This window comes from Pleurodeles waltl, chromosome 4_1 (assembly GCF_031143425.1).
Source record: "Pleurodeles waltl isolate 20211129_DDA chromosome 4_1, aPleWal1.hap1.20221129, whole genome shotgun sequence".
NCBI classification, from domain to species: domain Eukaryota; kingdom Metazoa; phylum Chordata; class Amphibia; order Caudata; family Salamandridae; genus Pleurodeles; species Pleurodeles waltl.
Window position 1 is genome coordinate 386,052,453 of NC_090442.1, and position 72,089 is coordinate 386,124,541.

The window sequence follows — 72,089 nt, forward strand, 5'->3', positions numbered from 1 at the left end:
CCGCATGCTAGCAGTTTTAGTATAAAAGATATGTGTTTCGAAACAGTAATGGACACTCTCAAGGACGATGAGACGAGGGGAAAAGAACTCCTGACCCGAGACGTGTGCCAAGATGGTGAAGTAACCCCGGACGTACCACCTACGAAAAATGCTGATTATGAAGACCAATTGAAAGACAATTCAATATCAAGAAATAACAAATGCATTACTTAATGAATAATTTGATTGGTTACCAATGATGGGGTGTAGTTAATAACCAATAGAATTTTAGGGGAATGTACTATGGAAAAAGGGATAAAAACTCATGACACAAGAGACGAACGGCAGTTAGGAAGGGATGACATCAATTGCATCCAGAAACTCTGTCACTCTATTTGGTGATTTGAGACTTAGACAAAATTATCATAGCCTATAACCCGCCCTATTATACTTTCCTCCATATGAGGAAAGTGTCTCTTGATTCCATTTAGATAGATTGACGGTGAACCATCTGATGTCCTGAAGACGAAGACTGATCTTGAATGCTGACTTAACTCGAGGAGGGTAATTATAAATGCTAACAGAATCTATATGCCTTTCTTTCTAGGTACCAACTGCTGTATGTTTTATTAGATATCTTAGTTAGATGTTTTTTCCAAATTGATGTTCCAAATTGTTTTGCATGAAGCCCAACATGCTAATGCTAATCTGAGGTTAGATGAGGTATTCATTTGACGGACGGAACTGACGTGACTGACATGTAGCTATGCTGAACTGATATTCTGTTGTTTATCATGCACTATGGTCTATTCTCTTCTAACATGTCTATTCTATGATCCTGATCATCGCATGGTTAAAAGTTCATCATGATTGCCACTTTGTGATTGTGCTTATACGCTTCTTGGTTTTAAGAATAATACGTTTATTATTAGATTGTAAGCAATAGGGAATAAATTCACAAAATCTTCCTTTGAGGTGTGGTTATTTGAGTCAGAAAGTAAATGAATGCGTCGAAGATTCTTTAATGGGTTTTGTGAAATATATGTTGATGGTTGGTAATTTCGTCTTAGGGAGACTCACCACTGGGTCAAAAGGTTCATCGACCTAAAAACGAGTCCTGATGTGTATAATTTAACATAGACGGACGCGTTAACAGTTCCATGCATTGGAAATGCTCCAGTAACTGACGTGGTGAGTATCTCTGTTTGTTATTTGTTCCTGGTTTCTTCTGTTTTGTGTTTTTCTGCTTCATCTCCTGAAAAGCTGCTCCATTTCAATGAATCCTTGCTTCATCACCTGGAACTTTTCTCTTAATCTAATTTGGTCCAGGTTTTGTGAGTGCAAGGTTTCTCACAAATTCCCCACCTTTGACATCCTGTCAGCCTAGAGGACTTAGGGCCAGATGTACGAAAGGATTTTACCCATTCTGTGTCTATGGGAAAAAGCTTTCGTGCATCTGGCCCTTAGTTATCCCATGTGGCTTTTTCATCCAATCTAAACTGTAAATAGAAATTTGATGGATAAATTACATTTACCATTTCATAGAAACAAACACAATGAACTTCTTCTATTTCGAAATTGGCTTGTGCATGTTTATTTTTTGAGGAGTAAAAATTGCAGGTCTTTTTTTTCAAGAACATTTTGTCTGAGGTATTTATTTCAGTGCTTTACTTCATGGGATATTACTCCAGTTTTTATTTGTATTTTGTTAATTACTGTGGACACTATTAATTCATTGACGCCTCACCTCCTCTAAACAAATCAATCCCTAACCCTCTAACAGCCCTTAAACATGATCAATCTTTGATCCTAAAAGCCCTCCATCATGTGTAAATTACACCCTTTGGCACCATAAATTCCACCCATTCTGCCCCCTAAAACAATTTCTGCCCTTACACGCCATACATTCACAACTCCAAAAATCCCTCAACACCCCTAAACACTGCCCAAATCTGAACCCTAAAAAATCCTAACCACTCCTAAACTCTATCCATCTCGGAGCCTTAAAAACCTCTCACCAGTCCTAAAAACTACCCATCTGTGAACCCTAAGACTTCTCAATACCCCTACACTCCACTCTTTCCTGAACCCTAAAAACCCCTCACCGCCCCTAATCTCCACTCCATTATTAAACCCTAAAACCCCTCCACCAGACCTAAACTTCACCTTTTCCTGTTCACTAAAAAAAACCTCACCACCCCTAAACTCCAACCATTATGGAACCCAATAAAAACCCTTTCTGGAACTGAACTTCACCCATCTCCCACCCCGAAGTGCACTATATTGGTCTCTTTTATTTCATACTATAAATACCAACAAATACGTTTATAAAATAAAAAAGGCTTCATGGTTAGCTGACCCTACCACAGTGGTGATGAACACTTAAGTACTGAATCTACAATCTAAAACGATAGCACCTTCAGGCACAGTGTTAGCATTTCTTAGCCATAATGTGCTGCAGACATTAAAGAAAACACCCATTCCTTACATGTACTTAGTGATAGGCATCACATACGGCCCTATCATTCAGCATTCCCAGCCCTCGGCTGATGGAAACACTAACTCTTATGTGTGGGTTGGCCCATCATATCATTCGGTAAGGGTCAGAACTGTGGCCATGTGAAGTCAATGCGTATTCGACATTGAAGGTTGCTGCATTTTCTAAACACGCTTCATCCAGCGGCAGGGTACCCTACCAACCCTGCACATTGGAAAAAACACTAGAGATCTAGAGAAACCCACAACTCCTTCAGGTTTTCATACCCAGAATGTCTTGCCAACTCAAACTGCCTTCCAGTTTCAAAGGCCCACCACCCAGGATTCCCATATTTCTACAGTTGTGGCAATTTGAATACACTACAAAATAAAAAGGGAACACCTGACATTCATAATATAGGTCACATGACAGGAGATTATGTCAAATTAAGGAAGAGAAAACTCACCTGACCTTCATTTCTTTTTTAAAGTCACAATATGTTCTTTGTCTGCCATAACGTGATACTGCAGGGCCAATGGAAAGAACACTAATTACATACAAACTTAATTATTTTTATTTCAACATATATAATCCCGAATATATATATAAACTCGTATTATACATTATATATTAATACCTGTATCCACAGTACAAAACATGCATCTGCATTTCATCAAAAATAACTCTGTGAGGCTTCACTGCCGAACGTGAAAAAATACAGAATAAATTAGTTAGTTGACAAGTGCACTCAACATGCAAAAAAATAAACTACATTCTAGTGAATGTTTCCGATGTTGTGGCACATAAGTGGCAAAGGCCTTGCAGAGAACAATATTAAAAGAGGTATGTTCCTTCAAAGGACGTAGCTGCAAATCGTTTTCAAGTTGCAGTCACGCGTGTTGGATTGTATGTATCTTAACAGTTTGACACAACACAATGCATGAATGCACTCCTTGTGATGTATAAAGATCAAAGCGAGTAACAGACCATTAGAACCTGTGTTGAAAGAACATAATTTGATGACTAAACTAGTTTAATAAATTGACAAGAAATCATTCTGAACCTACTCTAGGAAACTGTTTGAATATTTAACCCCCTGCAGTAAATAGGTTAAAATTAGAAATCCCACTAATGAACTCAACACAGTATTAAGCAGTGACTCTGTGTGGAAACAGGATTTGATCATTTGATGGCTTTGGCAGATTAATGGACATACCCCTAAGGACTTGACCATTTACAGCACCACAGTCAGTGTGGGAAGACTTCATGCAAAAAAACTGACTAATAGGTCTGCCAATGTTTTAATGTAATCATATCAGATAAAAAGTTTTTTTTTTTTTTTTTAAAGCATTTCTTGGCAAGTAATTGTACATTGTCTGTTTTGCAGCTCGATGCCTAGGGAAAATGTAGACAAATTTACAAAATGGAAGTCTGTGAATGGAGTTACTTTTGAGTCTGATGTATCTTTTCTCCTTTTCCATTAACCGTTCCTCTTCAGGGACACCCTTCTTTGCAATTAGAAGTGTACTTAGTGCTTGGTTGTCCATACAAAAGGAGGGTGAATATTTATAGATTCGACTGGAGTCAAGGTCTCAAGGGTAGTGCATGTTACAGTTGCAGTGTTGATCAATTGTGGTATGATACCATACATCAAACCACAAATGTAATGTACCATTTTTATCATTACCATTGAAGTGGCTGCAGCCTTCCGATTTGGGGTTAGTTTCACCAACTAAACCCACTAACTCTGGGCATTTCTGAAAATCAGAAACCCTGGGAAATTGACAGTGATGTGGCTTCTTAGATCCTAGCAGTTTTCCTACATAGAATGCCCTGTTCATTTCTAAAATATACTTAATGGTACCTAGGCCCATATTTATGAAAAATTTGCGCCGCCTTTGCGTCATTTGTTTTTACGCAAAAGTAGTGCAAACCTACCCCTATATTTATATTTTGACGTTAGACCTGTCTAGTGTCAAAATATCTGAGTTAATGTTATTTTTTGGGAGCACCAAATCACCTTGCATCGTTTTGCGACAATGATATGCAAGGTAGGCATTCCCTTCCAAAAAATTACAATAACACTTTAGCGCCATATTTATTGCCTGACGCAAAAACAACACACAGGAAGGAATCGGTCTAAAAAGATGACACAAAGCCCTGGTCAGACCAGGCGTTAAATGAGGCGCACACACCACAACTCAGGGAAAACACACAGAAGGAGCATTGGCAACCTCCTGGACAACATGGAACTGTTAATGCTCCAGCTTGGCATATGCCGCAGAGGACAGCAACAACAAGAGTTTCCTCCAGCACCACCACAGCAACCTCAAACACCACCATAGCAGCCACCAAGGCTGAGCAGAAGGAGGGAGAGGATATTCTTACAGCGCACAACCATCCTTGGGCTCAGGGAACAAGATGTCATCGGAACCTACTGTCTGAAGCGGGAGCCCATTGTACACCTGCTGCACCACATATGCTGGCATCAGGATCCTTCCAGACAACTGGTGCACAAGTGGCTGATATCTCACAGCCATCCTTCTCGGCCTTCCTAACAAAGGTTCTGGATGCAATCATCCGCCTCACACCCCACCGCATCTGTTTCCCCAACACCCAGCAACTGCAGCACAAGACCAAGCAAGGTTTCTACCAAATTGCTGGGTTCCTGCATGTGCTGGGTACAATGGACTGCACCCACGTTCAACTTGTGCCACCTGCTGCAACAGAACACCTCTACAGGAACTGCAAACACACCCATTCTATAAATGTGCAGGCCATTGTGGACCACGTGGGCTCTTCATAGACATCCTAGTCAAATATCCCAGCAAGGTCCATGATGCCTGCATATTCCGGCATGCCACCATCAATGAGCGGTTCCAGGATGGGCAGCATGGCGATGGCCTACTCGTAGGTAAGCCACCATACCAACCAGCACACAGACAACACACCAACCTTGTAAGACAAACAAGACATACACCATACTAAACACACAAGGGCAGGGGAACACAGATGTACAGACAATAACACTTATGCCACATGCCACACTATACCGCATTCATTGCACATCACACACTCATACACACATTTGTACATAATTCAGCCACTACCTGACTGGCACACCACATGAAGGACAGGTGGAGCTATGGCCTCTTTGCATACAGAAGCTGGGCCCAAACCACTACAAGTATCCACTGGCTGACAACTAAATACAGATCCCACACATATAACACCAAACAATGAATAGCTCAGCCATGTGAATGGCATAGGCCATGTCAATGTAAAGAAAGTCACACATAGGCACAGCCCCACATTTGTCGTGGTTTACAAGCCTCTGGTGGCACCAATATCAAATGCCAAGCAAGTGTTACCATGACCATCTACATATCACCTACACATACCTGAATTACCTGTAGTGAGCACCTTCAGCTGTCTGCTGCATTGTGCCGCACACATAGGAATACAACATCAACAGCCATGGAAGACCATGGAACAGATAAATAAGAAGTGGTGCTGCACCTAGTCCAGTGCCACTTCACATGTGCCCCTTAGCGTCCCGTAACCCCGCCATGTGTGCACTATATACTAGTAATGGGCCACGATGGTGCACAGTAGGTGCAATTCTGTAAAGATAATGGATGCCATAGTAGGGACTCTGTAGGAGTATTGAGAACATTCCTGACCTTTCATGCACCGTAAATCGTAACCCATGCAAAAATATGGTGTTCCCCACTCCTAACGCCTGCACTGTGCATGTGTTGAAAGTGTCTGTGAAAAATCACGTATAGGAACCTTGAAGATTCCACTGCACCTATTTTGTTATTCCTTTAATTTTGTGAATCACACCCTTGTACACATATGTATACAGACCAATGTTCCCTGGAATGAACTGGTAGATGTCCCTAATGAGAAGGAGGATGACAATGGTGCAGCACAGGTGGAGGGGGAACAACAAAACACTGTTGCTGGAGTTTGGTGGAGACAACAAATTGTACAGAACTTCTACACCTGGACACTGTACACATAATATCACTTTGTAATTATCACCTATAAATAGTTTTGCACCTGAATGTCCATGATCTACTCATTCTCCACTGGATATTACCATTGGAGTGTTGCTCATACCTCAGAGAGCAGGAAAGAAACAATACAGTAACAAAGACGGTTTGAACATAAGTTATGATGTTAGAGGGTATAGCACCTCAATGTCACACATTAGTGTGACATAACTCATGGCCAAATGGCTCTTATAGAACACGATCCATGCACCACAAACAAAATGAGGTGTTAACTGGCCATTGTGCAAATACCTACCCCTTTCCCCACATCATCCCCACTACTGGCAAGACATATGCAAGGGGGCATACATATGGTAGGGGCTGTTTCCAAATGGTGCATTAGAAAAATAGGTACTGAACTGTATCACATCTCAGGTGGAGGACCAGCACTGAGTATGTGTGACATGGAAGGAGACCATTAGTATCAATGGGCCTTCCTTGACTGTTCAGGGTTAGTAACCAAAGTTTGACCCTAAGCCTGCACCGCATATCAATGGTGTTACGTTCGGGCACCTTCATTGGGCCCACCCCCGCCACATGGTGTGCTGTACCTCATATATAGCACACACATGTTGGCTGTGTAGTGTGCTAAGGGTTGCTTGACAAGTGAAGCAGCAATGGGTGCCAATCCACTCTCCATACATATGGCCCATAGCCAGGATTTAACTATAGAATGGGAGAATACACCATCAAATTAATGTCTGTGTAGAATGTAGGCAGAGTCTGTCCCTCTGTACATTCTAATACACTTGTCACCACAAATCTGCTGTCTTGATATGTGCATGCATGTAATTCAGATATACTTGTTAAGACTGATGTATGGGTGTATGGCCTAGGTAGGAAAGGGTTTGCAATTACCTACAATGGTTGACGTGCCAGTGAGGTTACCCAGTATAATCTGTATGATACCATCACACACCACATATGAAAACACACCTCTCATTGATACTCACATGCCTGACCAAGAAGAAGTTACCAACACTGACAAAATGCCCTACAATATCTAGGTTTCCAACATGCAACTCAGGTGTGGGATGTGGAAATATGTCTAGCAATGTCCAAACATGTCACAGACCCATCCTAAAATGTATGTCAGAAAAAGGAGACAGATATGTCGCTTGTGGCCAGAAAATAATACAGCGCTAAGGTTATTTCACTCACTAACAAGATATACTCATGGTGTCACTGACATAGGTTGTGGAATGCTGAATTTGGTGCAAACCCATGTACACCAAAGGATGTGGAAGGACAGCTGAGAGAATCCTACAGAAACTTGGAGATACAACATGAGGAGTTCACTTGGAGACTACACAAGTGATGTGGCAGGTGTACTGTCATGTGTATGTGGAAGTCATGTAATTATGCAAAGCCTGGAAATGGGAGGGAATCTATCATGTAGCCAGTAGTAGAAGATGTGTATATCTCCAGATTACACAGGTCACACGTTGCATCCCGTCCATGTATGACCAGACAATGTTGCAGTAAAGCAAGGGACTCACTTCTGGGCATACTCTTGCCACTTAGGGCGGACAAAGCAACATCACAGAACAAAATAAGGGGGTCATTACAACATTGGCGGTAAAAGCCGCTTACCGCCATGCAGAAGACCGCCAACACACCGCCGTGGCTGCGGAATTCCGCCACAGCTATTATGACCCACATCCCGAAATCCGACAAAATTCAGACACCCACACAAGTCCGCACACCAAAGGTCAGTGATAAACTGGCGAAAACAAAGCCTCCACCGTCACGCCAACAGAAATACTCCCATGCTCTCACGACCCACGAATCCACGCGGCGGTCTTTCAACCGCGGTATTCCATTGGCGGTGCACACTGCCGCGCTCAAAATACACACACATCTCCAAAACACCACCACATTGGACAATTCGAAAGACACACACCTGATACAAATACACAAACCAATCCCACACACTCAATACTATATAAAACACACACCCACATCACCCACAAACCCCTACAACCAAAAAATCTGAAAGAAGGCCAGAGAGAGAACCCACAATCCACAAACTAGCAGCCACAGGCACTCAACACCATCACCCACACTACTTCCACGCACAAAACACCACACACCACTACATATCACCACACTTATCACCACATACACCACCCCACACATCACCTACACCACCCCATGGCACGGCAAAGACACCCCAGGTTCTCGGAGGAGGAGCTCAGGGTCATGGTGGAGGAAATCGTCCGGGTAGAGCCACAGCTATTTGGATCCCAGGTGCAGCACACCTCCATAGCTAGGAAGATGGAGCTATGGCGAAGAAGAGTCGACAGGGTCAACGCAGTGGGACAGCACCCAAGAAATAGAGACGACATCAGGAAGAGGTGGAACGACCTACGGGGGAAGGTGCATTCCGTGGTCTCCAGACACAACATCGCGGTACAGCGGACTGGCGGCGGACCCCCACCTCCTCCCCCACAACTAACAACATGGGAGGAGCAGGTCTTGACTATTCTGCATCCTGAGGGCCTCGCAGGAGTCAGTGGAGGAATGGACTCTGGTAAGTCAAATCTTAACTATCATATCCCCCACCCTACCTGCATGCTATCACAGACCCCCACCCTCACCCCCTCCCCTATCACTCCAACTCCTCACATATGTACTAATAACACAAACCACCCATCCCAACACAAAGCCCTGCATGACACAACAAAGCATGGACACCCATCACTAAAGGAGTGCTAGCACTGGGTTACACGGTCACCTACCCATTGCACACCATGACACACACAGATGCAATAATCATGCTTTTACACCCCTGCAGGACCACTACCCAACGTCAAAAGACAGGAGGGTCCAGACATCTCCACCCCACCCACAGAAGAGGCCCACAGTGATGACAGCAGCTCTGTCCAACTGGATCCAGATGACCAGCCCGGACCATTGTGGGCCTCGGGACAGTCGGTTCCCCAAACCCAGTCACAGGCCACCACAGACCTTCCACCTTCTGGTAACACCAGCACAGCACCCTCCCAGCGGGCCCATACCTCCGTACCCAGGACACGTCAATCAGCTGTGTGTCCACCATTACAGGGAACCCAGGATAACCCATCACCCCAACAACAACAGGGACCTGGGGGCAGTGGTAGTGGGCACACGGTCCAGGGGACGGAGGCCCAGGAACACAGGGGAACTGGGAGGGCTGCTGTGCGACAGGGGGCGGACAGACCTAGGGAACCCACTCTCCACAAGGCCCTCTCCTCCATCATGGGAGCATACCACCACTCCCAGAAGACGATGCAACGGTACTGGCCAAGTTTCAGGAGACCCAGCGGCTGCAGGAGGAACAGTATTTGGGGTTCAGGGAGGAACTCAGAACCATCAGCACCACCCTGGGCACCATCGTAGGGGTGGTGAAGGAGATACCTAACACCAGGAGGGACACTGTGGCACTAGCATGGACGATGAACTGCCCACCACCACCGCCGGCGCTAGTGGACAGGAGGAACCGCCACAGGACCACTACACCAGCACCCCACCCCCTGCAGACGGAGAACAACCCCTCAAACGGTCCCTGAGATCCAGGAACAAGACAGAGCACGATGCCAACACCCCCGCCAAGAAATGAGACCACCGATTGTCATCCTACAGTCTCACTTTGTAACCCTGTCCATATTGGAACTGCCCCAGCTCCACTTCCTATGCCCATATGGGCAATGCACCTGTGAGAATAATAGACTGGACTCTGCCATGGACATTCCTCTACCATCACCCCTCACCATTTTACAACCTCCCTCCAATATTGAGCACTGCAATAAACACCCTTGAAGCACAAAACAATCTGGAGTCAGTCTGTGATTTCGAAAATGTGTATTAGCAATGACAGTGACAAAATGCGTTCTCAAATGTAATGCCAACATACCTATGTCACGCATCTCAAGTCCATGAGGAATCTAAGCAGATGACACAAGTTGGAAACCACACCTGTGAAACCGTAATGGAAATGTACAACTCAGTTACCATATACTGGTTGAAATCGACAGACAGGATAGAGGTAGAAGTGTGAAAGTAATTGTAGCAGGCAGGAATGTGTTCTCACCTGTGTGTCACTGGAAATATTGCTGGATAACTGAGTCCCTGTTGTCAATGTCTTCTTCCTCTGCTTCCTCCTCATCACTGTCCACAGGCTCCACAGCTGCCACAACACCGTCATCTGGACCATCCTCCTGCAGAAAAGGCACCTGTCGTCGCAAAGCCAAATTGTGAAGCATACAGCAGGCCACGATGATCTGGCACACCTTCCTTGGTGAGTAGAATAGGGAACCACCTGTCATATGGAGGCACCTGAACCTGGCCTTCAGGAGGCCGAAGGTGCCTTCGATCACCCTCCTAGTCCGCCAATGGGCCTCATTGTAGTGTTCCTCTGCCCTGGTCCTGGGATTCCTCACTGGGGTCAGTAGCCATGACAGGTTGGGATAACCAGAGTCCCCTAATAGCCACACCCGGTGCCTCTGGAGTTGACCCATCACATAAGGGATGCTGCTATTCCGCAGGATGTAGGTGTCATGCACAGAGCCAGGGAACATAGCATTTACCTGGGAGATGTACTGGTCTGCCAAACATACCATCTGTACATTCATGGAATGATAACTCTTCTGGTTCCTGTACACTTGTTCACTCCTGTGGGGGGGGGACCAGAGCTACATGGGTCCCATCAATGGCACCTATGATGTTGAGGATATGTCCAAGGGCATAGAAGTCACCTTTAACTGTAGGCAAATCCTCCACCTGAGGGAAAATGATGTAGCTCCGCATGTGTTTCAGCAGGGCAGACAACACTCCGGACAACACGTTGGAAAACATAGGCTGGGACATTCCTGATGCCATGGCCACTGTTGTTTGAAATGACCCACTTGGAAGGAAATGGAGTACTGATAGCACCTGCACTTGAGGGGGGATCCCTGCGGGATGATGAATTGCTGACATCAGGTTTGGCTCCAACTGGGTACACAGTTCCTGGATTGTGGCACGGTCAAACCTGTAGGTGATGATCAAATGTCGCTCCTCCATTGTCAACAGGTCCACCAGCGGTCGGTACACTGGAGGATTCTGCCATCTCCTCACATGTCCCAGCGGACGGTGCCTAGGAAGGACAACAGCGACCACAGAGTCAAACAACTCAGAGGTATGTACCCACAGCCTACACAGAACACCATTCATACACAGATTCTGGCCTGTATTTGTTTTGTGCGACAAGGCCTAGGTCTGTGTGACGCAGTTGTGAATCAGGCCATGTGGGCCCCTGAAATGGCGGCTGCCTGACCTCTAAAGTGGGACAATGGGATGTGAGGTAACTGCACTGGCGTTGTACACCGTCGCGGTAGGCGGTCGAAGACCGCGGCGCAATGCTGCATTGGTTAACATTGGACCCTATGGGTCCCAGGAGCCAATGACGAAGTACGCCGGTGGTGATGGTACGCACCGTCGCGGACGTGACCGCAGCAGACGTGACCGCCATTTTTTATCTGTTCAATCACTCGATACCTGATTTTCAACAGGAGAGGACGTACACTGCAAGTGCTGCTGTGACCTCGGTCTGGAAGAGACAATGGCTCGTGCGTTTGGGGAAAGGGCCCCTGCCTTCACTGCAGAGGAGTTGGAGAAGCTTGTTGACGGGGTCCTCCCCCAGTACACGCTACTCTACGGTCCTCCAGACCAACAGGTAAGTACACAGGGAGCACGTTGTATGGGCTATGCCTGTGTGGAGAGGGCCGGTTGTAAGATTGAAGGGGGCACAGTTCTGCGTGCATGAAGGACTGTGAATGCATGTGCCACATGGCAAGGGTAGGGATGTGGGCCACTCACTTCGACGGTGCAGATGGTAATGACTTCTCTTCTTCCCTTGTACATTTCATGTAGGTCAGCGCCCACCAGAAGAAGGATATTTGGCGTGCCATCGCCAAGGACGTCCGGACCCTGGGGGTCCACCACAGACGGAGCACCCACTGCCGGAAAAGATGGGAGGACATTCGCCGCTGGAGCAAGAAGACGGCGGAGGCTCAGCTGGGGATGGCCTCCCAACGTGGGAGGGGTGCCCGTCGAAACATGACCCCCCTGATGTTCCGGATCCTGGCGGTGGCCTACCCTGAGTTGGATTGGCGCTTGAGGGCATCACAGCAGACACAAGGGGGTGAGTACAACATCATTCAGTGGACTTTGCACGCAGTGTAGGTGTCTGGGTGGTGGAGGAGGGCTGTGGGTTTCCCTAGGCCAGGGCGAGTTCCGTAGGCTAGGCCCCTCCGTAATGCAGGCCATGTGGCACCCCACCCCACCTCTGTAGAGTGCCAAGTACAGGTATACATGCCCCTGTGTCATCTATGTGTGCAGATGTCGACCATAGCCATGTAGGACATATCCCAGGAATTGCATCTGTAGAGCCCAACAGCGCGGCGTAGTGCAGGGGGCTTCTGTGTCTGTATTTTCTGCCAACGGTAGCGGTAAGCCATGCACTCAACCTGTCTTTCTTCTGTCGTCCCCCCACTTTTTGTGGTCTCCCTCTTCTTGTATGCATCAGCATCATCAGGCGGAGGTACAGTGGCACCGGAGCACGAGGGAGCTGCATCCCACATGGCCATGGAGGGACACACCACGGACTCGGAATACACCAGTGGGACAGAGGGCGAGGGGATCTTCACGGCGGTCACATGATCTGCAACCAGCGACACAGACTTGTCCTCCGATGGGAGCTCCCTTGTGGTGGCGGCAAAATCTGTGCCCCCCACTTCTACAGGTACAGCCGCCCACCCCCTACCAGCACCGCCCTCCCAGCAGCCCCTCAGCCTTCTCCCTGTGCCCGCTCACCCAGGAGGGTGGACATCACCTTCGCCCCATGCACCTCAGCCCCTGTCCCTGTCACCTCTGCTGCCCTCAGTGAGGAGGCCATTGACCTCCTCAGGTCACTCACTGTTGGGCAGTCTACCATTTTGAATGCCATCCAGGGTGTAGAAAGGGAATTGCAACACTCAAATGCATTCCTGGAGGGCATTCATTCTGGTCAGGCTGCCCTTCATCGAACCCTGCAATCTCAGGCCTGAGCACTGATGGCAGCCATTGTCCCTGTCTCTCCAGCCTCCCCCCTCCAACTTCCTCCATCCAGACCCAATCCCCTCTACCCCAGCCTATCCCAAGCACACCATCAGACCAGCATGCACACACGTCAACACACAAGGGAAGCTCAGGCAAACATAAGCACCGGCACTCACGCAAGCATCACACACATACAGACACACCAACATCCACTGCCTCCACTGTGCCCCCCTCCTCGTCGTCTCCCTCCTCCCTACCAGTCTCGTCTACACTCTCACCTGCATGCACTACCACTACAGCCACTACGTCCCGCACCAGCACACCCACCACCACACCCCGCTCACGTGCAGTTGCATTTACACGTCCCCTGTGTCCTCTCACAGTGTGTCTGTGACGCCCCCTCCCAAGATACACAAACGCAGGCACACACCCACCCAACAGCCATCCACCTCACGACAGCCTCCAGCGCATGCACCTTCACCCAAAGTCACCAAACGTACACCTCCTACAACCACTACCTCTTCCTCCACTCCCAAACCCCCTCCAGCTACCCGTCCCAGTGTTCCTAAGAAACTTTTCCTGACCAAGCTTGACCTCTTTCCCACCCCCCCAATCCAACTCATAGGTCCGGGACTAGCACCTCAGCCAAAAAATCTCCGGGACCAGTGGTGCCTGTTGTTACAGGTATGTGGAGTGCACCGAGCACCAGGCCAGCTAGTGTGGCACGGAGCCACAGCACAGCCAGTTCCCCCCTGTGAAGCACCAGAAGTTGGACAGTGCCCAGCGGGAGAGGGGGAAGACTTCAGCCAGCAAAGCCGCTCACAAGGGTCCCGGGGGGAGTGTCGACCCAGCTGTGACTCCTCCCAAGGTGGGGAAGGGGCAGAAGAAATCGCCAAAGTCTGGTAGGAGCCGCATGGTGGAGAAGACCGCCATCATCCCCGCTGCCCAGGAGGCCACCGCCAGCCCAATCGTCACTGGCCAGGAGGCCACCGCCAGAGTCACTGCCCAGGAGGCCAGCCCGATCGTCACTGGCCAGGAGGCCACCGCCAGAGTCAGTGCCCAGGAGGCCAGCCCGATCATCACTGGCCAGGAGGCCACTGCCAGAGTCACTGGCCAGGAGGCCAGCCCGATCGTCACTGGCCAGGAGGCCACCGCCAGAGTCAGTGCCCAGGAGGGCAGCCCGATCGTCACTGGCCAGGAGGCCACCGCCAGAGTCACTGGCCAGGAGGCCACCACCAGCCACAGCCCAGCTGCCCAGGAGGGCCCCGCCAGCCACAGCCCAGCTGCCCAGCATGGCCCCGCCAGCCACAGCCCAGCTGCCCAGGAGGGCCCCGCCAGCCACAGCCCAGCTGCCCAATGAAGGACTGCCAGCCCCAGCCCAGCTGGGCAATGAAGGACCGCCATGGCAAGCTCCGCTGAACAGGGCAAGCACCGCTGAACAGGTCAGAAACTGCAAACTCAAGCACCGCTGAACAGGGCAAAGACCGCCATGGCAAGCACCACTGAACAGGTCAGAAACTGCAAACTCAAGCACCGCTGAACAGGGCAAAGACTGCCATGGCAAGCACCGCTGAACAGGGCAAGGACCGCCGAACAGGGCAAGCACTGCTGAACAAGGCAAAGACCGCCATGGCAAGCACCGCTGAACAGGGCAAGCACCGCTGAACAGGTCAGAAACTGCAAACTCAAGCACCGCTGAACAGGGCAAAGACTGCCATGACAAGCCCCGCTGAACAGGGAAAGCACCGCTGAACAGGGCAAAGACCGCCAACTCAAGCCCCGCTAGCCCATGAGCGACAGGGGCAGTGACGCAACTGGGACCGTCATGGGGTGAGTGATGCACTCTGGGCACCAGTTCCCCTCCAGAACCAGTGGAGAACAGCATCCACTCCGTCTGTCCTTAACAGGATGAAGCACTCTGGGCACCAGTCCCCCTCCAGAACCAGTGGAGACATGCATCCACTCCGTCTGTCCTTAACAGGATGAAGCACTCTGGGTACCAGTCCCCCTCCAGAACCAGTGGAGACATGCATCCACTCCGTCTGTCCTTAACAGGATGAAGCACTCTGGGCACCAGTCCCCCTCCAGAACCAGTGGAGACATGCATCCACTCCGTCTATCCTTAACAGGATGAAGCACTCTGGGCACCAGTCCCCCTCCAGAACCTGTGGAGACTGTTATCCACTTGAGAGACTGTGGCTTTGCACTCCCCAGGATGGTACAGTGGGCAAACCACCCACTGTAGAGACTTGAGAGACTGTGGCTTTGCACTCCCCAGGATGGTACAGTGGGCAAACCACCCACTGGAGACACTTGAGAGACTGTGGCTTTGCACTCCCCAGGATGGTACAGTGGGCAACCTACCCACTGTGGAGACTTGAGAGACTGTGGCTTTGCACTCCCCAGGATACATCAATAGGCATGGAGCCCCTTCGTGGATCTGGCGTGGTGCACTCATCCGGCTGAGGTGCCCCCCCTTCCCTTCCCCCTGAGGTGCCTGTTGTATTTCTATCTGATGCCCCTGCAGTGTTCTCTCCGTTTTGATCAGGTATCCAGTGTGGGCCTCGCCCATGCATTTTGGGCCCAGTGGTCCACGGACAATGAATAGTGCATTACCTGCACTACTAATCATGGTGTATATTTTGTTTAATGTGTATATATCTATATATATGTATTTATTTGGTTACTGTATTTTTATATATTACAATGGTTCCACTCCTTTCATTTTTGTCTTTGCATTCTTCTGGGGGCGTTGGGGGTTGTTACTGTAATGTTTGGATATGCATTGGTGTGTGTGTTGTAGAGGGTGAGGGTCGGGGCGGGGGTGTTGGGTGTGTGTGTCCCTGTCTTTTGCCTTCCCCTCCCCTATGTCGTAGGTGCAGTTCTCACCGTTGTCTTCGCCGCCGGCGTTGATGATCCTCGTATAGGAGCAGGAAGACTAGTGCAGGAAGAATATGGAGTTCCGGCTCCATGGTGTCGTTGTTCCTCGTGGAGTGTGTAGAGGTGAGCGTTTTCCCTTTGAAATGGCTGTTTCCGCCGTGTTTTTATCCGCGGTAAATCCGCCCCGGAAAAGGTGGCGGATTGGTAGGTTGTGATACTGTGGGCAGTACATTGTTTCCCGCCTGTCTGTTGGCGGTGACCGCTGCGCTGTTTGTCTGTATCGCCGTGGCGGTCAGAGTGTTAAAGTGGCTGTCTTCATTGGCGGTTTCCGCCACGGTCATAATTCCCATTTTTTTACCGCCGGCCTGTTGGCGGTCTTACCGCCACTTTAACACCATCCGCCAGGGTTGTAATGACCCCCTAAATCAGTGTATGTTTGCTACAACAACCTTGTAGTTGCCCATTGCAAACTATTCTGCCAGAAGGCAGTGACAGATGACAACATCTATCCCCTGAGTCATGCAAATACACATTACATTAGAGATACAGGCCATAACAAAAGCTGCAAATTGAAATTACAAAGAATGTATTACCATGTCTGTCAGATCATGCCAAATTATGAGACATGTCCTACACATACAAGTAGCCAGTCCTCTGTACATGATAGGGTTAGCCTGACATCAAGTACCCCAAAGGAAAATGAAAATTCCCAGGCTATTTGATCATAAATATAAATGTGTCAGTCTGCAGGAGACTGTGCATTGCTCTGCTGAAGAGCTATCATGAGGAGGCTAGATCCCCGCCCAACACTGCCTAAACCCAATACTGAGGCTACGTTGACACGACTCGGTCAGGGGCCTGACGTATCTATGTGCATAGTGGACTGAGCAGAGTGGAGCACTGTAAAGCTGCGGCAAAACATGCAACCATGTGCTTGAGTGGGCATAAATAGTCACACAGTGCAAAGGATCACTAGGCTGCCATCATTGTCTGACTGCAACACTGCTACACAGTTGAATGCCATTGTATGTGACAGACAAACATGTTGTGGTCGATTGTAAGTACATAGTTTGTTGCATGCACATATATGTCTGATATCTCAGCACACATGTACCACTTAAATGGCATAGGCCTGGTATTGTGGGTTGGAGTCTGCACAAAAGTCATCTTTCCACTAATGAAAATGTGTTTGCATCGCATGATCATTGACATACCTAAATGACCATCAGATGTGTTCTAACATACAGCAACATAGGTGGGACTAATATGACTACACAGCCATTTAACAAAGTCCAACATGTGTCCATGCAGGAAGGTAGATATGTGACCTTCATTGACACATGTGAGTACACCATCTCCTGCATCATAGATGCATGGGGAACTATATGTGACACGTTTAGCAGAGCATCATGAACCCTGAACCTAACAACAAACTTCAGTGTGGACACACATGCATTCACATTACCAGGTGTAACTTGAAATCATGAAATCAACCCAGCTATTCTCCACTGCAGCGTCAGAGTATGATTTGTCATGGGTATCACATGCATTACCATGTGTTGGACATAGCCCATCATTATTAGCATGCCTGTTGTGCATATATATATATCAATGCACTTTTGACAGCACTGTGTGCCAGACATAGCTTTCAGTTATCCAGGAAATGGTACAGATGACGTACATGTTTAGAGGTCCCTAGGGGGCTTATGTAGGAAAAACTTGCAACACCTGTGCCTCACTACTATGGGTATATGGCCTAATTTTGAGTGAGGCAGTGGTTGTGAAAGGAGCCTTATTGTGCTGGCCAACGGTCCGTTGAGTACATAATGAGAATGTAACTCTGGTCAAGTAGGTTGTGGTACATATCTATGGTATGTAGTAGGCTAGATGTGTGCAGATTTACCAACATGGTCTACCCATCATGAAATTCGTGCGTGATCTTGGTCACATGTGTGCATAGAATGTGAAAGCTGAGTGTATACCTGGTACATAGGAGATGTCTGACATGCATGTGCTCAATATATAGGAATACTGTAGCTGCACCCAGTGCATTGCCAATCTTACTGTGCCCCTTAGGGCCTCCGTACAGCCACCATGTGTGTGCAGCATCACCCAATTAGCACAACATAGCACAGAGTATGCAGCAATAGCTACCATTTCTGTAGACAACATAGATGTACTGTTCTTGCTTTGGCCAAACTATATAGGCACTAAGCCTGAACTGTGCATGTGGGCCCATTGTGAGCAATGGTGTGCCCCTTTGTAACACGTGCTCTGAGCAGGTGTTAATCCAAGGACACATGAATGACGCTTTGACCAACCTTAGAATTGCCAGTAGGATGTTTCCTATCCCCCTTTCAGATGACCCCCCCATCTTGCATTCATGATGCCTGGCCAAGGCTTGATGTAGCACCAGGGAGGTCAAAGTGGTGGATTGCATACATTGCCCCACGCATTGACAGTGGCACAGGGATTCTGGAATTGTAGAGCCATTTGATCCTCACTAGTCTGATGACACTAATGTTGAGCAAGGATGCAGTAGTCCACTTACCTCTGGGCCCTGATGGTCACCAATGGATATCCGTTACCCCAGTGACATGTACACAATAGATGGCTGGTATGAAGTTTGTATCGATTTGGAGTTTGTCAGTGTTGTGGAATGTGTGGTGGACAGGTGGACAGCATGTATAAATTGAGGATGCTTTGTAGATTGCATGTCTGTTCTACTTCCACCCAATGATGTATTTAATGCATTAAATGCCATGTTCTTCTTATGTTTCAGCTGCCAATATGACCCCAGATGAAAAACACACCTTTGAGAAGACAGCTTACATCTATCGGCCATGTACCAAAGGATGGAGAAGAGACATAGGAGGGGGAAACCGGCTGGGGCTTGGAGTGCATTTTCAAATGGGGGACCTCCGCTACAGACCATAACTGGTCAGGCCTCATTGGGGAAGGCATCTGGGACCAGGTGGGCCTCTGCTGGTCCTACCACCTCCACTTCAACAGCACCAATCTACAGCCAGGCACCCCAACAGCCACCTGCTCCAGCAAAAACCTCTACATTCGAATCAGACATGAGACAGGACATGGCAGCCATGATGGCACGGTTGGATAAGTTGGATACAGGGTGGAGGGACAATGTTTAGGGTGTGGCGTTACATGTGTAAGATTAGTTTAGAATAGGATAGATAGGTGTAGGCATAAGTTAAGTTAAATTAGTTTAAGTTAGTTTAGTGAAGAGTAGTGTATAGGATAGATTTTGATATGATGTTTTTATTATGTTTTCATAAATCCTGTTAGTGTTATACAATTATCTCTCCATGTTGATTGAGTATCTCGGTGTTCTCATGTGTGCACTAGCCAAGTAGGAGGAATGGCTTAGGTTATACTTTCTGCCTTTATTTCCATGGATGACCATGTGCATCCACTATGAGAAAGGAGCTGTCAGATTGGCTTCTAAATGACATCAGCTAGTCCAAACATTTATCATCCACAGTTCCAGCCATTCACATTTTGTATGTATGATATATCTTGGACAGGTAAGTATAAAACTTCAACTGTCATTGCTGAGGTCTGGCAGTATTATTGTTGGGAAGTGTGGCACATATGACATTAGCCATATTTGAGTCTCTATCCTGCCACAATGACAGCTGCCCGTCATTGATTAAATTCACCTCTTCTGAACCACACATATTAGCTGTACTGGTGCTCTTGTCTGGGTAAATTACCATTAAATTGGTTCAGATCCATACATGCCATATGTCAACTTCCATTGATATCTGTTCAATACATGTATCTAAGACTCTGTAAGTTGGTTGTAGTCCACAAACCCATCATTCACCTTTTACATGTTAGGATCCTAGTGTGGGATGTTGTGTCTGACAGTAATGCACACATGTAATTATGTTTTGTTCTCATTGACAAAGCTTCACACAATGCATACATTTAGCTGAGTTGTTGGATCACAGTGAACGTTGAAATGTTAAATGTGAACAAGGTGATTTATTTACAGGTGCAAGTGTATTTTCCAATGCTATACAATGTCTAGTTCACAGACCCCCATGAGAGATCCTGAGGCATTTGTTGTTCAATCAGAGTCCAATGGTAAGTGAAATGTCATGAGACATGGTTAGGAGAAGTGTGCATTAATGAGGAGGTGTCCAAATTGCCAATTGGTAAGATTTGAGACAATGACAGTACATGGCAGACAAGGCAATAGTGGTTGAGTGAAGACGGCTCCTTGCCTGCTGTCACAACACTGGCATGATCTTAAGCACAGAACTAAGGAGATACTGTCCATGACTGTTGCTACTAGATAGTTTTCCTTGTGAATGTTGTTCCTTCCACATCTTCATCCTCTGGTGTGTGTGGTGCCTCCTGTGCGATGGGTGGTGCTGTTTTGAGGTTGATGGGGCCACACACACATCAGGGGATAGAGATGTGGAGTCAAAGGTCCTGGCAGCTGCCATTTGTGGGAACACATAAGGCATCACTGCAGAAAGGAGGAACTGCTGATTTCTCAACACTGCAGCAACATCACGGTGATAAGCAGCCATGTTTTCCCAGAGGGTGGCCACATACCACTGCATGGACTCCAGGGTCTTCTATATAACCCCCAGCCTGTTGTCTATCGTGCTGCTGCCACTTTGGGAGGGCAATTGTTGAAGCCTCTGCCTCATGATAGCAGCTATGTCAGCCAGGGACTGCTGGAGTCCACATAGCGGGTAGTGAGTACCTCTGAGGGCAGATAAGTTGTCCTTAATTGGACTGAGACACCTCTGCACTCCCTCTAGGCTGCCTGCCATGGTCTCCATCCCCACCTGCACCTTTTGGCCAGCTCCTGCAGAACTCCTACCACTGTCCTCTGGAAGAGATGTCCTACCAGTCAAGGGTTGTGCCTGGGCTGGCTGGTGCTGTGTGTTGGTAGCTTGGTAGTTCATGTGGAGACCACGCAAGGCTGGATGTCCTCCCTGTGACTGGAGGTGGTGTCTGGAGGGAACTCAGGACATCCTGGAGAGTCTCTACATTGATGGCCGGCACCTGGTCGTCCATGTCATCTGTAAAATCCAGGAGAGGCAGGTCGGAAGGAGGTAAAACATCATCCTCTGTAATGACAAAGTGATATTACAGTCATTGATTGCATTGGCTGTTGACATGGCACATCATTTACTTGCTAATGGAGGCTCAGTGACCTGTTACAGACCTCAGGTTGTAGTTGTTTATTATGTGTAGCATTGTGCATCACACATGGGGTAACCTTGCAAGGCGTTTTGTGCTTTGATCCCACACCACCTACTTCCTTGCCGGCTCCTTGTCCCTGCCACTATGGTGGCACATAATTTGCCTTCCTATTCACCATGGTGGAGATTTCCATAGTGGTGTAAAGTGCACTGTCACTCTTTTGGTGCTAAAATACATTGGCACTATGAATGATGGCACTAGTGTGCATAGCACAGGTAAGTCCATTGCATACAATGCTTGTGTTACATTCTCATCTGCTTGTAGCAACCCCCACACATGTGATAATTGTAAGGGACAGTGCAACCATTGTCTGCCTCATTAGTGTGTCCCTCCCTACATTTGGGACATTTCCTTGCACACAGCATATCTGCCACAGGCATATGCTTGTGGAAGGATGTAAAATTTGGATCAATGCATGCATTTTGAGACTTTGTTGATGCGGCACAAGGGGAATGTGCAGCTTGGATCCACATGGGCAACTGTTTACATGATGATACAGTTGCATTACGGGCTAGTGACAATGGACCTGTAGTTCAAATTTGATGCCACTTGTGCCAGTTCTTATGCATGTTGAATGTTTCATTAAGCATCACACCAACCATTCACACAACACACTCAATCTTGTTAGATGGTGAGATTGCAACTACTTGTACATCTGCACAAATGATGTTCACAGACATGGCCCGTGTGTTGTATGTGTTGACTTTTGTGGCCATTCCCAAATGGTGCATGGAGTTGTGTGAGTTGTTGTTGGTCCACCCTATGCAGTTTGCATTCCACAAGTTGCACACTTAAGGCCTGATTTTTTCTCAAGTGGCGCGGCTCAGTGCAGCAACAATATGTGTTGCTCGGCATGCACCAGTTTTGAAACGCAGGGATGTGCCATGTTTACTGGAATATGGCACACTCCTGTGATTCCCCCTGTGCCTGAGCAGATTTGTTCTCTCTGCACCAATGCAAGCATCGTTGCACCATGATGAAGGTGTGCCTGCATTGAGGGGATAGACTGTTTATGTGCAGGGAGGTATCCCTTCCTGCACATGTACAAGCTATTATGGAAAGGTGGCATTTCCAAATGTGTTACAGTATGCAGCACACATGTGAATGGCAATAACACAAGGAGGAAGGAAAGAATTTTCTCTTGTTATGCCATCCTGACACCATCCTTGTGGTGGTATTGACTTCAGTCCCAGTCTCTGATGTACATGTTGTGTTGGATCTGGGGCAATTGCAGTATGCAGTGGGTGTTGTTGTGGCACAGCCACGCTAATTGCACATCTCTTCCAGGCAATGTGCTGCATATTTACATGGTGGTGTAGAGCCATAGTAAGTGCCTTATTTCAACGTTGTGTATATGTCAGGGTGTATTGTGCAACCAGAGCATGACTACCAGTGTGGCTTGGGGGTGATGGGACATCTTGATTCAGGACCTATGTGTCCCGATGCAACCCTTTAGCATGCACTGAGTGTATCCGATGTGCCGCTCCCTTCTGCCATTTGTGAGATCCAGATAGTTCCCCCCTGCAACTTACCCTGCATTTGTGGTAGTTCTTAGTAGTCTGTGCTGCCCTGTCCTGCTATTCCAGTGACCAGCGCATCCGGAATGACCGCTGTGACCATCTCCTCCAGCTCATCCAGGTCCTCCTGTGGTGCGAGACTTCCACCTCCTGTTTGCAGTGCTCCCTTTCGGTTCCTGGCCAGTTTCTCCTTAGTCCTGTGCTTGCAATTGTGCCAGCGCTTCTTGCAATCTGTGACAGTCCTCCTCACCTCTGCCACACTGTTGACTTTGTCATCTATTGCTTACCATATGGCCTCTCTCACACCTATTGGCAATTTGGAGGTGACGAAGAACTGGTGTTGGTGCTCTGTCACCTCTCTGACCAAGATGTCGTGCTCCTCCCTCTTAGTAAACGGACACTTCAGCTTCCTCATCTCCTAATCCTGGGACTTTGCTGGACCCTCCTGGATGGTACTTGGCTGAATGAGGTCTCCCTGGGTCTTTCCTGTCCTGCATTCTCCATCTTGTCTTCCCAAATGTTTATTGCTTGCTTGTACTTAATTTTTCACACTAATGTGGTTAAATATGGTGCTAACCTGTTTTGCGTCAAAAATGCAAGCCACAAAACGGTCTATCGCCACTTTTGCAGCATTAACGTAATTTTTTCTGGCAGCATGCTGCATTGGGAAGCATCATTTTTTGGGGTGCTAACCATTCCTTAACGCCATTCTGCGTAATTTTTTTAATATTACATTTTTTGATGCACAACTGCTCCACCGCAGTTGTGTGTTATTTTTCATAAATCTGGGTCCTAATTTCTTCTTACATTCCATGAGGTATGGCTACAGTATTCAGGCCTGAGATCAGCCAGTACCTAGTAAATCTAATCAAGCCAGTGTATTTCTGAGAACTAGAGATCCAGTGAAATCCAGGATGGTGTTTCCTCCGCGAATCTCCCCACATATTCTTATAGAGAACACCCTGCAAACTTAAAAACTATTCTTAACAACTGCAGAGGGCCATGTACTATGTCATGTGCAGTGCCCTCTTAATCGTGAAGAAGCGCTCTGGATCCAGACTCCAAAATACTTAGTGAATAGCACTATGAAGCATCACAGAAGAATTATGGATTTGAGCAGGAGAAAGAGGAATAGGAGAGACCAAAAACCCATCTTATGTCCAATTTGGTCCTCACCTTTATCTTTGATATGCCTCTCATTCTGTGTACTGGATCAGATGCTTTTATGGTTTTATGCATTACATCTTGGATTGAGATGAAAACTATCAGCGCAGGGGTTCGGCATTGCTACTTTGTCGAAAACCTAAACATTATAGTGCTGAATAAATAAGAATAAGATGAACGCTCAAACAAATATCTTAGACTCTTCTGTAGCTCCTAGATAACTGACAACTTCCAAGAATTAGGTAAGTTTTGAATACTGTGCCACAAGTCCAAATTGGCATATTGTAAAACTAAGTAAAAGTAAGCAGTTAGTGCATGAATCCCAGACAATTTCTACAGGGACTAAGCTACAAAATGCACTTGTAGCACACAGAATGCATTTCAAACTAGCAAATCTGTCTTACTTGAATCTTGATCCACAGCAGGTACTAAAGAAGGAACTGGGAAGAAGGTGCTGCAACTGGACATCTAGGGCTGATGAGTCCCAGTTTCTCAATCTTAAGGCTGGACTTGGAATGCAAAGTAGCCCAGGTAGCCTTGTCAGACCAGCCCCCCAGGCAGGAGGGAGTGAGGGGAGATGGGGATCTGAGGGTGCAAGAGTGAAGAACTGCTGCTTTGTTACTGGTGGCCGATATTGCAGCAACACTGCAAAACTGGCCCCTGCTGCTGCGAAACTGGCCGCCACCCTTTCAGCCTCCTGGGGAAATGCCAGATGCCTGCTGCAGCCAGTCTGGCCCTGCTCAATCCTGGCAAGCACAATGAAGTAATGCAGGAATATGAGTGAAGCTCTGGGGTCATTTGGTCAGGAGTCCGAAGAGCTGGTTCCTAAAGATATGTTGCTGCCTCCTCTTCAGAAGCCTCAAAGACAAGCAAAGAGCTTCAGACAGGGTGAAGCTTTTAAAGGAATGTAGGGTGATAAGAATGTTGCCATTGGCTGAAAGTTATTTTTTTGGGTCAAATTTGAGGATATTGATTCTTTCACCTGTACTTTGACAATTACCTGGTATTCTGAGTAAGAAAGAGTGGTGGGATACAGTCAAGCTTCTGCTTCACAACCACAGATTTCCCCAGGTCTGTAGTTTTGGAAATGTATGGAGTGGATATTTATCCCTGGTGCCGGATAAACCCAGGCCCACGTACTGTAGCAATCCCCTTAGAAAGCAAGAGGTAATGTATTTTTGTAAGACATACTTTTAGATGATTGTAGGGCATTCTGGTTAAGAAAATGTGCTGTGAAATTTCACTGGTCTATATTTTTTAGAACTTCATGGTGTTGGTATGTTCTCTGGATGCCGGTTGACAAGGGTCTCAAATACCACAAATAATCAAAACCTCAAGAATAAATGTAAATTCAAAGAAGAAATAATAAAGTTTTCACTGTGCATGTTTTGGCCATTCCTGTCACAGGGCCATAGACCTACCAGCACAGGCAGAATAACACTTTAAATAGAAAAATCATGAGAAGACTGAATGGTAGCAATGTTGCCATTCACCACTTATTCTTCAATTGTCCCACACAAAAATAAGAGGAAATTATTTTTCCCTCATCCCATTTTTCAAAATCACAAGACATTTTGGGCAAGGAAAAGTAGTGGGGATTATGCAAACGTCTCACTGTGTCCTCCACCCAATGTCTGCTTTTCATAAATTTCTGATATTGACAGGGGCAGTATTTTTCAGATTTCACTCATGCGTGTTAGCATTAATGTATTCTTACAGTTTGACAGAATAGAAAGAAAACACATTCTATTTATGATCTACTCTGGCCCTACAATATTGTTTGCAATTTACAGTTGCCTTTGTGGAACATATTCCTAGTGGAAGTGGTTGATGGTTATCAACTTTTGTCAGGGCCCTTTACCCAGCAGACTGACAAGATAACCACATTGGTTCTAGAAGGTCATAGATAAGGATATTTTTATTGACCTGATTATGCCCCACGTTGCAGGATTACACTTGGGTCAAAGCACAATCCCACCATTGGTTGACATCAAACAACGGTGGTCCTTCTGTCTGTCTTATGCATACTTATTGCTATCCAGAACATACAAGTGCTATGTATCCTATCATTAGGTAAGAAGCTGCCATTTCAGGTTCACAAGTTTGTAATCAAGATTTTGCAGAGGTGTTTAATGGAGTAGGATGTACACTTTGACTGAGAAGGAAACAACTACCTTAAGGTATATCTAGATACACTTCACACCAATGGATTTATAAGGCATTCTAAGTCCCTAGAGTTGTCACCCTTATTTTGTGTGCCTCAGAAAGGTGACGAATTAGCAACCTGTATTGATCACCAGTTACTAAATTAAATCATTCCATCCTTTTGATCCCTGCAATCATTTGCCACATACGCACTGCTTCAGTCTTTACTAAGTCAGATCTCCCAGAGGATAGTGCGAGTGAGGCAGGGATACTAATTTTTGTCATATTTTACATTGATTTCATAGTAATATTGTTGTCTCTCTTTCATACAGATCTCCCACATAAACAGGTATTGCAAGCACGTATGTCAATGGACTGTATGCTAAGACCATGTGACCACTCTGCAGTTCATAGGCTTTGTAATTCTATCTTCAGGTTTGACCATGGATCCTGTGAAAAGGCAGGCAGTGTTGCAATGGTCCTTCTGTAAAAGAGAATCAAAGGTTTATGACAATTTAACCAGTGATTTATATCTGGGGTTCCAAGATTGCTGTTCCCATAACTTTCCTTTTTCTGAAGGGGATGGTTTTAGCTGTACATCTCAAATCCATCATTTAGCACTATATTTTAAGTAAAATGCATTCTTTCATCAATTTTGACACTGATATATCTCAAGATAAAAAAATAGTGTGAAAACTACAATAGATGCTCATGTTCTGGTTGGTCACGTTGTCCACCTTCTCCAACCCTGCAATTTTGCTACAAACTGTGGCATGATTACATGACATAGTGTAATGGTAAAAGTTTAGGAATTTTGCATAACAATAATTACGTTAATTACGCCTGCAAATTTAAAATTTTGCCTGTGCCTACTTACATCTACATTTCCTCAAGACTTTTTATGGTGAAGATGATTCTTCTAGTCAAGCTATTGACACCATTTTCTCTCAGCAACACAAGACCATGGGTGAATTGCACCCACTTGTACTTTTCTATGTAAAGTGGCTGAAGAAGAAAAACAACTCTACCAACTTTTATGAAGAATTGCTGTCAGTAAAAGCATAACTCAGAGAAAAGAGACATCACCCTATGGGTGCATAATGCGCAGTAACAATATTCATAGACTATAGAAACAGGAAGGCCCTCATTACAACTCTGGCGGTCGGTGTTAAAGCGGTGGTAGTACTGCCAATAGGCCAGCGGGAAAAAAATGGAATCACGACCATGGCAGAAACCGCCAACACAGACAGCCACCTTAACACTCTGACCGCCACGGCGGTAGAAACAAACAGCGCGGCGGTAACTGCCAACAGACAGGCAGAACACAATGTACCGCCCACTGCGTTAAAAGGCACCAATCTGCCACCTTTTCAGGGGCAGTACCAACGTCATCAAAAGCACAGCGGAAACAGTCTTTAGAACGGAAACCACTCACCTCTTGACACCCTACGAGGAACCAGGACGCCATGGAGCCTGAACTTCAGGTGCTACCAATGCTGGTTTACCTGCTCTTCTACCAGGAGCAGCAAAAACGGCGGCGACGACCACGGTGAGTAATGCACCTAGCACACAGGGGAGGGGGGGAGGAAAAAGAGAGTGACACACACACACACGCAACACGCAACACGCAACACGCAACACGCAACACGCAACACCCCCATCCTCACCCACAACACCATACACACAAATACATGCAGCAACATTACATATACACCTGTAACCCTCTGGAAGAACGCAAGGACAAAGGAAATGATTGTAATGAGTGTAATCATCAAAAATTCAGATATGGAAACAGGTCTGTAACAGATCATTATATACAAATATGTACAAAAACTACACAAGTCCGGATAGTGTTCCAATCATTGTCTGTGGACCATTGGTCCCAAAATGCATGTGCGAAGCTCACACATGATACCTGCCTCTAAACGGAGAGAACCCTGCTGGGGCATCAGTTAAAAAAAAACAGGCACCTCAGGGGGAGAGGGGCACCTCAGCCGGATGAAGGGACAACGCCACTGCTCCACAAGGGGGCTCCATGCCCACAGAATGGTCCTGGGGAGTGCAAAGCCACAGCCTCACAAGTCTCTCAAGTGGGTGGTTTGCCCACTGATGGTCCTGGGGACTGCAAAGCCACAGTCTCTCAAGTCTCTCAAGTGGGTGGTTTGCCCACTGATTGGTCCTGGGGAGGGCAAAGCCACAGTCTCTCAAGTCTCTCAAGTGGGTGGTTTGCCCACTGATTGGTCCTGGGGAGTGCAAAGCCACAGTCTCACAAGTGTCTCAAGTGGGTGGTTTGCCCACTGATTGATCCTGGGGAGTGCAAAGCCACAGTATCACAAGTCTCTCAAGTGGGTGGGTTGCCCACTGATTGGTCCTGGGGAGTGCAAAGCCACAGTCTCTCAAGTCTCTCAAGTGGGTGGGTTGCCCACTGATTGCTCCTGGGGAGTGTAAAGCCACAGTCTCTCTAGTGGATGCTTGTCTCCACTGGTTCTGGAGGGGGCTTTGTGCCAAGAGTGCTTCATCCTGCTAAGGACTGGGATAGTGGATGCTGTTCTCCACTGGTTGTGGAAGGGGCATGGTGCCCAGAGTGCTTCATCCTGCCAAGAATATGGGTAGTGGAAGCTGTTCTCCACTGGTTCTGGAGGGGGCTTTGTGCCCAGAGTGCTTCATCCTGCCAAGGACTGGGGTATTGGATGCTTTTCTCCACTGGTTCTGGCGGGGGCATGGTGCCCAGAGTGCTTAATCCTGCCAAGGATATGGGTAGTGGATGCTGTTCTCCACTGGTTCTAGAGGGGGCATGGGGCACGGAGTACTTCATCCTGCCACGGATATGGGTTGTGGATGCTGTTCTTCACTGGTTCTGGAGGGGGCATGTGCCCAGAGTGCTTCATCCTGCCAAGGACTGGGGTAGTGGATGCTGTTCTCCACTGGTTCTGGAGGGGGCTTTGTGGCCAGAGTGCTTCATCCTGCCAAGGACTGGGGTAGTGGATGCGATATTTCACTGGTTCTCGAGGGGGCATGGTGCCCAGAGTGCTTCATCCTGCCAAGGACTGGGGTAGTGGATGCTGTTCTCCACTGGTTCTGGAGGGGGCATGGTGCCCAGAGTGCTTCATCCAGCCAAGGATATGGGTAGTGGATGCTGTTCCCCACTGGTTCTGGAGGGGGCTTTGTGCCCAGAGTGCTTCATCCTGCTACGGACTGGGGTAGTGGATGTTCTTCTCCACTGGTTCTGGAGGGGGCTTTGTGCCCAGAGTGCTTCATCCTGCCAAGGATATGGGTAGTAGATGCTGTTCTCCACTGGTTCTGGAGGGGGCTTTATGCCCAGAGTGCTTCATGCTGCCAAGGATATGAGTAGTGGATGCTGTTCTCCACTGGTTCTGGAGGGGGATTTGTACCCAGAGTGCTTCATCCTGCCAAGGACTGGGGTAGTGGATGCTGTTCTACACTGGTTCTGGAGGGGGCATGGTGCCCTGAGCGCTTCATCCTGCCAAGGATATGGGTAGTGGATGCTGTTCCACACTGGTTCTGGAGGGGGGTTTGTGCCCAAAGAGCTTCATCCTGCCAAGGACTGGGGTAGTGGATGCTGTTCTCCACTGGTTCTGGAGAGGGCATGGTGCCCAGAGTGCTTCATCCTGCCAAGGATATGGATAGTGGATGCTGTTCTCCACTGGTTCTTAAGGGGCTTTTATGCCCAGAGTGCTTCATCCTGCCAAGGATATAGGTAGTGGATGCTGTTCTCCACTGGTTCTGGAGGGGGGTTTGTGCCCAAAGAGCTTCATCCTGCCAAGGACTGGGGTAGTGGATGCTGTTTTCCACTGGTTCTGGAGAGGGCATGGTGCCCAGAGTGCTTCATCCTGCCAAGGATATGGGTAGTGGATGCTGTTCTCCACTGGTTCTGGAGGGGGCTTTATGCCCAGAGTGCTTCATCCTGCCAAGGATATGGGTAGTGGATGCTGTTCTCCACTGGTTCTGGAGGGGGCTTTGTGCCCAGAGAGCTTCATCCTGCCAGGGACTGGGGTAGTGGATGCTGTTCTCCACTGGTTCTGGAGCGGGCATGGTGCCCAGAGTGCTTCATCCTGCCAAGGATATGGGTAGTGGGTGCTGTTCTCCACTGGTTCTGGAGGGGGCTTTGTGCCCAGAGAGCTTCATCCTGCCAAGGACTGGGGTAGTGGATACTGTTCTCCACTGGTTCTGGAGGGGGCATGGTGCCCAGAGTGTTTCATCCTGTCAAGGATATGGGTAGGGGATGGTGATCTCCACTGGTTCTGGAGGGGACATGGTGCCCAGAGTGCTGCACATGCTGTGTGGCAGTTCCCATTCCCTCACCTGGGTGTGTGTGCCACGAGATTTCCTGGGAACAGGCTGCATGATACTCCACCCTGCTGCGACTTTGCCTGCCAACTCCTGGTACGAACAGTGCTGGTTGTGGTGCCTCATGTAGTCTGTGCAGGGTCCAGGACGTCTCCTGCAGCCTCGGACGGCTGCCCACTGGGGATGATGCTGGGGACTGTTGCTGAGGCAGGAGACGTGCAGGTGGTGGTGCAGGTGGCGGTGCAGGTGGCAGTGCAGGTGTCGGTGGTTGCGGCGGTGTCTGTGGCGGAGATGCTGCCGGTGGTGCATGTGTCAGCACCTGTGGAGGGAGACAGCAGGACATCTCCAGCAGCCTCGGATGGCTGCCCACTGGGGATGATGCTAGGGACTGTTGCTGAGACAGCAGACATGCAGGTGGCGGTGCAGGTGGCGGTGGTTGCAGCGGTGTCCACCGCCATACAGGTTGCTGTTCTGTTTGGCAGAAGGGGTGACACCAGTTCCTCACCCGGAGGCTCCATGCCCTGAGCTGACTTCCCTTTAGCCTTATGTCCCTTCCCCACCTTGGAAGTCGCTGCTGGGGCCTTGGCACTGTCCCCTTTTGTCTTGGAGGTGGCCTTGCTGGGTGGTTGTTGCAGCTTTTCAATACGGTATGTGGGCCCCTTCTTCACCTTGGCAGGTGACGGAATAGGGTGATCCTTGGCCTCGCTAGGTGGCACACTGGCAGCCCTGATGGGTGCCGCCTGCGATGTTACTGAACTTGCAGGGACCACAGTGCTTGAGGATTTGGTGGCTGAGGTGCTGGGCTCGGATCTGGATATCCTGGCCCTAGAGGAATGACGGGAGGGGAGGTGTAGGGAAGAGGTCAACGTTAGCCAGGAAAAGTTTTTTAGACACACTGGGATGGGAAGATGGAGGGGGTTTGGGAGTGGAGGAAGAGGTAGTGGTTGTAGGAGGTGTACCTCTGCTGAGTTTGGGTGAGGGTGCATGGGCTGGAGGCTGTTGTGAGGTGAATTGCTGTTGAGTGTGTGTGTGCCTGTGTTTGTGTAGTTTGGGAGGAGGTCTCACAGACACACTGGGAGAGGACACAAGGGACTTGTGAATGGTAGTGGGGTGGTGATTGCACGTGAGCGGTGTGTGGTGATGGGCGTGGTGGAGATGGAGGTAGTGGCTGAGGATGTAGTGAATGCAGGTGTGAGTGTAGATGAGACTGGGAGGGAGGAGGAGGACGTGGAGGAGGGGGACACAGTGGAGGCAGTGGATGTTGGCATGTCTGCATGGGGATGGTGCATGTGTGAGTACCTGTGGGATGTGTGGTACTTATGTTTGCCATCTCCACTCTTGTGTGTTGATGAGTGTGCATGCTGGTCTGATGGTGTGCTTGGGATAGGCTGAGCTACAGGTGATTGGGTCATGGGTAGTGGAAGTTGGAGGGGGGAGGCTGGACACAGGGTCAATGGCTGCCATCAGTGCTGAGGCCAGGGCCTGAAATACTCTCTGTTGGGCCGCCACGCCAGAATGAATGCCCTCCAGGTAGGCATTTGTTTGCTGCAAATGCCTCTCGACACCTTGTATGGCATTGAAAGTGGTTGATTGCCCAACAGTGAGGGATCTCAGGAGGTCAATAGCCTCCTCACTGAGGGCAGCAGGACTGACTGGGGCAGGGCCTGAGGTGTCTGAGGTGAAGGAGATGCCCACCCTCCTGGGTGAGCGGGCACGGGAAACATGCTGAAGGGCTGCTGGGAGGGCGGTGCTGTTAGGGGGGAGGCGGCTGTACCTGTTGATGCGGTGGGCACAGAGGTGCCCGCACCGCTAGGGAGCTCCCATCAGAGGAGGAGTCGCTGTCGCTGGTGTCTCCTCCTGTCCCCGTTGTGGAGCTCCCCTCGCCCTCTGTCCTTCTGGTGCCTTCATACTCTGTAAATTCACCCTCCAGGGCCATGTGGGTTGCAGCTACCCCCTGCTCCGGTGCCAGTGTTCCTCCGCCTGATGATGCTAATGCACACAAGGACAGAGCAGACAAAACAAAAAGGGGAGGAAAAACAGAAGAGACACACGGTCAATGACTGCAACACCACTACCGTTGGTGGACACAACACACAGTAAGCAGCCCTATGCACTAGCCCATGCACTAACAGTTCAGGGGAAAAGCACATGCCCATGGGGGACTCTGCCTAGACCCATTTGATGCACACCTGGAACCCACAGGAGCCTGACTAGGTGTAGAGGGCCACTACCACGTTTGGGTTTGGAGTGCCACGAGCCTGCCAAACAATGGATCTACATTGGCGCGTCTGCCCTGGCCTAGGGGACCCCACTTCCCCCACCCAGAAACCTCATAAAGCGCACAGAGTCAGGTGAATGAGACTATACTCACCCCCTTGTGGCTGCTGTGATGCCCTCAAGTGCCCATCCAACTCAGGATATGCCACCGCCAGGATCAGGTACATCAGGGGGATCATGGTGCGACGAGCACCCCTTCCATATTGGAAGGCCATCCCCAGCTGGGCCTCCTCTGTCTTCTTGCTCCAGAGGCACAGGTCCTCCCATCTTTTGCAGCAGTGGGTGCTCCGTCTATGGCAGAACCCCAGGGTCCGCACTTCTTTGGCGATGGTACGCCAAATCCCCTCCTTCTGGTGGGCGCTGACCTAGGGGAAAAGTGAAGTAAGAATGGATGTTACTCCCCCGTCCCGTTCTTCTTACTCATTGGCCACAAACCTCCCACCCTGCCCCAGAAAAACATACACTCACCATTCTCACATGCTGGCCTCTGCCCCCCGTTTCTTCCATCCACGCCACTCCATACATTCATGTGCCATGCATTATGCTCACAGTGTACTCACCTGTTTGTCTGGAGGACCGTAGAGTAGCGTGGACTGGGGGAGGACCCCAGCCACCAGCTTGTCCAACTCCTCCGCGGTGAAGGCAGGGGCCCTTTCCCCAGACACTGTAGCCATTGTCGCTTCCAGACTCAGGTCACAGCAACAGTTGCAGTGTAGGTCCACTCCTGTTCAAGGTCAGGTATCAAGTGAGTGAACAGATAAACAATGGCGGTCATGTCCGCGGTGGTGCGTACCGTCACTGCCGGCGTACATCGTCATTGGCTCCTGGAACCCCTAGGGCCCAATGATAACCAATGCTGATTTGCACCACGGTCTTCGACCGCCTACAGCGACGCAGCACAACGCCAGCGCAGTTACCTCATTTCCCCTTGTCCCTCCTTACAGGTCAGGCAGCCACCATTGCAGGGGGGCACATGGCAGGGCAACTGACTGCATCACAGCACTTTTGGCCAAGAATACGGACAGACAGCGCCACACACCAATTACATCACGATTGTTCTAAACACCCTTATGAAACCTATGTGGTGTATGACCCTCTGCTCACCCTTCTCCTCCATAGGGCACTTCCGCTGGGACAGGTGATGAGATGGCATCATCCTCTGGTATACAGACCCCTGGTGGACCTGTCGACAATGGAAGCCAGACACATCATTATCACCTACAGACTTGATAGTGCCACAATCCATGAACTGTGTGCCCAGTTGGAGCCAGACCGGATGTCAGCTATCCGCCATCCCACAGGAATCCCCCCTCTAGTGCAGGTCCTGCCAGTACTCCATTTCCTGGCAAGTGGGTCCTTTCAAACAACAGTGGCCATGGCATCAGGGATGTCACAGCCAATGTTCTCTAACGTGTTGTCCAGAGTGTAGTCTGCCCTGCTGAAACACATGCGCATCAACATCGTTTTCCCTCAGGTGGAGGATTTGCCCACAGTGAAAGGTGACTTCTATGCCCTTGAACATATCCCCAACATCATTGGTGCCATTGATGGGACACATGTGGCATTTGTCCCCCCCGCAGAAATGAACAGGTGTACAGAAACCACAAAAGCTACCATTCTATGAATGTGCATATGGTGTGTTTGGCAGACCAGTACATCTCCCATGTGAATGCCAAGTATCCTGGCTCAGTGCATGACACTTACATTTTAAGGAATAACAGCATCCCTTCTGTGATGGGGCAACTCCAGAGGCACCGTGTGTGGCTAATAGGTGAGCCCAAGGTCCCAACACAGTTGACATAGGTGTCTGGGTATGGGAGAGTCCCTACGGGTTAGTGTACGTCTAACAGTTGTCCCTCGATATTTGCAGGTGACTCTGTTTACCCCAACCTGTCATGGCTACTGACCCCAGTGAGGAATCCCACGACAAGGGCAGAGGAACGCTACAATGAGGCACATGGGCAAACTAGAAGGATAATAGAGGGCACCTTCGACCTCCTGAAGGCCAGATTCTGGTGCCTCCATCTGACAGGTGGCTCCCTTTACTACTCACCGAAGAAGGTGTGCCAGATCATCGTGGCATGCTGCATGTTGCACAACCTGGCTTTGCAACACCAGGTGCCTTTTCTTCAGGAGGATGGGCCTGATGTTGGTCTTGTGGCAGCTGTGGAGCCTGTGGACAGTGAAGAAGAGGAGGCAGAAGAAGAAGATATAGACAACCGAAACAACATCATCATGCAATACTTCCAGTGAGACACAGGTAAGAGACTGGCACTGCTCCTCTCATATCATACTACTGTTGGACATTGCATAAATCTGCGTTTTTACCTCTGTTTATGAACCCTGACATGTCATTTTGGCTTTCCATTTCACAGATCTGGGTCACACTTTCTGCCTTCTGCTATGTTTACTGATGCCCAACAACTGTCGAACATTGGTATGTGAACATGAACATTGACATTGCTATATTTCTGAGAGGTTGCACTTACACATTTGCAAAAGTATAGACTGACTCCAGATTGATTTGTGATTCAAGGGTGTTTATTTCTGTGCTAATAAGTGGAGGGGGCTGTGCAATGGTCTGGGGTGATGGTGGAGGAATGTCCATGGTAGAGTCCAGTCTCTTGGTATCAGAGGTGCATTGTCCAAGGGGGCATAGGAAGTGGAGTAATGGTAGTTCAAAGTTGTCAGGGTGACAAAGTGGGACAAAAGGATGACAATCAGGAGAGTCTCATTTCCTGGCGGGGGTCTTGCCAATGTTCTCTGTCTTGTTCCTGGAACTCAGGGACCGTTTGCGGGCTGGTTCTCATTCTGCAGGGGGTGGGGTGCTGGTGGCCTGTTGGTGGCCTGTTGGTCCTGTGGCAGGACCTCCTGTCCACTAATGCCGGTGGAGGTGGAGGGCTGTGCATCATTCAGGCTAGAGTCAGGGCCCCGTTTTGTGCCACTGTCTCCCTCATGGTGTTGGCCAGGTCTGCCAGCACCCCATCAATGGTGACCAGGGTGGTGTTGATGGACTTCAAGTCCTCCCTGATCCCCAGATAGTGTTCCTCCTGCAGCCGCTGGGCCTCCTGATACTTGGCCAGTACCGTGCCCATGGTCTCCTGGGAATGCTGATATGCTCCCATGATGTTGGAGAGTGCCTCATGGAGAGTGGGTTCCCTGGGCCTGCCCTCCCCTTGTCGCACAGAAGTCCTCCCAGTTTCCCTGTTATCCTGTGCCTCTGTCCCCTGAACGGTGTGCCCACTGCCAATGACCCCAGGTCCCTGATTGTCTTGGGTTGGTGGGTTTGCCTGGTGTCCCTGTAGTGGTGGACACACTGCTGATTGACGTGTCCTGGGGACAAAGGGATGGGCCCGCTGGGTGGGTGCTGTGGTGGTGTTTCCTGAGGGGGAAGGTTCAGTGGTGGCTTGTGACTGGCAGGGGAAGCGACTGTCCAGAGGTCCCTGATGGGCTGGGCTGGTCATCTTGATCCAGGTGTGCAGAGCTGATGTCATCACTGTGGGCCTCTTCTATGGGGGGACTGGATATGTCTGGCACCTCCTGTCCGGTGATGTTGGGTATGGGTCCTGTTGGGGTGTACATTCATAGTTATTGTATCTGTGTGTGCCATCTTGTGCAATGGGTGGGTTACCCTCTACTCCTGTGATTGCATTATTGTGTTTGCCGTTGTGTGATTAGTGATTTTGGGGTCTGGGTGGGTATCTGTACTGGACATGATTTGGTGATGGAAGTCCATGCATAGGTGTTGCATGCAGGGCTTGGTATTGGGATGGGTGGGTTGTGAGGGTGGGGCATATGTGAGGTGTTGGAGTGATGGGGGTGAGGGTGAGGGTGGGGGTATGTGATGGCATGCAGGTGGGGGGGGATGTAGTAGTAAAGATTTGACTTACCAGAGTCCAGTCCTCCTGCTACTCCTGCGAGGCCCTCAGGATGCAGCATTGCCAAGACTTGCTCCTCCCATGTCGTTAGTTGTGGAGGAGGAGGTGGGGGTCCACCACCAGTCCTCTGTACTGCTATCTGGTTTCTGGATACCACGGAACGCACCTTCCCCCGTAGGTCGTTCCACCTCTTCCTGATGTCATCCCGTGTTCTGGGGTGCTGTCCCACTGCGTTGATCCTGTTGACGATTCTCGGCCATAGCTCTATCTTCCTAGTAATGGAGGTATGCAGCACGCACCTGTGATCCGAAAAGCTGTGGCTCTACCCGGATGATTTCCTCCACCATGGCCCTGAGCTCCTCCTCAGAAAACCTGGGGTGTCTTTGAGGTACCATAATGTGGTGTAGGTGATGTGTGAGGTGCTGTTTGTTGTGCTGTGTGATGTGTTGTGTTTGTGTGTGTTCTTTGAGGTGCGTGGATGTTGTTTGAGTGATGGTGTTGTATGCCTGTGGATGCTGGTGTTGTGTTTGCTATTCTCTCTCTCTCTGTGTCTTCCAAAAAATGTAATTGTTAGGGGTTGTGGGTAATGTGGGTGTGTGTTTTATAGTGTTGTGGCTGTGGTGTGTGTATGTGTATCAGGTGTATATTTGGAATTGTCCAATGTGGTTGTGTTTTGTAAATGTGTGTGTACTTTGAGCGCAGCGGTGTGTACTGCCAATGGATTACCGCGGTTGAAAGACCGCTGCGTTGATTAATGGGTCATGATAGTGTGGGCGTAGTTCTGTTGGCGTGATGGTGTAGGTTGTGGTATCACCAGTTTATCACTGACCTTTGGTGTGGCGGACTTTTGTGGGTGTCTATACTGTGGCGGATTACGAGATGTGGGTCATAATACCTGTAGCGGATTTCTGCCGCGGTCACGGTATGTTTGCAGCCTTCAGCACGGAGGTAAGCGGGATTTACCACCAGGGTTGTAATGAGGGCCAAAATGTTCAAACTCTGCTAATGCGTTGACAACTAGAGATCAGTCTCTTTTCTTTGCAGACTTCTCTTTTGTGATCACCTATAGCCTGATACGAAAAACAGAAACAAAGATGTGTTGTGAATACCAGGGGCTACAGCAAAGGAAGCTAAGGCAGACTCCCCCTGTTCTTATGAGCACTTCAAATTCCTCCGTTATGTCATGACAGAATTAGACCAAAATCCGACAAGTTATCACCAATGTAGCTAGTCCCTCTTGGCTCACAGTCCATGAGCCGCTTCATTGTAATGAGAGTTTGTTACATCATGAAGTGCTTTTACATTTACTAACCAAGATGCTTCAGCTGTAAACTTTTATTTGGTGATTTGTCTTTTGCTGGACACCCCAGCATATATATAAAAAAAAAAAAAAAAAACTTTTGGCAGTTTTCTTTGTATTCTATAAAAAGTTTCTCAGGAATATGTGACAAGTCTTCATGTAAAAAGGAACTGAGATAAAAAACAGGTTACTTGTAGATATATAGATAGGTAGCTTTCTTTAGCAAATAAATACCATCAAAGCACATAAATACACAATATACATCATGCTAAAACATAATACTAAAATAAGTAAAAAAGGAGCAGCTTCAATAAAACAGGACTACATAACCCTCGTTTAAAATACATAAATAGTCGAATACAGAACATATAAAAAAGTGAATGCAGACCACAACACATTAGTCTCTACACCAAAAATTGACAGTCAGCGGTTACTTGCTATCTCATGGAAAAATGATGTTAAGTTGAGTGATATGCTCCTAACTTTAATAATTTTTATCTAATTGGCCAAATAGTCTTCAGGAAATTCGCCAATGAACATGCCTCTTTACCATGGGCACTCAACTTCAAAATCCTAAAGGCAACTGACCCACTCACAAGGACCATGGATCTACAAAGCGAAGTAGGCCAACGTGCTCTTTGCTTACGATATGCAGGGCAACAAAATAAAGCATGGGCTAAATGCTCGGTAACTCCACATCCCATTGGACGCAAGTCACTATTGTCACGAAGATTTGTCCATTTGCTAGTAAATGAGAAAAATTGTAATTTCTCTAGCCTAAACCTAATGAAAAGTGCTCGTGCTAAAGGGTAAACAATCAAATCCATAAAATTATTAAATGCATAACAACATTTCAGGGATAAAAGGTGTTAGTAAGACTTCTCGAAAGAACCTCTGCTAATTTATCCACTTGGACTCTGCCAATATGCATCTTTCACAAGTTGAGCAGCATTTTATCTCTTGCCCAAACCTTTGTCATTCTATTTTACTGAATATGATAGATGAGTTACCTCAAGATCAAGGTTTCAACACCACCCTGGTGACTGTGAACCTGTTCATCAAAGATGTGTTACTGCATTCCTTTGTGGGAGATTACTACTGTCCCTGAATTGACAGAATCATTCATGAAGAATGTGGCATGTTTACTAGGATTACATCTCAAATAGTTTCCAACAGGAGAACACAACTTATTTCAGGTTTTTGGATGTCACTCTGTAAGCCCATTTGTATAATTGCTAGAGTAGCTTCCAGTAATCACCCTGAATCTGATGGCTGGAGAGGAAGGCCGGATCAGGAATTAGAGCAATACCTATGCTGTCAATGAGCAAATGCAGAGGATAGAAAACCTTTGGCTGGCAGAGTTTTCCCATAAAACCCTAAATACATGACAGGTTACTCTCTTTTCTTTAAATTATTTCCTCACCCGATTGCTATGGTAATTAAGTCCTTCATCTCAGCCTGCTGGTCAGTATGAAATTCATCTAATCCTTCATATCTTGCTTTTCAATCCAGCCACAAAATGATCCTCTCCATTGCTAACTATCATTATTGATGGAAATATGAAGTTGAGGCAATATTATAATCTTGGCTTTCCAATGGTTGCCTGTTTTCCTTGGGTGGGATTGTTAATGGCTCTCAAATATGCACATGGGAGACAGCACACACATTTCTGCCTCTGTTTATGTGGTCTTTTCCATAACACTTTCTGACTAAACCAGGCTCTGTGACAGACGCTTGAGGGACAGTACGGTTAGAAACCCAAACTAAAGGTTGTAAGTGTAACATCTTTAAAACACATATGCAGCAGATAATCATTCTTTGGCATGCCAAATCTACAATTACTAATGTGACTACATTGTGACATCTGCATATGTCACTACCACAGCAATTAGGTTTAGTTTGCAGGTGTTGGAAATGGTGCACAGAGCACATGGTGTTCGGTATGTGAGTGTCTCGCAACATTTGAAAAAGTTACACCAGATTAAAATGTATTTAAAAATCACAAAACGGAGAGACATACCAAGATCCATAGACCCTTTATAGCAGGACACCAAGTGGTTGGTGTACTTCCTGATGCTCGTGCTGCCCCTGTATTGAATTATTTCTGCACTTGGCCTCTCTCCTGAATGTGAGAAGATCCATGGCCATCTTTGTCTTTCAAGTATTTATGCTACTCCCCAGGAGTTCTTGAAGCTTCACATTCAGAACCTCCATAAGAGTGGCTGGTTGATCGATCTCTGCTGCAAGAGTCACCAGGAACTTTCTTGGGGGGCCATATCAGGGCAGAAATTCATATGGGTGGCCTCTAGATCTCGGATAAGTGCTTTTGAAGAGTCTATGGCATGGATGATGTTTATCCAGAAAAATCCTAGGATCTCATAGAAATCTAGTGATTATAACAGTATTATATAGAAATCAGTGACTCTAATGTGAAAACCATGAACCAAGTGAAAGAACCAATACTTTGTGGAGCAATGCATATTCCGGAAGTCATGAGTTTTATATATGAAGGGTGATCCCAGAGAAGCAAGACTTATGAACTTAAGATTTGGGAATTTAAAAGACATGTGACTTCAAATTAAAATTCCAGAGAATATATCTTAGAGTAAGTGTACTTTTGTAAATTGTACCTCCCCAGTGAGTTGGGGCATCATTGTGTAATATATGTGATCTTGAACCTTGGATTAATTTCAGCTGCACTCTGAGAAGTCCATGTAAAGTTGTGGCTTGAAAACCCCTAAAGCTTAAAGGAATTCTCAAATTAAGGTGTGTACATCACTACTGACTGTAATGCGCAATATGTCGTAATATTTTTTATTTGTAATCAAAGCACCACCTCTTGCAGAATCAATCCAAGTTTAATCGGAAATGCAGAGACAAATCCAGCCTCAATCACCAGCGGTGTTTGAAGCATTAAAGATTCAGTGCACAAGTTCACTGAAATGCAGTGCAGCGATTGTACTTCTGAAGATGACCGAGCAACTTGGAGATCAAAAGTTTCTCTGGCAGATATTACATCCTTTTGAAACAAAAAGGCCTTTCAGTTGACTTTGCAGTTCAAAGCTAATTTTTGAAATAGGAACTGTTCACCACAAGGTTATTTCCCCCACTGTATGCATGGGTGGGGATAAAACATTCATACAGCAGGACACAACCTTGGAAACTGTTACAGTGTAGGGGATACCTGGCTTTATTCCACAGCAACCTTGGTCATTCAGAATGAAGTAACTTCCATTTGAAAGTAATGAAAAACTGGCTTAATCAAGGTTAGGGGAACGCCCTTCAAACAACGTGCCAAGTAGTTCATGGGAGCATTACATTCGACATGCAGCGTTATCCTACTTAGAAAAACCTCCCGGTCACCACTCACACATTTGTAATCAAAGGGAAGAAACCATGTCTCATGCAGGAAACTCCATCCATCTGCTTGTATCTGCCTACCTGAAAGTGTTTCAGACAAGACGTAAAATGAAACATAGAAATTTGTATGGAAATGAAACCATGAATTCACCAAACCACTCAAGGTGTCCCAGCCACAGTGAAAGGCAATTTCTCTAATTGTTCTATGTAAAGCTTAGTGTACGTTGTTTCTTTCTTTGCCATGGCCTGTTGGAAAAGTTAAAAGTTTTTAGGCAACAACAATTCTGTTGCATTCAAATATTTCCATGGCACACTGATTTTAAAATCTGCAATGTTCACCTCAAGTGCAAAATCAATCTTAATTGATTTTGACCATATAACAGGGCAGACATTAAATGCAGATGACACAATATTAATTGAATAAATGCAGATAGACAATGTAGTCATGCCATTATCAACAGCTAATGCCTGTACAACATTTTCTTTGTCTATTTGATGCAACCTTTGAGCCGTTTCTTGTTGGGAAGCTTTCCAAACTTCATTATAAATAACATAGAAAATATGTTTCAAACATGGAGATCTGGAATCTAATAGAAAATCCTGCAAATCCATGTTGTCGGAAAGGAGAGCTAAATGTTGCTTAGCAGTGGACAAAGTGGAATGCTGTAGCCATGGTTGGCATACATTGCCCACACTGTATATAGTTACTATACCTGAATGTTGTGGCTGGACATATCTGGGGTCTGGTCTGCAAGCTTTAAAACCCCCAGATGAGTTTACAAAACTTGCATTGGAGTCATTAGTGTCAACAGGACACACCAAACATCCCTCTGAACCATACCGTGAAGAGTTATATGTACCATTCTGCACCATTTCACTATGCTGTTCTTCTGCGATTATAATGTATTGTTGCTATTTTTCAAATTGTGCAACAGATGGAATGCTAGGTGTGTTTAAACTTTTAGTGTTTGCCAATCCAAGACATATAGGCCCTAATTATGTCATTGGCGGTAAAAACCGTCCACTGCTGCGGTGACGGCTTCCAAAAGACCGTCACAGCGGCTACCATCTGTCCGCCATACTATGATCACTGCTGGACTTCCGCCACAAGAAGGGTGAAAATCCTGCAGTGATCATAGTGGTGGATGGTGGTAAGGTGGCAATGCTACCACCAGCAGCGCCATACAAGTAGACTGCCGTCAGCTGGGCCTCCACGGTCTTCCATGCCCAGCATCTCAGGTCCTCCCATAGTTTCCGACATTGGGTTCTCAGCCTGCCATAGAACCCCAGGGTCCGCACGTCCTTGCCGATGGCACGCCATAATCCCTTCTTTTGATGGGTGCTGACCTGCAGAGGTAATACAGACAGGAGGACACCATTGCACATACATTCCAGCCTGTCACACATATGGCCCACCAATCCTGTTTCCGTCACCACTTGCACACACATTGGCCGGCGCACACCATGCACACCTCCACAAGACATTCCCCCCGATGACATAATGCTTGCACACACATCTCCATGCATCCTTCACACATGCATCGTGCCCAAGGTGTACTCACCTCATGGTCTGGAGGCACATACAGCAGTCTGTACTAGGGTAGGACCCATCAACCAATCGCTCCAACTCCTCTGAAGTGAAGGCAGGAGCCCTTTCCCGGTCACATGGGCCATGGTAGGTTTCAGACACAGGTCACAGCAGCACATGCAGTGTAGGTGTTCTCCAGTTGAAGGTCAGGAAACAAGTGAGGAATCAGATAGAAAAAGGTGGTCACGTCTGCGGCAGTGCCCAAATGGAGCCTGACCTGATATCTGCTATCCATCAGCCGACTGGGATCCCCCCTCCTGTGCAAGTGCTATCACTGCTCCATTTCCTGGCAACTGGTTCTTTCCAAGTGACAGTGGGCTTGGCAGCAGGAATGTCATAGCCAGTGTTCTCAATCGTGCTGGCAAGAGTTTTGTCTGTCCTGGTGAAACACATATGTAGCTACATAGCTTTCCCCTAGGTGGAAGATCTGGTCACTGTGAAGGCCGGAATCTGTGCAATGGTACATATACCCAATATTGTTGGGGCCATTGATGGTACACATATTGCATTATCCCCCCCCGCAAGAATGAACAGGTGTTCAGGAATCGGAAGAGTTTCCACTCACTGAATGTGCAAATGGTGGGCCTGGCGGACCAGTACATCTCCCACGTCAATGCTAAGTATCCTGAGTCGGTGCATTATGCCTTTGTTCTGAGGAATAGCAGCATCCCAAATGTAATGGCCCAACTACGGAGAAAAAGGGTGTGGTTAATAGGTGAGCCATGGTCCCCACTCACTGTATGTTAGTGTATGCCTTCAGGTGTCACCCCCAAATCATTGTGTGAGGCTAAATGTTGTCACTCAAAACTTGCAGGTGACTCTGGCTACCCACACCTCTTCGTGGCTGCTACCCCCTGTGAGGAATGCCAGGACAGGGGCTGAGGAATGTTCTAATGAGGCACATGGGCAAACGATTGAGAGGACCTTCGGGCTCCTGAAGGCCAAGTTCAGGTGCCTCCATCTGACAGGTGGATCCCTGTGCTACTCACCTGGGAAGGTCTGCCAGATAGTAGTGGCATGCTGCATGTTGCACAACCTGGCCCTCAGATGGCATGTACCCTTTGTGCAGGAGGAGGAGGCTGGAGATGCCCCTGTGGCAGCAGTGGACCCTGAGGACAGTGAGGATGAGGAGGCTGAGGATGAGGACAACAGAACATCAGTTATCCGTCAATACTTCCAATGACTCAAAGGTGAGACAGTACAACTGATCATTCCTCTGACTCTTGAAGTATTCTGTATGGTTGTAGCATGATGGCATTAACTTCCATTGCAGCTCAACTTAGTGTCACTTATGCCTTGTCATTTTACAGATGTCGGTGAGATAAGAACTATGTACTGATGTGATGACTACAGTCAGCTACAGGACTTTATTTCTATGCTCTCACAGTGTTTAGATCATTTGCTCTACATATGACTGTTTCCATAAATGCACATTTTCAAAACATAAAATACTAGTAGTCAAGTTGTGTTCAAAGGTGTTTTTTGTAGCGCTACGAAATTGACGGAAAAGCACAATGGAATGGGGTGATGATGGAGGAAAGTCCAGCGTATTGTTCTAAGCTGTTTGTAGCACCGGTCCAGTGTCCAAGGGGCCATAGGAAGGGGAAAAAAGGCAGTTCAAATTGGACAAGATGACTGTGTGGGACACAAGGGGGACAATCAGGAGAGTCTCATTTCCTGGCAGTGGTCTTGGCTTCTGTCTGGCTAGCAGTGAACATTTGCTGGGTGGTTCACCTTCTGCAGGGGGAGGGGTGCTGGTGGCATGTGGGTTCTGTGGCGGGCCTCCTGCCAACTAGCTGCAGCGGGGGTGGAGGGCTGTCAATGAACTGGCTAGTGGTACTGTTCCTCTTGCAGCCGCTTGTTCTCCTGCATGTTGTCTAGGATCTGGCCCATCATTTCCTGGGAATGTTGGTAGACTCCCTGGATCTTTGTGAGTGCCTCCTGGAGAGTCGGTTTCCTGGGCCTGTTCTCCCCCTGCCTCACAGTGGTCCTTCCAGTGTCCCTGTTGGTCTGTGCCTCTGTCCCCTGAATGGTGTGCCCACTCTCACTGACCCCAGGTCCCCGATTGTCTTGGGAATGAGGTGTGGCCTGGGGTCCCTATGCAGGTGGGCACACTGCTGATTGACATGTCCTGGAGACAGAGGTGTGAGTACGCTGGGTGGGTGCTGTGGTGTTGGATACTGATGGGCAAGGCTCTGTGGTGGGCTGTGAGTGGACTTGGGTGACCGACTGTCTAGTGGTCCCTGATGTGCCAGGTTGTTGGTCCAGATCCTGAAGTCTAGAGTTACTGTCATCACTGGGGGCATCTTCATTAGGGGGCTGGATAGTCGTGGCACCTCCTCTCCGCTGACATTGGCTGGGGCACCTGTGGAGATGTAAGTGATGTATTAGGCTTCATGCCTGTGACATATTGTACATCCCTGGCTTCCCCTCTATTGTTGCTGTTGCATTGCCACCTTTGTTTGTATATGGTATGTATTGTGTGATTATAAGTTTCCCTATAATGTGCATGCTTTACTGATGGGTTTCCATGCAGGTCTGGGAGGGCTGTCCATGCATTTGTATGGCATGCAGGGCTTTGGCATTGGGGTTATTCATCTGAGTTGGTGCAGTGTGTGGGGTGGAGTGGAGTGAAGTGATGGGAGTGAAGGTGAGGGTGTGTGATGGCATGCAGGTATAGGGGTGATAAGTGGTAAATGTTGACTTACCAGTGTCCAGTCCTCCAGCTACTCCAGTGAGTCCCCCAGGATGCAGTATTGCCCGTACTTGCTCCACCCATGCTGTGAGCTGTGGGGAAGGAGGTGGGGGTCCACCACCAGTCCTCTGTATGGCGAGCTGGTGCCTTGCTGCAATGGAACGTACCTTTTCGCGTAGGTTGTTCCACCTCTTCCTGATGTTGGCCCTTGTTCTTGGGTGCTGTCCCACGGCCTTCATCCTGTCCACAATTCTCCACCATAGCTACATCTTCCTGGCAATGGATATCTGCTGTACCTGTGTCCCAAACAGCTGTGGCTCTACCCTGACAATTTCCTCCACCATGACTCTTGACTCCTCATCAGTGAAGCGGGGTGCCTTTGTGGGGACATGGACGTTGTGTGGTGTGTGTTTGTGAGAGTGTGTTGAGTAATGTGGTGGGGTGTGTGATGTGGTGTGCATTATCGATGTATGGGTGTATGTGGTGTGTTTGTCTAGTTTTCTTTGTGTTGTTCGTGTCAATCTCCTGGCAGTAATTGTTGTTTGTAAAGGGTTGTGGCTGGGTGGGTGCGGTGTGTGTATGAGTGTCAGGTTTCTGTTTTTAGTATTGGTCAATGTGGTGTTGTTTTGTATGTGGGTGTCCATTCTGAGGGCGGCGGTATTGAATGTCCGCTGTGGCGATTCGTGTGTCATAATGTGGTGGGCGTTGTTCTGTTGGTGTAACGTATGGGTGTTGGTACCACCACTTTAGCACTGACCTTTAGGCTGACGGATTTGTGTATGTGGCAGTAGTCTGTCAGATTGATGTGTGTGTCATAATATGGCGAACAGATATTAGCAACCACAGTGGTATGTTGGCGGCCGTAACTGCAGCGGTATGCGGGATTTACCGCCAATGTCATCATGACAGCCATAGTCTGATGTGCAGTTTTGTTTAAAAATGTCATTTGTTGAGGGATCAAGCAAGGCTTGACTAAAGCATCAATGCCCTGGACCTGTTAGAAACAGTTTCAACATCCCAATCATGAGGAACAGCACCTGGAGTGCTGAAATCATCCATAGCAATCCTAAAAACATATGGAATTGGTAAAGTTTCTGTGGGACCAAAAATGTAAAATGGGATCTTATCCCAAAAAATACCATCATGGATGTGAAGTGCAGTAATGTTTACAAAGGGCACGTCTTTTCAGTCCTTATGTGAGGAACAATGGGGCTTAAGTACTTCAAAAACCTGCTCTGGAGGAGAACGTTCTAGGAGACTGTGGGGGTCATTATGACCCTGGCGAAAGGTGGAGAAGCGGCAGTAAGACCGCCAACAGGCTGGCGGTCTTTTTTTGTTGTATTATGACCATGGCGGTTACTGCCATGGTCATTCGCCGGTTCTCCGTTCCGCCCGCTAGGGCGGAGACGACCGCCGGGCTGGAGACCTGGGTCTCCAGCCTGGAGGCCGTCACTATACCGCCGGCGGTATTTTGACCCGGCTTACCGCCGTGGATTTCCAGTGGTTTGAACCGCCAGGAAATCCATGGCGGTAAGCACTATCAGTGCCAGGGAATTCCTTCCCTTGCACTGATAGGGGTCTCTGTCACGCCCCCACCCCCACCCCGACTCCATCCCCTACACCCCCCACCACCCCTGCCACCCACCCAAAGGTGGCAGGGCCCGCCTCCCCACCCCGACCCCCAACATCACATCACCCATACCCATACAACACGCACACAGGCACCACCTACACACTAACACGCACACACGCCGACATACATGCCTACATCCACACACACAGTCAGACATGCACACCCACATACAAACATACACGCACACATTCATACAGACATACCCACAGACATACATGCACTCATTCCCAAAACATGCAACACCCCCGCAAGCATACACGCACTCACACACCCCCTCTACATTCACAGACACACACCCCCATGCACCCACACAACACACAATACCCCCCACCCCCCTCCCCTAACGGACAATCGACTTACCTGTTCCGTCGATCCTCCGGGAGGGGACGGGAGCCATGGGGGCAGCTCACCGACACCACACCGCCAACAGAACACCGCCACGTCGAATCACAGGACATGATTCGCTGTGCGGTGTTCTGTTGGCGTGGCGGTGGAGTAACCTCCACTTCCCCGTCTCCCGCCAGTATGGCTGTTGGCAGCTCTCCGTCCGTAAAAGGACAGAGAGCTGCCAACGGTCATAATAGGCCGAGCGGCAAACCGCCATCGCTGGCGGTCTTCCGCACGGCGGTCGCTCGGCGTCTTGGAAAAAGACCGCTGAGGTTGTAATGACCACCTGTGTCTCTTAAACAGCAGAAAAAACACTGCAACAAATCCAATCCGGATGAAGAGAAAAAACAAGGAAAGACCAATCCAAAGGTAGTACTATGGAGTAATCAAATACTTTTTTTCAACCAAAACCATAGTGCACACGCAACATGTAAGGAAGTGTGTGAAGAATCTGAAGAAAAATCATTAATGTCGGCAAAATAACCAGAAGCAGTCAGTGCAAAAGCACTGTATGAAGCAAAGAAGAGTCTGAAGATACCTCCAGATGTGGTTGATAATATATCATTTTGTTGCCAAGAGCAGTAGTGGAGCATTGCAGACTCACATCAGAAACATATCCTGTGTTGCCAGTAGAAACAAGCATGAGTGCGTGTTCAGCAGACCCCATCTGGGAATAAAATGATTAGTAATGCTTAATGAATGTAAGGGATCTCTTGCAGGGTAGGAAGAGGAGTTAAGGAACTACCCAGACACCCTCCTGGTCTACTCTGTAGGACTGGACACGTGACGAAGCTTGATTAAATCAATGGAATCTTGTTGTTTCTGTTTACAACCAGCAAGAGGTGGCATAATTTAAGTACCTTGAACAGAAAAGATAGGCACCAGAGATCTGTATGACGGGCCAAAGTCTTTTCTGTCATAATCTTCTCCTGGATCATTCCCCAAACTCTAGGAATTCAACCGGAAGTCACTGATTGTTCCTTCACTTGGTCAGTGACAGAACGTTTAGAGTTCACTTTGGAGAGCTCATCCCAGAAACATCACTGACCCAAAGCGTCATTGATGTCAAAGAGTGCATGAGCTGCCATTGTCCGAGGGTGTCATGGTCAGTCCCCTCCTCATGACCCCAGTGGGACAGACAATGCAGGAAATGGCAGGAGAGCATTCATTTGCTCAAAACATGGAATTCTGTAAACACCGTCAATGTCATTCATTATCAGCATGTAATGCGGGCCTACATGTGGACGTACTATATCCAGTCATTGGTGTGATAATAACATCTGATGCAATCAGACTCTGAGCACTTGAGTGAGGTATCTAGGTATTGTCAACATATTTTAGAAATGTAACAGGCATCGGTGTGAAGACAAACACAAATATTGAACACTGAACAAGACTGAATGAGGTATAAAGACATTGCTAACTTGCCAACTTAATTCCATGCATCTGCCAATAAATATTGTGTAGCCTCTCCCCATTTTTTTTTATAGTTTTGGTCCTTTTTTTTATGTAGATGCACGGAGCGACTTCCATTCCATCAGAGCAGTGTTTAAAGTTGCCACACCCTTCTACCATTGCAATTACTGAGGATATAAGGTTTCAGGTTCCCCATCTTCTGCATCGTGCCTTGACCAGTTCCTTCACAGAGCAGTTTCCTGAGGGCGCTTCTCAGCAGTGGCAATGTTCCTGTTGCTGGCAGCAGCCTGAAGTACTAGAAGCACATCTTTTTAGACATGTCAACACTCAGGTAGGAGATTTATTTCTGCCTTAAAACACTTTGTTGCCAGTGGTCCCTTTTCGACCACAGAACCTTGATGTATGAGACAGTATTTTACCTCTCAGCCATAGTCATGGATTATAGTAACAATTAGGGCATTTGGACACTCATTTGGATACATAGAGGTCTATTATCAGGGAACTACACATGGAACTAGTAATACTGCACCCTGAACCACTCTGTGCAAACTACTATGGTATTGTGAACTCATACATATGGGATTGGAACACTGAGCATTCACCAAGGTATTGAATAAAAAAGACACCAGAGGTGTTTCGTGTGAATATGCAATCTGCGACTAATTAAACAGAGAATTGGAGAGTAAAGTGACAAGAAACTTCTAGGTAAATATGCAAATAGAGTACTAATGTTAATCATTCTGCGAACTGTCTAAGATTCATGTATCAAGAGTCAGAGAGATGCCAGTTAACAGTGTCATTCATCTTCCAGATCTCCCTCCCTGCAGTACCTCATCAAATCCCTTCCCCTCTGAGCCTCTGTCAACAATACATACAGAGTCAGAGCTGCCGGAAGTTGGGCTTATTGAGGGTATTGCTCCTGAGGAACTTTACCCGTGTCATAGGCTTATCTAAATATGGAACATACATCTGGACCCCGAAGAGGACTTTGACTGGAGTCCGACCACCCAAAGCTCTTCTATGCAGATTATTTAAATCTCTCTGTACTCCATACAGGTGATGGATCCAACTAATACTCAAGCTTTTAGAGACTGCTTTAAGTCATAGTGCGTCCTTTCCACTATCAAATTTCCTTCAGGATGATAGGAGGAGGAATAATGCACAGCAATACCCAGGATAGCCAGGGTTCCCATAGTGACCCAGAAACCCATAGAGGCATAGAGGCAAAAGGTGGTCCCTGGTCCAAGAGGAATGATGTTACTGCATATATACAGATGAAGATTTCCAAGTGTTTGATAACAGTTTGAGCATCAGTCAGTTGCCATGGCCACACCCATAGAAATTGAGAACATAAATCAACAGCCAATTATATACATTTAAAGGCATCATTCCACTGGAGTTGTCTGCAGTGATCCAAATAGACATATTGGCGGTCATTACAACATTGGCGGTAAAAGCCGCTTACCGCCGTGCAGAAGACCGGCAACACACCGTCGCGGCCGCGGAATTCCGCAACAGCTATTATGACCCACATGTCGGAATCCACCAAAAATTCAGACACCCATACAAGTCCGCCACACCAAAGGTCAGTGATAAACTGTCAAAAACAAAACCTCCACCATCACGCCAACAGAAATACACCCACACTATCACGACAAACGAATCCACGCAGCGGTCTTCCAACTGCGGTATTCATTTGGCGGTACACACCGCCGCGCTCAAAATACACACACACTTACAAAACACAGCCACATTGGACAATTCGAAATACACACACCTGATATACATACACACACCACTCCCACACACCCATTGCAATATAAAACAAACACCGACATCACCCACAAACCCCCACGACAAAAAATGCAGAAAGAAGGCCAGAGAGAGAGCACCAGCAAGAACAACAGCAGCCACAGGCACACAACACCATCACCCACAGAACTTCCACGCACCTCACACAACACACCACTATCAGCACACTTATCACCATACACTCCACCCCACACATCACCTACACCACCCCATGGCACAGCAAAGACACCCCAGGTTCTCGGAGGAGGAGCTCAGGGTCATGGTGGAGGAAATCATCTGGGTAGAACCACAGCTATTCGGAGCACAGGTGCAGCACACCTCAATTGCAAGGAAGATGGAGCTATGGCGAAGAATAGTGGACAGGGTCAACGCAGTGGGACAGCACCCAAGAAATCGGGAGGACATCAGGAAGAGGTGGAACGACCTACGGGGGAAGGTGCGTTCTGTGGTCTCAAGACACCACCTGGCGGTTCAGCGGACTGGCGGCGGACCCCCACCTCCTCACCCACAACTAACAACATGGGAGGAGCAGGTCTTGGCGATTCTGCATCATGAGGGTCTCGCAGGAGTAGGTGGAGGAATGGACTCTGGTAAGACAAATCTTAATTATTACATCACCGACCCTATCTTGCATGCCATCACATACCCCCACCCTCATCCTCACCCCAGCACCCCAACTCCTCACATATGTTCCCAACATCACAAACCACCCATTCCAACACCAAGCCCTGCATGCAACAACAAAGCATGGACAGCCATCACTAAAGCAGGCCCACTGCACATACCCATACAACCCCCTAAACCATCCTCACACAAGGTCCCACACAGGAATGCAAGCACTGGGGTACACGGTCACCCACCCATTGCACACCATGACACACACAGATGTAATAACCATCCTTTTATACCCCTGCAGGACCCCTACCCAACGTCACCGGACAGGAGGGTCCACACATGTCCACACCACCAACAGAAGAGGCCCACAGTGATGACAGCACCTCTGTCCAACTGGATCTAGATGACCAGCCCGGCCCATCGGGGACCTCTGGACAGTCGGTTCCCCTCACCCAGTCACAGGCCACCACAGACCTTCCCCCCTCTGGAAACACCAGCACCTCCGTCCCCAGGACACGTCAATCAGCAGTGTGTCCACCACTACAGGGAACCCAGGATAACCCACCACCCCAACAACAACAGGGACCTGGGGGCAGTGGTAGTGGGCACACGGTCCATGGGACGGAGGCCCAGGAACACAGGGAAACTGGGAGGGCTGCTGTGCAACAGGGGGCGGACAGGCCAAGGGAACCCACTCTCCACGAGGCCCTCTCCTCCATCATGGGAGCATACCACCACTCCCAGGAGACGATGGCAACGGTACTGGCCAAGTTTCAGGAGACCCAGCGCCTGCAGGAGGAACAGTATATGGGTTTCATGGAGGAACTCAGAACCATCAGCTACACCCTGGTCACCATCGTAGGGGTGCTGAAGGAAGTACTCAACACCAAAGGGACACTGTGGCACTACAAGGGGCCCCTGACACTAGCATGGACGATAAACTGCCTACCACCTTCGCCGGCGCTAGTGGACAGGACGCCCTGCCACAGGACCACCACACCAGCCCCCCACCCCCTGCAGAGGGAGAACCACCCCGCAAACGGTCCCTGAGATCCATGACAAAGACAGAGCACGATGCCAAGACCCCCACCAAGAAATAAGACCACCCTGATTGTCATCCTACTGTCCCACTTTGTTACCCTGTCCATACTTTAACTGCCCCAGCTCCACTTCCTATGCCCATTTGGGCAATGCACCTGTGAGACTAATAGACTGGACTCTGCCATGGACATTCCTCCACTTAAATAAACACACTTAAAGCACAAAACAATCTGGAGTCTGTCTGTGATTTCGAAATAGTGTATTAGCAATTACAGTTACAAAATGCTCTTTCAATTGTAATGTCAACATACCTATGTCACACAGCTCTAGTCCATGAGGAATCTAAGCAGATGTCACACAGTGAGACCCACATCTGTGAAATCGTAAGGGAAAGTGATAACTCAGTGACCATACACTGGGTGAAAACGACACACAGTAGAGAGGTAGTAGTGTTAAAGTACATGTAGTAGGCAGGTCTGTACTCTTACCTGTGTCTTACTAGAAATATTGCTGGATCACTGCGTTCCTGTTGTTCATGTCTTCTTCCTCTGCTTCCTCCTCTTCACTGTCCACAGGCTCCACAGCTGCAACAACACCGCCATCTGGACCATCCTCCTGCAGAAAAGGCACCTGTCGTCGCAAAGCCAAGTTATGAAGCATACAGCAGGCCACGATGATCTGGCACACCTTCTTTGGTGAGTAGAATAGGGATCCACCTGTCATATGGAGGCACCTGAACCTGGCCTTCAGGAGGCCGAAGGTCCGCTCGATCACCCTCCTAGTTCGCCCATGGGCCTCATTGTAGCGTTCCTCTGCCCTTGTCCTGGGATTCCTCACTGGGGTCAGTAGCCATGACAGGTTGGGGTAACCAGAGTCACCTGCAAATATCGAGGGACAACTGATAGACACGCACTAACCTGGAGGGATATCCCCAGACCCAGACAACCATTCCCACTGACGTGCCTGCAGGTGCTCACCTAATAGCCACACACGGTGCCTCTGGAGTTGACCCATCACATAAGGGATGCTGCTATTCCGCAGGATGTAGGCGTCATGCACTGAGCCAGGGAACATGGCATTCACATGGGAGATGTACTGGTCTGCCAAACATACCATCTGTACATTCATAGAATGATAACTCTTCCGGTTTCTGAACACCTGTTCACTCCTGTGGGGGGGGGGGACCAAAGCCACATGGGTCCAATCAATGGCACCTATGATGTTGGGGATGTGTCCCAGGGCATAGAAATCACCTTTCACTGTAGGCAAATCCTCCACCTGAGGGAAAACGATGTAGCTCCGCATGTGTTTCAGAAGGGCAGACAACACTCTGGACAACATGTTGGAAAACATAGGCTGGGACATCCCTGATGCTATGGCCACTGTTCTTTGAAAGGAACCACTTGCAAGGAAATGGAGCACTGACAGCACCTGCACTTGAGGGGGGATTCCTGTGGAATGGTGGATTGGGGACATCAGGTCTGGCTCCAACTGGGTACACAGTTCCTGGATTGTGGCACCGTCAAGCCTGTAGGTGATAATCAAATGTCGCTACTCCATTGTCGACAGGTCCACCAATGGTCGGTACACCGGAGGATGCCGCCATCTCCTCACATGTCCCAGTTGACGGTGCCTATGAAGGACAACAGCGAGCACAGAGTCAAACAACTCAGATGTACGTACCCACAGTTTATCCAGAACACCAAACATATACAAAATGTGGCCTGTATGTGTGTTGAGTCTAGGCCTAGGTATGTGTGACGCAGTTGGAAATGAAGCCATGTGGGCCCCTGAAATGGCGGCTGCCTGCCCTTTAAAGTGGGACAATGGGATGTGAGGTAACTGTGCTGGCGTTTACACCGTTGCAGTAGGCGGTCGAAGACTGCAGCGCAATTCTCCATTGGTTAACGTTGGACCCTATGGGTCCCAGGAGCCAATGACGATGTACGCCGGCAGTTACGATACGCACCACCGTGGACGTGACCGCCATTTTCTATCTGTTCAATCACTCAATACCTGATCTTCGACAGGAGAGGACCTACACTGCAAGTGCTGCTGTGACCTCGGTCTGGAAGAGACAATGGCTCTAGTGTCTGGATAAAGGGCCTCTGCCTTCACATTGGAGGAGTTGGAGAAGCTCGTGGATGGGGTCCTCCCCCAGTGCACGCTACTCTACGGTCCTCCAGACAAACAGGTGAGTACACAAGGAGCATGTTGTATGGGCTATGCCTGTGTGGAGAGGGCTGGATGTAAGAAGAAAGGGGGAGAGTGCTGCATGCATGAAAGACGGGGAATGCATGTGCCACATGGCAAGGGTAGGGATGGGGGCCAATCACTTTGACGGTGCAGTTGGTAATAACTTCTCTTTTTCCCCTGTACATTTCATGTAGGTCAGCGCCCACTAGAAAAAAGATATTTAGCGTGCCATCGCCAAGGACGTCCAGACCCTGGGGGTCTACCACAGACGGAGCACCCACTGCAGGAAAAGATGGGAGGACAGTCGCCGCTGGAGCAAGAAGACGGCGGAGGCTCAGCTGGGGATGGCCTCCCAATGTGGGTGGGGTGCCCGTCGCACCATGACCCCCCTGATGTTCAGGATCCTGGCGGTGGCCTACCCGGAGTTGGATGGGCGTTTGAGGGCATCACGGCAGCCACAAGGGGGTGAGTAGACTCTCATTCTGCTGACTTTGCGTGCAGTGGAGGTGTCTGGGAGGGGGAGGTGGGCTGTGGGTTTCCCTAGGCCAGGGTGAGTTCCGTAGGCAAGGCCCCTCCGTAAGGCAGGCCATGTGGCACCCCAGCCCACCTCTGTAGAGTGCCAAGTACACCTAGTCATGCTACTGTGTCATCTATGTGTGCAGATGTCGTCCATAGCCTTGTAGGCCATTTCCCAGGAATTGAGCAGTGGAGACCAAGAGCGCAGCGTAGTGCAGGGGGCTTCTGTGTCTGTCGTGTCCGCCAACGGTAGCGGTAATGCATGCACTCAACATGTCTTTCTTCTGTCTTCCCCCCCTTTTTGTGGTCTCCCTGTTCTTGTGCGCATTAGCATCATCAGGCGGAGGAGCAGTGGCACCGGAGCACGAGGGAGCTGCATCCCACATGGCCCTGGAGGGCGACACTATGGAGTCTGAATTCACCACTGGGATGGAGGGCGAGGGGAGCTCCACGGCGGGGACAGGAGCTGACACCAGCGACACTGACTCATTCTCTGATGGGAGCTCCCTTGTGGTGGCGGCAACATCTGTGCCCCCCGCCTCTACATGAACAGCCGCCACCCCCCCTACCAGCACCGCCCTCCCAGCAGCCCCTCAGCCTTTGCCCTGTGCCCGCTCACCAAGGAGGGTGGGCATCACCTACGCCCCAGGCACCTCAGGCCCTGCCCCAGTTAACCCTGCTGCCCTCAGAGAGGAGGCCATTGACCTCCTCAGGTCCCTCACTGTTGGGCAGTCTACCATTTTGAATGCCATCCAGTGTGTAGAGAGGCAGTTACAACAGACAAATGCATTCCTCTAGGGCATTCATTCTGGTCAGGCGGCCCTTCAGCAAGCTTTTCAGACTCTGGCCTCAGCACTGATGGCAGCCATTGTCCCCGTCTCTAGCCTCCCCCCTCCAACTTCCTCCACCCCAACCCAATCCCCTGTACCTCAGCCTATCTCAAGCACACCTACAGACCAACATGCACACACCTCAACACCCAAGGGAAGCTCAGGCAAACATAAGCACCACACATCCCACAGGCACTCACGCAAGCATCAAACACATGCAGACACACCAACATCCACTCCTTTCACTGTGTCCCCCTTCTCCTCGTCTCCCTCCTCCTTCCCAGTCTCGTCTACACTCACACCTGCATGCACTACCTCTACAGCCACTATGTCCCTCTCCAGCAACCCACCCCCACACCCCGCTCACGTGCAGTCACCACCCCACTACCATTCACACGTCCCCTGTGTCCTCTCCCAGTGTGTCTGTGACGCCCCCTCCCAAGATACACAAACGCAGGCACACACCCACCCAACAGTCATCCACCTCACGACAGCCTCCAGCGTATGCACCTTCACCCAAAGTCACCAAGCGTACACCTCCTACAACCACCACCTCTTCCTCCACTCCCAAACCCCCTCCAGCTACCCGTCCCAGTGTGTCCAAAAAACTTTTGCTGTCCAACCTTGACCTCTTTCCCACACCTCCCACACCCCGTCCATCTCATAGGTCCCGAACTAGCACCTCAGCCACAACATCTCTGGGATCAGTGGTGCCTGTAGTCACCGGAATCTGGAGTGCACCGGCCACCAGGGCAGCCAGTGTGGCACGGAGCCACAGCACAGACAGTCCCCCACCTGTGAAGCATCAGAAGTTGGCCAGTGCCCGGCGGGAGAGGGGGAAGACTTCAGCCACCAAAGCTACTCCCAGGGGTCCCGTTGGGAGTGTGGAGTCAGCTGTGACACCTTCCAAGGTGGGGAAGGGCCACAAGAAACCCGGCAAGTCTGGGAAGAGCAGCACGGCGGAGAAGACCGCCATCATCCCCGATGCCCAGGAGGCCACCGCCAGCATCAGCCCAGCTGCCGAGGAGGCCATTGTCAGCATCAGCCCAGCTGCCCAGGAGGCCACCGGCAGCATCAGCCCAGCTGGACCATGAAGGACTGCCAGCAAAATCCCCGCTGGGCATTGAAGGACCACCAGCAAAAGCCCCGCTGGGCCCTGAAGGACCGCCAGCAAAAGCCCCGCTGGGCCATGAAGGACCGCCAGCAGCTGAGACCCTGCACAGGGCACCGCCATCTCAAGCACCGGTGAACAGGGCACCGCCATCTCAAGCACTGCTGAACAGGGCAAACCGTCATCTCAAGCACCGCTGAACAGGGCACTGCCGTCTCAAGCACAGCTGAACAGAGCACTGCCATCTCAAGCACCGCTGAACAGGGCACTGCCATCTCAAGCACCGCTGAACAGGGCACCGCCATCTCAAGCACCGCTAGCCCATGAGCGGCAGGGGCACTGACGCAACTGAGTCCGTCACAGGGTGAATGATGCACTCTGGGCACCATGGCCCCTCCAGAACCAGTGGATACTGTCATCCACAACCTCTGTCCTTAGCAGGATTAAGCACTCTGGGCACCATGTCCCCTCCAGAACCAGTGGACACTGTCATCCACTACCTCTGTCCTTAGCAGGATGAAGCACTCTGGGCACCATGCCCCCTCCAGAACCAGTGGAGACTGTCTTCCACTTGTGAGACTGTGGTTTTGCACTCCCCAGGATGGAACAGTGGGCAACCCATCCACTGTAGAGACTTGTGAGACTGAGGCTTCGCACTCCCCAGGATGGAACAGTGGGCAACCCACCCACTGTAGAGACTTGTGAGACTGTGGCTTTGCACTCCCCAGGATATGGCAGTGGGCAACCCACCCACTGTAGAGATTTGTGAGACTGTGGCTTTGCACTCCCCAGGATATGGCAGTGGGCAACCCACCCACTGTAGAGACTTGTGAGAATTTGGCTTTGCACTCCCCAGGATATGGCAGTGGGCAACCCACCCACTGTAGAGACTTGAGAGGCTGTGGCTTTGCACTCCCCAGGATTGAACAGTGGGCAGCCCACCCACTGTATAGACTTGAGAGACTGTGGCTTTGCACTCCCCAGGATTGAACAGTGGGCATGTGGCCTTCTCGTGGATTTGGAGTTGTGCACTCAAGCAGCTGAGGTGACCCCCCTTTCCCTCCCCCTGAGGTGCCTGTTTAGTTGGTCTCTGATGCCCCTGCAGTGTTCTCTCTGTCATGTTTGGGAATCTTGTGTGGGCCTCGCCCATACCGTGTGGTCCCAGTGTTCCACAGACTTTCTTAGTGCACTACCTGGACTACTATGCTTGGTATGTATTTTGTACATGGTGTATATATATATTTCTGCCTACTTGATTTTAATATATTACAATGGTTACACTAATTTTCTATTGTCTTTGCATTCTTCTGGGGGGCTTGGGGGGGTGTAACTGTGATGTATTGATATGCATTAGTGAGTGTGTTGTAGTGGGTGAGGGTGGGGGTGTTGCGTGTGTGTGTCCCTGTTTTTTGCCTCCCCCCTCCCCTATGTCGTAGGTGCAGTACTCACCGTGGTTTTCGCCGCCGGCGTTGGTGCTCCTGGTAGAGGAGCAGGAAGACTATTGCAGGTAGAATTTGGAGTTCCGGGTCAATGGCGTCCTCGTTCCTCGTGGGGTGTTTAGAGGTGAGCGTTTTTCCTTCGGGATTCCTGTTTCCGCTGTGTTTTTATCCGCAGTGAATCCGCCCTGGAAAAGGTAGCGGATTAGCCTGTCATAATAGTGTGGACGGTACATTGTCTCCCGCCTGTCTGTTGGCAGTGACCGCCACGCTGTTTGTTTGTACCACCGTGGCGGTTGGAGTGTTAAAGTGGCTGTCTTTGTTGGCGGTTTCCGCCACGGTCGTAATTGCTATTTTTTTACCGCCGGTTTAACACCGACCGCCAGGGTTGTAATGACCACCATTGGCCCTCATTACAACCCTGGCGGTCGGTGTTAAAGTGGCGGTAATACTGCCAACAGGCCAGCGGTAAAAAAAATTGAATAATGACCATGATGGAAACCACCAACATAGACAGCCACTTTAACACTCCAACTGCCACAGTGGTAGAAACAAACACCGCAGCAGTAACCGCCAACAGACAGGCGGAACACAAAGTACTGCCCACTGTATTACAAGCCACCAATCCACCACCTTTTCCAGGGCAGTACCAATGCCATCAAAAGCACAGCGGAAAGAGTCTTAGGAATGGAAACCACTCACCTCTCGACACCCTACGATGAACCAGGATGCCATGGAGTCCGAACGTCAGGTGCTACCAATGTTGGTTTACCTTCTCTTCTACCAGAAGCAGCCACGATGGCGGTGACAACCACAGTGAGTACTGCACCTAGCACACAAGGGAGGGGAGAACAAAAAAGAGAGTGACACACACACAACACGCAACCCCCCCACTCCCACCCTCACCCACACCACCATACACACAAATGCATGCCGCAACATTACATATACACCCCGTTACCCCCTGGAAGAACGCAAGGACAAAAGGAAATGATTGTAACAAGTGTAATCATCGAAAATTCAGATATGGAAACAGGTCTGTAACAGATCAGTATATACAAATATGTACAGCAACTACACAAGTCTGGATAGTCTTCCAATCATTGTCCGTGGACCAGTGGTCCCAAAATGCATGGGCGAAGCCCACACATGATACCTGACTCGATACGGAGAGAACACTGCTGGGGCATCAGGTTGAAAATACGCAGGCACCTCAGGGGGAAGGCGAGGGGGGCACCTCAGCCGGATGAAGGGACGACAGCACTGCTCCACGAGGAGGCTCCATGCCCACTGATTGTTTCTGGGGAGTGCAAAGCCACAGTCTCTCAAGTCTCTCAAGTGGGTGGTTTGCCCACTGCTTTATCCTGGGGAGTGCAAAGCCACAGTCCCTCAAGTGGGTGGTTTGCCCACTGCTTTATCCTGGGGAGTGCAAAACCACAGTCTCTCAAGTGTGTGACATGTTCCACTGGTTCTGGAGGGGGCTTAGTGGCCAGAATACTTCATCCTGCCAAGGACAGGGGTAGTGGATGTATCTCTCCACTGGTTCTGGAGGCAGCTTAGTGCCCAGACTGCTTCATCCTGCCAAGGACTGGGGTAGTGGATGTATCTCTCCACTGGTTCTGTAGGGGGCTTAGTGCCCAGACTGCTTCATCCTGCCAAGGACTGGGGTAGTGGATATATCTCTCCACTGGTTCTGGAGGGGGCTTAGTGCCCAGAGTGCTTCATCCTGCCAAGGACTGGGGTAGTGGATGCTGTTCTCTATTGGTTCTGGAGGGGACTTTGTGCCCAGAGTGCTGCACATGCTGTATGGAAGATCCCATTCCCTCACCTGGGTGTGTATGCCATGAGATTGCCTGGGATCAGGTAGCATGACACTGAATGGAGTCAGAGACACACTCCACCCTGCTGCGATGTTGCCTGCCAACTGCTGGTACTAACAGTGCTGGTTGTGGTGCCTCACACACGCTGTGCAGGGTCCAGGATGTCTCCTGCAGCCTCAGACAGCTGTCCACTGGGAATGTTGTCCATGTCGGCTGTGGTGGCACTGTCTGTGCACCTCGAGGGGCTGGTGGTGGTGGCAGCAGCGGTGTCTGTGGCGGAGATGCTGCCGGTGGTGCATGTGTCAGCACCTGTGGAGGGACACAGCAGGACGTCTCCTGCAGCCACGGACGGCTGCCCCCTGGGGATGATGCTGGGGACTGTTGCTGAGGCAGCAGCCGTGCAGGTGGCGGTGCAGGTGATGGTGCAGTGGGCGGGGCAGGTGGTGGTGCAGGTGGCAGTGTCCACCGCTGTTCAGGTTACTGCTCTGATTGCCAGAAGGGGTGACACCAGTCCCTCAGCCGGAGGCTCCGTGCCCTGTGCTGACTTCCCCTTAGTCTTGTGTCCCTTCCCCACCTTGGAAGTGGCTGCTGGGACCTTGGCACTGTCCCCCTTTGGCTTGGAGGAGGCCTTGCTGGGTGGTTGGTGCGGCTTTTTCCTACGGCATGTGGGCACCTTCTTCACCTTGGTAGGTGGCGGAATGTTGATACTTGGCCTTGCTAGGTGGCACACTGGCAGCCCTGATTGGTGCCGCCTTCAATGTTCCCGGACTTGCAGGGACCACAGTGCTGGACGACTTGGTGGCTGAGGTGATGAGCTGGGATCTGGACATCCTGGCCCTAGGGAAAGGATGGGGGGAGGTGTAGGGAAGAGGTCAATGTTAGCCAGGGAAAGTTTTTTTAGACACACTGGGATGGGAAGATGGAGGGGGTTTGGGAGTGGAGGAAGAGGTAGTGGATGTAGGAGGTGTATGTTTGCTGAATTTGGGTGAAGGTGCATGGCTGTTGTGAGGTGGATGGCTGTTGAGTGGGTGTGTGCCTGGTTTGTGTACTTTGGGAGGAGGGCTCACAGACACACTGGGAGAGGACACATGTGACATGTGAATGGTAATGGGGGTGGCGATTACACGTGAGCGGTGTGTGATGTTGGGCATGCTGGTGATGGAGGTAGTGGCTGAGGATGTAGTGCATGCAGGTGTGAGTGGAGATGAGACTGAGAGGGAGGAGGAGGACGTGGAGGAAGGGGACACAGTGGAGGCAGTGGATGTTGCAGTGTCTGCATGGGGATGATGCTTGTGTGAGTGCCTGTGGAATGTGTGGTGCTTATGTTTGCCATGTCCACTCTTGTGTGTTGATGAGTGTGCATGGTGGTCTGATGGTGTGCTTGGGATAGGCTGCGGTAGAGGGGATTGGGTCTGGGTAGTTCAAATTGGAGGGGGGAGGCTGGACACAGGGACAATGGCTGCCATCAGTGCTGAGGCCAGAGCCTGAAATGCTCTCTGTTGGGCTGCCACACCAGAATGAATGCCCTCCAGGTATGAATTTGTTTGCTGCAAATGCCTCTCGACACCCTGGATGGCATTCAAAATGGTTGATTGCCCAACAGTGAGGGATCTCAGGAGGTCAACAGCCTCCTCACTGAGGGCAGCAGGGCTGGCTGGGGCAGGACCTGAGGTGCCTGGGGCGAAGAAGATGCCCACCTTCCTGGGTGAGTGGGCACGGGAAACACGCTGAGGGGCTGCTGGGAGGGTTGTACTGGTAGGGGGGGTGGCGGGTGTACCTGTTGATGCGGTGGGCACAGAGGTGCCTGCCACCACAAGGGAGCTCCCATCAGAGGAGGAGTTGTTGTCACTGGTGTCTCCTCCTGTCCCCGTTGTGGAGCTCCCCTCGCCTTCCGTCCCACTGGTGCCTTCAGAGTCCATTAATTCACCCTCCAGGGCCATGTGGGTTGCAGCTCCCTCCTGCTCGGGTGCCAATGCTTCTCCGCCAGATGATGCTAATGCACACAAGGACAGGATGACAAAACATAAAGGGGGGAAAGACAGAAGAGACACATGGTCAGTGCCTGCAACACCACTACCGTTGGCGGCACAACACACAGGGAGCAGCCCTATGCACTAGCCTATGCACTAACAGTTCAGGGGAAAAGCACATGCCCATGGGGGACTCATCCTAGACCCATTTGATGCACAGGTGGAACCCACCAGAGCCTGACTAGGTGTAGAGGGCCACTACCACTTTTGGGGTTGGAATGGCACTGAGCCAGCAAAACAATGGATCTACCTTGGCACGTCTGCCCTGGCCTAGGGGAACACACAGCCCACTTCCCCCACCCATAAACCTCATACAGCGCGCGGAGTCAGCTGAATGAGACTATACTTACCCCCTTGTGGCTGCTGTGATGCCCTCAAGCGCCCATCCAACTCAGGATATGCCACCGCCAGGATCCGGTACATCAGGTGGGTCATGGTGCGACGGGCGCCCCTTCCACGCTGGGAGGCCATCCCCAGCTGGGCCTCCACCATCTTCTTGCTCCAGCGCTGCAGGTTCTCCCATCTTTTGCGGCAGTGGGTGCTCCATCTATGGTAGACCCCCAGGTTCTGCACTTCCTTGGCGATGGCACGCCAAATACCCTTCTTCTGGTGGGCGCTGACCTAGAGGAATAGTGAAGTAAGAATTTATGTTACTCCCCCATTTAGTTCTTCTTACTCATTGGCCCCAAACCTCCCACCCTGGCCCAGAAAAACATACACTCACCATCCTCACATGCTGGCCTCTGCCCCCCGTCTTTTCCATCCACGACACTCCATACGTTCATGTGCCATGCATCATGCTCACAGTGTACTCACCTGTTTGTCTGGAGGACCGTAGAGTAGCGTGTACTGGGGGAGGACCCCATCCACCAGTTTCTCCAACTCCTCCGCAGTGAAGGCAGGGGCCCTTTCCCCAGACACTGTAGCCATTGTCGCTTCCAGACTCAGGTCACAGCAGCACTTGCAGTGTAGGTCCTCTCCTGTTGAAGGTCAGGCATCACGTGAGTGAACAGATAGAAAATGGCGGTCATCACCGCCGACGTACATCGTCATTGGCTCCTGGAACCCATAGGGCCCAATGATAACCAATCCTGAATTGCTCCGCGGTCTTCGACCGCCTACCGCGACGCTTCACAACACCAGCTCAGTTACCTAATTTCCCCTTGTCCCTCCTTATAGGTCAGACAGCCGCCATTTCGGGGGGGGGCACATGGCAGGGCAACTAACTGCGTCACAGCACTTTTGACCAGGAATACGGACAGACAGCGCCACACACCTGTTACATCACGATTGTTCTAAACAGCCTTGTGAGACCTATGTGGTGTATGACCCTCTGCTCACCCTTCTCCTCCATAGGGCACTTCTGCTGGGGCAGGTGAAGAGATGGTGTCTTCCTCCAGTATACAGACCCCTGGTGGACCTGTCAACAATGGAAGACAGACACATCATTATCACCTACAGACTTGATCGTGCCACAATCCATGAACTGTGTGCCCAGTTGGAGCCAGACCTGATGTCAGCTATCCGCCATCCCACAGGAATCCCACCTCTAGTGCAGGTCCTGTCAGAGCCCCATTTCCTGGCCAGTGGGTCCTTTCAAACAACAGTGGCCATGGCATCAGGAATGTCACAGCCAATGTTCTCTAACGTATTGTCTTGAGTGTTGTCTGCCTTGCTGAAACACATGCGCAGCTACATCGTTTTCCCTCAGGTGGAGGATTTGCCCACAGTGAAATGTGACTTCTAAGCCCTGGGACATATCCCCAACATCATTGGTGCCATTGATGGTACACATGTGGCATTTGTCCCCCCCGCAGGAATGCACAGGTGTACAGAAACCGCAAAAGCTACCATTCTATGAATGTGCAGATGGTGTGTTTGGCAGACCAGTACATCTCCCATGTGAAGGCCAAGTATCCTGGCTCAGTGCATGATGCTTACATTTTGAGGAATAGTAGCATCCCTTATGTGATGGGCCAACTCCAGAGGCACTGTGTGTGGCTAATAGGTGAGCCCAAGGTCCCAACACAGTTGACATAGGTGTCTGGGTATGGGAGAGTCCCTAAGGGTTGTAGGATGTCTAACAGTTGTCCCTCAATATTTGCAGGTGACTGGTTACCCCAACCTGTCATGGCTACTGACCCCAGTGAGGAATCCCAGGACAAGGGCAGAGGAACGCTACAATGAGGCACATTGGCGAACTAGGAGGATAATAGAGCGCACCTTCAGCCTCCTAGAAGCCAGATTCCAGTGCCTCCATCTGACAGGTGGCTCCCTATACTACTCACCGAAGAAGGTGTGCCAGATCATCGTGGCATGCTGTATGTTGCACAACCTAGCTTTGCGACGCCAGGTGTCCTTTCTGCAGGAGGATGGGCCTGATGATGGTCTTGTGGCATCTGTGGAGCCTGTGGACAGTGAAGAAGAGGAGGCAGAAGAAGAAGATATAGACAAACGAACAACATCATCATGCAATACTTTCAGTGAGACTCAGGTAAGAGGATGGCACTGCTTCTCTCATATCATACTACTGTAGGACATAGCATAAATCTGCCTTTTTACTACTGTTTATGGATCCTGACATGTCACTTTGGCTTTCCATTTCACAGATATGGGTCCCACTTTCTGCCTTCTGCTATGTTTACTGCTGCCCAACAAATATGTAACATTGGTATGTGAACATGAACATTGACATTTTTGAGAGGTTGCAATAACACATTTGTGAAAGTACAGACTGACTCAAGATTCATTTGTGATTCAAGGGTGTTTATTTCCGTGCAAATAAGTGGAGACGGCTGTGCAATGGTCTGGGGTGATGGTGGAGGAATGTCCATGGTAAACTCCAGTCTATTGGTCTCACAGGTGCATTGTCCAAGGGGGCATTGGAAGTATAATGATGGCAGTTCAAAGTTGTCAGTGTGACAATGTGGGTCAAAAGGGTGACAATCAGGAGAGTCTTATTTCCTGGTGGGGGTCTTGGCAATGTTCTCTGTTTTGTTCCTGGATCTCAGGGACCGTTTGCGGGCTGGTTCTCCTTCTGCAGGGGGTGGGGTGCTGGTGGCCTGTTGTTCCTGTGTCGGGACCTCCTGTCCACTGGTGCCGGCGGAGGTGGAGGGCTGTTCATCATCCAGGCTAGTGTCAGGGGCCCGTTTGTGTACCACCGTGTCCCTCATGGTGTTGGCCAGGTCTGCCAGCACCCCTGCAATGGTGACCAAGGTGGTGTTGATGGACTTCAAGTCCTCCCTGATCCCCAGGTAGTGTTCCTCCTGCATCAGCTACGTCTCCTGAAACTTGGCCAGTACCGTGCCCATGGTCTCCTGGGAATGATGGTATAGTCCCATGATGTTGGAGAGTGCCTCATGGAGAGTGGGTTCCCTGGGCTTGTCCTCCCCCTGTGGAACAGCAGTCCTCCCAGTTTCCCTGTTATCCTGTGCCTCTGTCCCCTGAACCGTGTGCCCACAGCCACTGACCCCAGGTCCGTGATTATCTTGGGTTGGTGGGTTTGTCTGGGTTCCCTGTAGTGGTGGACACACTGCTGATTGACGTGTCCTGGGGACAGAGGGATGGGCCCGCTGGGTGGGTGCTGTGGTGGTATTTCCTGAGGGGGAGGGTCTGTGGCAGTTTGTGACAGTGGCAGGGGAACCGACTGTCCAGAGGTCCCTGATAGGCCGGGCTGGTCATCTTGATCCAGGCATGCAGAGCTGCTGTCATCACTGTGGGTCTCTTCTGTGGGGGGAATGGATATGTCTCGCACCTCCTGTCCGGTGACGTTGGGTATGGGTCCTGTTGGGGTATAAATGCATAGTTATTATATCTGTGTTTGCCATCTTGTGCAATGGGTGAGTTACCCTCTACTCCTGTGCTTGCACTATTGTTTTGGCCCTTGTGTGATTAGTGATTTTGGGGCCTGGGTGAGTATCTGTACTGGACATGCTTTGGTGATGGGTGTCTATGCAGGGGTGTTGCATGCAGGGCTTTGGATTGTGATGGGTGGGTTGTGATGGTGGGGCATATGTGAGGTGTTGGAGTGATAGGGGTGATGGTGAGGGTGGGAGTATGTGATGGCACGCAGGTGGGCTGGGGGGATATAGTAGTAAAGATATGACTTACCAGAGTCCAGTCCTCCTCCTACTCCCGCGAGGCCCTCAGGATGCTGTATTGCCAAGACTTGCTCATCCCATGTAGTTAGTAGTGGGGGAGGAGGGGGGGTTCCATCGCCAGTCCTCTGTACTGCTATCTGGTGTCTGGATACCACGGAACGCACCTTCCCCCGTAGGTTGTTCCACCTCTTCCTGATGTCATTCCGTGCTCTTGGATGCTGTCCCACTGCGTTGAACTTGTCTACAATTCTCCACCATAGCTCCATCTTCCTAGCAATGGAGGTGTGCTGCACTTGTGATCCGAATAGTTTTGGCTCTATCCGGATGATTTCCTCCACCGTGACCCTGAACTCCTCCTCAGAAAACCTGGGGTGTCTTTGAGGTGCCATGATGTGGTGTGGGTAATGTGTGAGGTGATGTTTGTTGTGCTGTGTGATGTGTTGTACTGATTTGTGTTGTTTGAGGTACGTGGATGTTGTATGAGTGATGGTGTTGTGTGCCTGTGGATGCTAGTGTTGTGTTTGCTATTCTTTCTCTCTGCTTCTTCAATAACAATTTGTTGTAAGGGGTTGTGGGTAATATGGGTGTGTGTTTTATAGTGGTGTGAGTGTGTGGGTATGGTGTGTGTATGTGTATCAGGTGTGTGTATTGTTTTGTAAGTGTGTGTGTATTTTGAGCGTGGCGGTGTGTACCGCCAGTGGATTACCACGGTTGAAAGACTGCTGCGTTGATTCGTGGGTCGTGATACTGTGGGCGTATTCCTGTTGGCGTGACGGTGTGGATTTTGGTATCGCCAGTTTATCAGTGCCCTTTGGTGTGGCGGATTTGTGTGGGTGTCTGTATTGTGGCGGATTCTGAGATGTGGGTCGTAATACCTGTAGCGGATTTCCACTGCGGCCACGGTATGTTGGCGGCCTTCAGCACGGCGGTAGGCAGCATTTACCGCCAGGGTTGTAATGACGGCCATTGTACTGGTTTATTCAAAACTATAAGGGGGGAGGGGTCTACGGTGGGCAGGCAATGATGCAGTTTTTAATTTGTTGGCAAATGTCACAAGAGAGGACATATTGGTTAGTCTGTGTATAGGGACCCAGCTACCAGTAGCAGTTCTATAACAAAGAAACTATACCTGTGCCATGGTGACCAGGGACCTGTCCAGGAACCCATCTAAATTCTTAAAAACCCACTCACTAACTCATGCAACCAGCACCGTCATGAATATGGTGTTGATGTAATCTGTGTATTTCAGACTCTGTCATTGTTTGCCCCTTTTATGCTTTCTTTAGTAAACGCGGTGATACAGTTGCTGGTTTTGTTCTTGTATTCTTTTATGTCATTTAAAGAGTATGATGTGTAATCCTTATGTTGTAGTAGGTTTGTTTCACTATTTACCACCAAGCTCTCAGCACATGTGCCTTCCGTTCCCATTGCTCCGTTTCTGTCACTGCCGAGACCTCGTGAGATCTTAGAAAGTCTCTGCAACCTTGACGACTCCAGTACATAAGCCATGCCCAACATCAGAACTGTGCTTTGCCACTCTCCAGGCAGCATTGCGTGGTGCATCATATCATACTCCCGCCTCCAGTGGACAATGTCTCTAGCTTGAAAACGTATCTAAAGGATCCCTGAAGGCAGCATGTCTTTTGGAGATCCTCTTCTGCAGCCATCAGGACTGGTAACTCTGCTTGGCCTCCTGTAAGAACAAACAGAAAAAAACAGAAAAACTGTGAGTAAGTAGCTAAGCTACAGCTGTGCTTCAACAAGGAAAATAACAAAGGTACCCAAAACAAGTAAGCACTGCAATTCTTAATTACCCGAACTGCTAAGAACTTTTTTTATTGTTAATCAAAGGAACTCTTAGTACTAATTACACTGTGCTTTCCTGTGCAACTAACCGGTTTGGCCTAGTGTGAAGGTCATCAGGTGAAGAGTGTGCTAAAGAAACTCTGAGTTGTGGACCTTCACAAATCTTGAGATACAGGGATTTGGTGCATCTTTTACAAATCAACATTTGGGCACATCTAGCTCTTGGCCTCAATCCCCAGAGACACATCTAAGAACATGAACACAGACAGCTACACTGCCACCACACCAATGCAATAAGAGTGTCAGGACTCCAGCAGATGAATCACAGGTCGACAAATGTGCAAGGGTATCAACGACATACGGCCAACCAGGCCCTCTTCCCTGACCTCTACCCTGCTCCCTCGTGGATATCTTAACATACACAAGAAGTAAGGTAGGTATGCAGAGTTGTGTCCATAACGTCTCTGCAAATCAAGCAGTGTGGGCTCTCAGGTAAGTGCTGCATTGCTGATGCCTTTACAGCTGCCATGTCAGCATGGGCAGATGTTAGTCTTTAATGAGCAACTATTATTATCTCTAACCTGGGGTAGTGGTTGGGTATCACTCGACACCCACCTCAGGAATGCGGGCAAAATGAACGTTTTGAACACTCAACAGGAGTATTTTGCTGTAAAATATTTTGGTAATGCTGCGTCACTAACTGAATCAGTGACCACGGCAATTATGTTCTCACCCCTTCTCGCATGGGATAGAGTAATGGCAGCTACTTGTACAGTCTGAACAGCGGCCATAGTGGTTTCATCAACCAATCAATTCTATACGTGCAATTCAAATCGCTAATGACTCAATGTGGATATTACATGAACCCTTGGCAATGCGTTCTTAAGAGCTACCACTTTTCCACAGAGCAATTTATGCTTGATAGTTTTACCTTTAAAGTCTTTGAAACAATTTAAGTGTCAATGTTGTAAACTGTCAATATAGAATAGGATGCAGTGATAGAAATCACACACTGTAAGTGTCAGGCACTCAGGATCCATATACTGCAAAAAGAACAGATGATGGACAGAATGCTGAAAAATGCAGACATTCACCCCCAGTCACAGACCCGGGTTTAATTCCTTGTTTTGTTGCTCACCATGCCACCTCAGTTTGGACCCAGACATATGCAAATCAGTCTTGACCCTGCTCCCCATGGGAACAGTCCAACCCAAACTGCCAGGCTAGGTCCTCCCTGGACAGGAAACAAGCATCCTGGGACCCGTTCTGGGTATCACCCTTCATCAGCCAGGCTAGCTTGAATTCAATGGCCCAGTGTGCACGGGACCCACATCTGGGCATACCCTTCCCACTTAGGGTGACAAAAGCAAAAAGAAAAGATGATGGACGGAACGCTGAAAAATGCAGACATTCACCATTCAGTCACAGACCTGGGTTTAATCCATTGTTTTCTTGCTCACCACTCCACTCCAGTTTGGACCCATCCATATGCAAATCAGTCTTGACCCTGCTTCCCATGGAAACAGTCCAGCCCGAACTGCCAGGCTAGGTCCTCCCTGGACAGGAAACAAGCATCCTGGGACCCGTTCTGGGTATCACCCATCATCATCCGGGCTAGCTTTAATACAGTGGCACAGTGAGCACGGGACCCATTTCTGGGCATACCCTTCCCACTTAGGTTGGCAAATTCTGCAGTTATTTTGCAGTGCCACAACCAAAGCTTTCAGTTCAGCCAGCTGAGCATTACAGTAACCTAAAGTTTTTGTGTATGCTTTTTGTGCCTGAAATTCTCCATCTTTCATGACAACGTCTACTGCAGTGCATGCTGCTGAGTACTTATGCTTAGTACCAACTGTGGGCTGGGCTGAACCATCAGTATATATTACAAAATCATACTGATCTAGAGGTAAAATCTGTGTGTATGTAATGTAGGGTCAAAAACATAATCTACATGAGTAGCTGTCAAAGAAGTGGCCCACTGAATCAATTGTGGCTGTGAGGCTTTGGCATTCAGAACGCTTGCCTTTATAGCAGCCTCTGAGGTTACATTGGGAGAAACCCCAATTATAAGCTTCTCCTGAGCCAATGAACATTCCTTTAGAAGAGCTGTTTGAACTGCAGTCAAAATGTTTTCAAATGATGCAAAACACATTTCTGCATTAGAAAATAAATGTGATTCACATGCAATCAGTACTGTTTAATTAATTAAAGGTTGTTGTGAGTTCCTTTAAGCGCCTAGATTGGACACTCATATTTGAACTCTTAGGCCCATAGTCTGTACCTTTAGGAAGCATACACATCTTATTTGCTTTTATTAATTTTATTATATTTTAGCACAGCTCACTTTTACCTAACAGCTGTTTTTTTTAGAAAATACATTTGTTTGTATTCTACATTTATCCATCTCTTGTACGCATTTCACTCTGTGCCCTGCTCAAGGCTGTCATATTTTAACATGATATTTTACAGAGTATTGCAGCTCCAGAGGTTATGGAGTCAAATTTCTAACCATTGATATACTATCAAGCCAGGCCTGCTTGCACAACAGAACACGTTTTGTTATCCAAACTCCACACAGGCCAAAGAATGGTAACGGGGACATTCCAGCCAGTCACTTTACTGCTCTGCGCCACTTCATTGACAGCTTGGCTAATCTTAGCCTTGCCTTACCTGACAACCAGGAGGACTGCCAGCAGAACAAGAGGCAGAACCTTGCCTTCTTTCAGGTACAGGTCGGGGCTCCTTCCATAGACCAGGGCAGGCAGAAGGGCTAACACTCCTATGCTCTCATGTTAGACATTACTGTGTAGGTAGGAATTCGTAGACTCATGATTATGTAAAGATGTTGGGACTGTTAATATGTTTTACTCTAATGGTCACAATCATCACTGTATTATGATTCATCTTCCTAATGATCACAGCTCATGCCTTTTATAATAGAATCAGTTTCTTCAATAAATGCATTGAACTTATCCTGCATTTCTTTATCTGCCTTCACATGTGTGTGAAATTTTGCAACTGAGAGAAAGGTGTTTGATCTCTTCCACCACAACTTCCATGAGGAGTCAGAGTGTCATGTTTCTAGGTTGCCACAAATCACCTTTACTTTCTAGGTTTGGGTGAGGTCCTGCTAGCTATCCAACGAAGTCAGGTCGACAGCTTCCACTCGGTGTGGAACAGACTCAGTCACCCACACGCGGTGGTGCTGCCACCCTAAACTTAGCACTCTTACCCCCATGGTAAGAGTCCTATGACAAGGTGACATATGTATATCCAGTGGGGCCTGCAATGATGTGGATGACCAAATTAGTTTTGTTAACATGAGTGTGTAAGTGTTGTATACAAGCATGTCAGTTTGCAATGTTCTAAGGATATTGGTGTGTAATGTAGTCCAAAGTTTGTCTGAAAA